At 57.6% G+C, this 69,355-nt stretch overlaps 4 protein-coding genes across 9 annotated transcripts in view; 1 reads left to right on the top strand and 3 right to left on the bottom strand.

The window, feature by feature from the left end:
• Positions 1-2,475, bottom strand: part of LOC144951185 (UV excision repair protein RAD23 homolog B-like) — a 67,847-nt gene extending 65,372 nt beyond the window's left edge. The window contains exon 1 of the mRNA XM_078881327.1: positions 2,239-2,475. Within this exon, the coding sequence (XP_078737453.1) occupies positions 2,239-2,304 (66 nt within the window). The 5' untranslated portion in view covers positions 2,305-2,475. The remainder of the gene's footprint in view (positions 1-2,238) is intronic.
• Positions 2,476-7,983: 5,508 nt separating this feature from the next.
• On the bottom strand, positions 7,984-18,877 carry CALR3 (calreticulin 3). The gene is made up of 9 exons (XM_078881318.1): positions 18,620-18,877; positions 16,920-17,021; positions 16,459-16,662; positions 15,603-15,697; positions 14,949-15,158; positions 14,348-14,461; positions 13,551-13,694; positions 12,648-12,740; positions 7,984-12,300 (listed from the first exon to the last, which is right to left on the bottom strand). Exons 1-9 carry the CDS (start codon positions 18,702-18,704, stop codon positions 12,016-12,018), a joined length of 1,332 nt encoding a protein of 443 aa, XP_078737444.1. The 5' UTR covers positions 18,705-18,877; the 3' UTR covers positions 7,984-12,015.
• Positions 18,878-21,567: 2,690 nt separating this feature from the next.
• CHERP (calcium homeostasis endoplasmic reticulum protein) lies at positions 21,568-47,638 on the bottom strand. 6 transcript variants are annotated; one of them, XM_078881274.1, is made up of 21 exons: positions 47,486-47,638; positions 46,463-46,633; positions 45,637-45,830; positions 45,015-45,260; positions 44,402-44,563; positions 43,838-43,975; positions 43,252-43,403; positions 42,394-42,508; positions 41,682-41,771; positions 41,165-41,305; positions 40,793-40,880; positions 35,903-36,132; positions 33,953-34,094; positions 33,260-33,576; positions 32,989-33,122; positions 31,814-31,906; positions 31,157-31,270; positions 29,497-29,634; positions 25,725-25,816; positions 25,230-25,418; positions 21,568-22,868 (listed from the first exon to the last, which is right to left on the bottom strand). In XM_078881274.1, the coding sequence occupies exons 1-21, from the start codon at positions 47,508-47,510 to the stop codon at positions 22,822-22,824; spliced, it is 3,018 nt and encodes a 1,005-aa protein (XP_078737400.1). In that variant the 5' UTR covers positions 47,511-47,638; the 3' UTR covers positions 21,568-22,821. The 6 variants fall into 6 exon arrangements, with proteins under 6 accessions (XP_078737400.1, XP_078737405.1, XP_078737401.1 ...); XM_078881279.1 differs by having other exon boundaries at positions 31,814-31,903; XM_078881275.1 differs by having other exon boundaries at positions 42,394-42,505.
• On the top strand, positions 47,509-60,028 carry LOC144947972 (uncharacterized). The gene is made up of 6 exons (XM_078877405.1): positions 47,509-47,631; positions 50,495-50,663; positions 54,297-54,440; positions 55,175-55,402; positions 55,441-55,846; positions 57,647-60,028. The coding sequence occupies exons 1-6, from the start codon at positions 47,509-47,511 to the stop codon at positions 58,407-58,409; spliced, it is 1,833 nt and encodes a 610-aa protein (XP_078733531.1). The 3' UTR covers positions 58,410-60,028.
• Positions 60,029-69,355: the final 9,327 nt, after the last annotated feature.

Below are 69,355 nucleotides of genomic sequence, written 5' to 3'. Positions count from 1 at the left end.
TGGTGAGTGTGTGGTGAGTGTGTCACGTGGTGGTGAGTGTGTCACGTGGTGGTGAGTGGTGAGTGTGTCACGTGGTGGTGAGTGTGTCACGTGGTGAGTGTGAAACTTGTTCACAGGCCCCACCGTCTCATCGGGGTCCGCGTCCACCCTGCATGTGGTGAGTGTGTCACGTGGTGGTGAGTGTGTCACGTGGTGAGTGTGTGGTGAGTGTGTCACGTGGTGGTGAGTGGTGAGTGTGTCACGTGGTGGTGAGTGTGTCACGTGGTGAGTGAGTGAGTGGTGAGTGTGTCACGTGGTGAGTGTGAAACTTGTTCACAGGCCCCACCGTCTCATCGGGGTCCGCGTCCACCCTGCATGTGGTGAGTGTGTCACGTGGTGGTGAGTGTGTCACGTGGTGTGTGGTGAGTGTGTCACGTGGTGGTGAGTGGTGAGTGTGTCACGTGGTGGTGAGTGTGTCACGTGGTGAGTGAGTGAGTGGTGAGTGTGTCACGTGGTGAGTGTGAAACTTGTTCACAGGCCCCACCGTCTCATCGGGGTCCGCGTCCACCCTGAATGTGGTGAGTGTGTCACGTGGTGGTGAGTGTGTCACGTGGTGAGTGTGTGGTGAGTGTGTCACGTGGTGGTGAGTGTGTCACGTGGTGGTGAGTGTGTCACGTGGTGGTGAGTGTGTCACGTGGTGAGTGAGTGAGTGGTGAGTGTGTCACGTGGTGAGTGTGAAACTTGTTCACAGGCCCCACCGTCTCATCGGGGTCCGCGTCCACCCTGAATGTGGTGAGTGTGTCACGTGGTGAGTGTGTGGTGAGTGTGTGGTGAGTGTGTCACGTGGTGGTGAGTGGTGAGTGTGTCACGTGGTGGTGAGTGTGTCACGTGGTGAGTGAGTGAGTGGTGAGTGTGTCACGTGGTGAGTGTGAAACTTGTTCACAGGCCCCACCGTCTCATCGGGGTCCGCGTCCACCCTGCATGTGGTGAGTGTGTCACGTGGTGGTGAGTGTGTCACGTGGTGAGTGTGTGGTGAGTGTGTCACGTGGTGGTGAGTGGTGAGTGTGTCACGTGGTGGTGAGTGTGTCACGTGGTGAGTGAGTGAGTGGTGAGTGTGTCACGTGGTGAGTGTGAAACTTGTTCACAGGCCCCACCGTCTCATCGGGGTCCGCGTCCACCCTGCATGTGGTGAGTGTGTCACGTGGTGGTGAGTGTGTCACGTGGTGTGTGGTGAGTGTGTCACGTGGTGGTGAGTGGTGAGTGTGTCACGTGGTGGTGAGTGTGTCACGTGGTGAGTGAGTGAGTGGTGAGTGTGTCACGTGGTGAGTGTGAAACTTGTTCACAGGCCCCACCGTCTCATCGGGGTCCGCGTCCACCCTGAATGTGGTGAGTGTGTCACGTGGTGGTGAGTGTGTCACGTGGTGAGTGTGTGGTGAGTGTGTCACGTGGTGGTGAGTGTGTCACGTGGTGGTGAGTGTGTCACGTGGTGGTGAGTGTGTCACGTGGTGAGTGAGTGAGTGGTGAGTGTGTCACGTGGTGAGTGTGAAACTTGTTCACAGGCCCCACCGTCTCATCGGGGTCCGCGTCCACCCTGAATGTGGTGAGTGTGTCACGTGGTGAGTGTGTGGTGAGTGTGTGGTGAGTGTGTCACGTGGTGGTGAGTGGTGAGTGTGTCACGTGGTGGTGAGTGTGTCACGTGGTGAGTGAGTGAGTGGTGAGTGTGTCACGTGGTGAGTGTGAAACTTGTTCACAGGCCCCACCGTCTCATCGGGGTCCGCGTCCACCCTGAATGTGGTGAGTGTGTCACGTGGTGGTGAGTGTGTCACGTGGTGAGTGTGTGGTGAGTGTGTCACGTGGTGGTGAGTGGTGAGTGTGTCACGTGGTGGTGAGTGTGTCACGTGGTGGTGAGTGTGTCACGTGGTGAGTGAGTGAGTGGTGAGTGTGTCACGTGGTGAGTGTGAAACTTGTTCACAGGCCCCACCGTCTCATCGGGGTCCGCGTCCACCCTGAATGTGGTGAGTGTGTCACGTGGTGGTGAGTGTGTCACGTGGTGAGTGTGTGGTGAGTGTGTCACGTGGTGGTGAGTGGTGAGTGTGTCACGTGGTGGTGAGTGAGTGGTGAGTGTGTCACGTGGTGGTGAGTGTGTCACGTGGTGAGTGTGTGGTGAGTGTGTCACGTGGTGGTGAGTGTGTCACGTGGTGAGTGAGTGAGTGGTGAGTGTGTCACGTGGTGAGTGTGAAACTTGTTCACAGGCCCCACCGTCTCATCGGGGTCCGCGTCCACCCTGAATGTCTGCTGCTGCAGCGTCTTGAGCGTGATGAGCATGGCGAGCGGCCTTGCGCGAGCCTACGACGAGGTGACGATCGAGGAGGAGGTGGTGAGGAGGGTGAGGAGGTGGTGAGGTGGTGAGGAGGTGGTGAGGAGAAGGCCTCTGGCGGGTGCCAAGCGGAGACTCCTGACTCACTGTGCCGCGCATGCGCACTCGGGGGTGGGGGCGTTAACTTCGCGTCCCGGCGCTTCATGTCAGGCGAGAGGGTTTTTTTCCCTCCGGATTTAAATCGAAATTTAATTCGTCAATATTCTGTGTTTCTTTCGGTAAAGTCACGTAGCTAGAAAGGATGATAATGAAAATGAAGTGATTAGAAATATCACGGCGTTTCGATCGCAACACAAGCGGTCGAAATGTCGTGATGTTTTAAATTACTTTATTTTTATTATTAAAGAACCTCAGAATATGAATTCCCACGGTCACGAAAATTTGAAGTCAAAATTAAAAATTGATAAAATTTTCATCTCAATATGAACAAATATTTATATGAATATAAAATGTAAATAAGTATTTATCTGCATATTCATATCAATATTTATCTGAATGTTTATTTGTATAAATAGGAAATATTTATATAAATAAGTATCTGCTTTCGATTTAAAGCTTTCGTGACTGCAGGGATTCATCTTCTTGGTTCTTTCGGTAAAGTCTTCACGTAGAAGGGAAGTAATAAAATAATAAAAATAAAACATAATAAAATACTTCTCACGACGTTTCGGCCACAACGCAAGCAGCCGTCCTCAGGTGAAGAGGACGGCTGCTTGCGTTGTGGCCGAAACGTCGTGAGAATTATTTTATCATGTTTTATTTTTATTATTTTATTACTTCCCTTCTACGTGATGACTTTACCGAAAGAACCAAGAAGAAGTATCTGGTTATTTATGTAAACACGTATCTGAAGGGTTATTTAAATAAATAAAAATGGTTGTTTATTCATATAAATATTTATTTCAATGTTCATTCATATAAATATGTATCTGCATACGTATTTATAGCTGGGGGGAAGAATCCGATGAGCTATAAGAAAGATGCACAAATCACACAGACACAGACAACAACTACACCACCACAATTCTAGATTTGAAGCTTTCGTGACTGCAAGGAATCATCTTCTAAGGTTTTTTCGGTAAAGTCACGTTCATCACGAACTCGTGATGATACTGTTGGTTTTCGTCGTTAGGCTTTTAGTGGGATCGTTTTTAATTTTGGAGTAACTCCCATCATTAAGAAGGTCCAGGATTTTGTTGTTGTATGAATCTTTATCCATGACCACCACAAACCCGTCAACCCCTTATCAGATCTTATTGATCACCCCGTGCCTCTGATAAATCTCAACGTTCATCCGACAAAGTCCCATCACAAGGGAGAAACACAAACGCAGAGACACATTTTGTTTGGCCGATTGAAACGGCTGTCTGCCCGATGGGACCTGAAAACTCAATTTCGCTGCGCAAGAATTACGGCTAAACCGTGGGGGTCGACAGCTCTGAAACCATCCCAGTCCTACCAGCAAAGCCCCCACTGAGGCTATCAACTTATATCTTGATTTGAAGCTTTCGTGACTGCTTCTTTCGGTAAATTCACATCGGTAGAAACATCAAAGATCACGACGTTTCGATCGCAACGCCAACTTCAGCAGTTTTCTCTTGATGTGGTTGTCCCACCTGATGACGATTGCCTGCGTTGCGATCGAAACGTCGTATCGATTATACTGGTCAACAAAAAAATCGTGTTTTTCTGGCCTGGACTTTTGCAGCTGTTCTAGACTAATTTCAGGGTGCCGATTCCAAATCTGATCTCAGATTTGCTCTATCGCATCTCATTTTTATGCTATCGGCATACCCCATTTTCATTGATTTTACCCAAAATTAACTCTGTCACTTATGATTGCAAGTTGTTGCGAGTCAGTGACTGCTTTAGTGTTAAAATATGGTGCTGTATTTTTAGGATAGTGTGTTTATAATATCATTTTATGTAGATATCCACATTTATTTAATATTTTTCTTCTGCAGTTTTTATTGAAAATGCAATCTTTGATATCTCAAAAACCTGAATCAGCACCCCAAAATTACCTTAAAACCGTTGGAATACCTTATGCCAGAAAAAGTGTGTTGACCAGTGTTATCTTTCTACCTACGTGACTTTACCGAAAGAACCAAAGAGCTATTAAGTCATTGTTTTTTTTTATTTCAGAAGCCAACAAAAGTGGCCGACCATCATTTTGGACATTTCTAGCGGCGAAATGGAGCCATTCGTGATTCGAAGCGTCCGTGACTTTCGCTAAAAGTCACGTGGACAAAAGAAAACACGACGCTTCGGTCGCAACACCACAAGCGTCCATCTTCAGGGAGAAAGAACCAGAGAGAAAATGGAACCAGGTTTGTGCGAGCTGGAGGTAGACCCACAAGGGTGACAATGGGTGGACAACATCAAGGGGTGGACGAGGCTCACGCTGGAGGAGCGGACAATGGGGATTGCAGAAGATTGGAGAAGTCAGTGGCGGAGGATGGCCCACGATGCGGCCAGACCTCGAATCCAGGACGGCTGGAGACGGGACAAAGTCAGAAGCACCAACATAATCTAAACCAGCGGTCCCCAATCTTTGTGGCACCAGGCACGACCCGGGGGTTGGGGAGCCCTGATCTAGACGACGGAAACACACCGCGCCTCGCTCGAGACTTTACTTTCCGACTTTGTAGAGACGGCGCTCCGCCCCGTGGGGGAGATGGAGCGATGCAATCGCGTCGCGGGGGTCAGCCAGGTGCCGAGGTGGATCGCTACGTCGCAGATGCGTGCGGGTTGGAATCATCACGGCCGAGGAGGACGACGACGACGATGATGATGATGATGATGTACTCTTCACTCAACTCACCACTCCGCAACTCACCACCCAACACACCTCCCCCATCTCACCACTCCACACACCTCCCCCAACTCACCCAACTCACCAATAACCAACTCACCACTCCACACACCGCCCCCAACTCACCACTCAACACACCACTCAACACACCACTCAACACACCACTCCCCAACTCACCACTCAACACACCACTCCCCAACTCACCACCACCCACACCTCCCCCAACTCACCACTAACCAACTCACCACTCCCCAACTCACCACCCAACACACCACTCCCCAACTCACCACTCAACACACCACTCCCCAACTCACCACCCAACACACCACTCCCCAACTCACCACTGCACACACCACTCACCAAATCACCACTCCGCACACCACTCACCAAATCACCACCCAACACACCACTCCCCAACTCACCACCCAACACACCACTCCCCAACTCACCACTGCACACACCACTCACCAAATCACCACTCCGCACACCTCCGCTAGGACACCACTCCAAAACATCGTGCCGAGACCCAATGCGGGACTCACGGTACTCACCCCCATTAGCACGCGTCCTGCCATCAGCAAGTGCGGTCCCATCGCACCGCACGGCTCCCACGTCGCCTCAAATGGAACACCGCGCAGCATTTCGACTCTCGCCGAGGCTACGGAGACTCACGCCACCGGCCTGTACAAGGGGCAGCAGCAGAAGGATGACAAGCGGCAAGTCTTTTTTTTGTGACTTATTCAGAAGCCACACTGAGTCACACGACTCTTTTTGAAGAGGGATCCTGCCAGTGGGTTCTTACTCTGCGATATTTCGATCCAATGAATGAGTGGTTTATACTTGTGTAGAGGTGTTACGCACCGGGGTGTAGCAAGCCATTACGTTGGGGTGTCGACATCACGGTCGGTGCGTGGGGTGTCTACATCAACGTCCGCATACAGCCCCGCCCCTCGGGGGGGGCAGTTGGGTATATAAGGCGGTGCGCGAGAGCTCGAGGCAGTCGTTGGAGCAGAAGAGCTGGTGAAGACTGAAGACCAGCTCGCTCACCACTCACTCACTCACCCACCCACTCACCCACTCACTCACCTACTCACTCACTCACCACTCACTCACCTACTCACTCACTCACCACTCACTCACCTACTAAGAGTACCAGCTAGCTAGCCCTGGGACTACCCTGACTCGCTGCTCTTATAAGAGCCAAGCAGGGCAAGCCAGGGGCGACCTCAGAGCAGCGAGGTGTGTGTCCTTGTGAGGGCCAGGCTCGTGTGGCTGAGGGTCGGACCTGAGCCGAAGCTGGGCAAAGGTGAGTTAGCCTCTATAGGATGGTCTGGGCTAGAGGGGTGTAGGAGCTAACGGGGGAACGTTAGCCGAGGGACACTGCCTCGGATAGACCGGGTGAAGGGGCCGTTACCCCTTCCTGTGTTAGGGTGCGCTACGTACTGTATAGTACCCATCTGTTAATAAATACGTGTTGCCTCCGTCAACGTCTCCTGCGCTACTTACGCCGTTACACCTGTGGGGAGGAAACTAGAACACACGGGAGAAAACCCGCGCGTGGCGCAAGGGAGGAACACTCGATCCCCGTGCAAATGGTGATGGCAGCTCGTAGCCCACGGGGAGTTTCTCAAGATTTGTGCGATCCACCTACCCTCGCCTCCAATGTTGGATTCCAGGCGTGCTACCACCACCGCCACCGCCCGGCTAAGGGGAGACGCAGGGGAGTAAGAGGAGCAGACATCGACGGACAGTCATCGACTTACGAACACAATTCGTTCCTGAGCCATGTTAGTAAGTCGACCGGTTTGTAAGTGGGAAGACCATAATGCAACGTGTTTAAATGCACATAGGCCAGTGGTGTGAAATGTGTTACGGTTGAACAAGCATTGTTCAACTTATAAGAACATTGTACATTTTAAGTCGATGCTATTTTGTATATTTCATGTCAGCCGGTTCGTAAGTACGGGTGTTCATGAGTCGAAGACTGCCCGCACTTGAACAGCAGTCTCGGCCAAACATCAGACGCGCGTACAAAACTCTGCGTTGCCCCCAAGACGTCAGCACAGCAAGTTTAGATTTTTATTCCCGCATTTCCCTGTGGTGTCCGAGCCGTGACCCCGCCACGTGAACCTATCGACAGCGGCTGTACCCCTCCACCAGCCCCTTCTACACGGCAGCAGGCGAGACAGTTTTTAGTGAAACGGCTGCATCAAAAACTAAAAAAGCAAATCAAATCTTCTACTCAAACTCCTTCAGGCGGATTATAATTTGCATGTTTTTTTTTTAAAGTCAGATTTTGTTACTGGTAGGAACCTCCTGGTTACACCAGCCCACAGGGGATTATTGTGTCCGTCGTGCAGGGTGGGAAAGGAGGGGCTGGGTGGGGGGTGGGGCTGGGTGGGGAGGGGCTGGTCACCCCGTGGTGCCCTTATAAAACTCAACGTTTAACCTACTCACGCCAGCTTGTGCCCGCCCTCACAGTCGGGCATATTTGCGGAATACACCACGCCGCCGTTGACCCTGCAGGCCATTGACCGAGCAACCCAACGTTCCTACCAGCTCCCTCTGCGGGAATGAGTTAAATTGGTCAGTATCCTGTATAGTTATCACCAGGTAATCATGGGAGATGCGATGGCTTTGGAAGGCCTGCATCCAGCGGGGGATAGACCTTGGCTGATTATGCTGAGAGTGAGGACGAATGACTCGTTGAGTACAACTCTGTTGAAGGGGGGTGAAAGCAATGCAGAGGACATGCGATATACGGTCGGAACAAACTCGTACAGGATGGTGACATTAACGCAGACATTCTGAATGCAAAACAACAATAATTTATAAATGTAAAAAGGCGCATTTCATCCGTAGATCTCAATGCGCCCAGATCGTAAAAACAAAACCCACAATTGTAACGTATACAACATAATTTAATACACCAGTGGGACAACACGTTTCGAGCGGTTTATATCGGTGACAAGAACCAATGCTCGTACTGGACTGAGTGCGATGCGATTCATACGAAACGCACACTAAAGAGTTATACATGTAACGTGTGTGCGTGTATACAGCAGAGACGTGCGGTCAGGGCAGGCAGGGGAGGCACAGCATCACCTGCCGTACTCCAAAGAAAATAGCGGTTACGAAAAGTAAAAAATAATACACAGAAAATTTAGATTTTTCCACTGATTTGTTATGTCATTTCTGTACGATTCCAATCATTTTTATCGTCAAAATCGCCAAATTTGCGGAGCTCCGCTGCAAATACAAGAGACAAGAGGTGAGGCAGCGACGAGCTCAGCCTCCCCTCTGATTGCGCAACCCCTCAGCAACTGGATGGAGCGCGGGCAATAAGCGCGTGCCTGTTACTATCTCAGTGTGTCACCAATGTAATGTTTGTAGACCCCTTCATTTCATGTCCTCGCCTTCCATACTCCAGCTAACTTATTTCACGTACGTGTATACATGTTTAGGCTCGCTGGTCTCGTCATGAAACTGCAATGAAAAAGCACCAGGGGAGGCAGCTATCACATCTGCCTCAGTGAGGGGGGCATGTCTAACACGCCCCCTCAGTGAGGCCACGCCCCCTCGGTGTGTGAATCTGGCTGACACGAGCCAGTGCCTCCTCAGCCATTGACCTCACCGCACGTCACGTGTTGTGGGGAGCGGTGGGTGTAGTGGTTAGCGCTGCGCTGCATTACAAACCTGGCGACCCGGGTTCGATTCCCGCTCACGGCCAACACCGGTGACGATTATCTGAACCGTTCCTGGGCCTCCCCTACGTGGACTCAACCTCAAATGTGTACCTGGTGAGATACGTAAACATCGCCACTGGGGAGACAAAGGCGGCCGGGCGTGGTGTTGGCCACCCACCCCCTCGTGTGCCGTGCCGGCCTTCATAGGCGCTCGCTAACAGCACTTGCCCCTACAGTCTCTCAAGGCTATACGGGGGATCTTTTCTTTGACGTGTCGTCACGTGTCGATTAAAACCCCCCGGGACACCCTTGCCAACGAGACGTGTCCATCTCGAGGGGTTTATGCAGCCGAAATAGTTCAATAAATATAATAAATAGTCCCCCCCCCCCACGACGCTTTTAAATATAATACGAAGCCACCAGGGTGCTCGAAGCGACCTCAGGCGATCACAGGCGCGGCGACCCGCAGCCCGAGTTATACGATTCGGTAGCACGATCACGATTTGATTACCGAGGGAAACCTCGCCCGAGTCGCACGCCTCGGTGAAGACTCTCGCAGTCGAGGGTGGCCGATGTTGCTGCTGCGCGCAAACCCAAGCGAAGTAATTTTGCAAGGTGACTTTTCAGCATTGGGACGATGCTTTGGACAATAGCAGTGGGACTGGTTAGGCTGTGTGGGTTTTTGTTGTTGTTTTAGCTTAGGGGTCGGGCACAGTTGGGACATTCGGTCTCATTCTCGTGTCCGACCACCAGCCACTCTCGTGCACATGACACGAGGCCTGGTCGGTAGCCCCCTCGCGAGGCCATTCCAATGTAGGCTGAACTTCTTTCGCACCGTACGTAGCCAACCATGCTAATCGGAGGTAAGGAGACACGGGTGAGTGGGTGGGTGAGGGGGTGGGTGAGTGAGGTGGTGAGTGGGTGAGTGAGGGGGTGGGTAGGTGAGGTGGTGAGTGGGTGAGTGAGGTGGTGAGGAGAAACGGGTGAGTGGGTAAGTGAGGGGGTGGGTAGGTGAGGTGGTGAGTGGGTGAGTGAGTGGGTGAGGTGGGTGAGGAGAAACGGCTGTACGAATGCGATGGAGACGCTGCTGCTGTCTGCCCGTCTATTCTGCCCCGGAGATTCAGCACTGAACGGCCGTCTCTCCGTGACAGCGCAACTTGCTTTTGCACAGATTTCTTTTTTCCATTCGGGATACCCCCTCGTACCGCCCCCCTCCTCCCTCCCTCCGTCTCATTCAAGGTGCAGGGGTTCCTCCAGGAGCCAGCAGACGAGGTGCAGTGCTGGGGCTCGTGGTACAGCTGGGATTGGTGTCTAATCTCGAGTTTTACTGCTAGGAACCTCCTGGTTACACCAGCCCACAGGGGATTATTGTGTCCGTCCGTCGTGCAGGGAGGGGCTGGGTGGGGAGGGAGGGCCTGGGTGGGGAGAGTGGGACTGGGTAGGGAGGGGCTGGTCACCCCGTGGTGCCCTTATAAAACTTAACGTTTAACCTACTCACGCCGGCTTGTGCCCGCCCTCACAGTCGGCCATATTTGCGGAATACACCACGCCCTGGCCGTTGACCCTGCAGGCCATTGACCGAGCAACCCAACGTTCCTACCAGCTCCCTCCGCAGGAATGTGTTATCAGTGTTCTGAACGAGGACATTGAACTTCTCACCACCCAGCCTCGAGTCTTTCGTACGGACCAGACACGGCAGCTATGATCACTAGGACACGGGTCACACGCTACGAGTAGAAAAACCGCGCTTCAGGCATCACTCACAGTCTCGCACGGAGCCGCCAGTCAACGCAGGGCATCGCCTGCTCGGTAAAAACAACAAACACCATCACAGCACTGCCACGGCCTACAGCTACTACTACTACTACGCCTCACTGACAGCGGCCGAGCGGAAACCTCGACCACGGACTACCGCGTCGCATTCCCCCAGACACCCAACGATCATCTTCACAAAGTGCTACGTCGATAAACACGGGACAAGCAACACGGACGACGGAAAGTGCACGTGAGGTTACATTTTGATTGCAGTCAGGGAGGGTTGTATTCCCGCCCCCCTCATCTCAATCTGGGAGTCTTTAACCCAGCAGAGGATTGAGCAAGGCCGATCGCTGATGGGATCTCATCTCCTAGCGACGCCTGCACCACGCACGATACTGAGGGAAGACCACAGTGTACACCGCACAGCGTGTGCGCTTGTGAATTTAAATTGCCGAGGTTTAAGCACGGAGCCGATACGGTTGAGAATCCTGGGTTTGGGTCTGGATCTCAACAGCCTCAGCCTGGTCAACAATGACTGCAAAAAAAACCGATTGCATTCAATTAGTTTTTTCTCTCCGGGCTGAATTCCATCTCTTGACCGTCATGCAAAAAAACATCTCTAAAGCAGAGCCTGCGGGGAGATGCAGTGCTCCCCCAGTGTGGGTTAAGAGGTCACGTGAAAGTATCACCTTCCTCGGACCGTTCTCACGATGCCCTGCTCTGCGACAGATCCAAATCGGCATCTCACGACATGTGGATAGCGGCTGATAGCACGAGAAGAGGGCAAAGGAATTCAGACGCACGAATTCTCGCTGGCCTAGCAGAGGACAGATGGCCGATAGGCCTGCTTAGTGCTATGTACACCTGGGGCTGCTATGGCAGAGGAATTTGCTGTTCAATTTGGTCTCGGAGACAACAGAGGATGACCAGCTGTTCAACTCGACGGCAACTCAAGAGATTGCATTGACGGTCGTGTACAACCGTGGCGCTGCAAAGCTGCATGCACATCCGAACGATCCGTTGCGCAACCGATCGCACTCGAAATCGTGCAACCTAAATCACTCTGTCCCCGCGTCGGCGAGCAGTTGCGCAACAAGTACGTGTCAGGCCGTGCCCCTACAGCCCTGTTCGCAAGCGCGCCGAGCAGACCGCCACTTGCAAGCAGAATCTGTTTCGACTGCAAGCGGCCGGTAGCGCAAACCCGCTCGCAACTGGCAACAGGGATGCCGAAACGTTAGCAATGCAGTTGCATGCAACCGAGTTACGCAACAGATGGGTCAGGTGTGGAAGCGCTGTCACAAGACGCAGCCCTTGCTGCGGGGGAAGGGGGGGGGTGTTGGGACCGGCGCGTGAGCTCCACAGTGGCCCACGCCAGCCAGCCCCTGCCTCACGACCTCCCCCTACAGCTCGTCTTTCGAGTGCAAGTCCTCCTCCTTAACCTCATCTTTCTCCTCCTCCACCTCCTCCTCCACCTCCTCCTCCACCTCCTCCTCCACCTCCTCCTCCACCTCCTCCTCCACCTCCTCTTCCTTCTCGTCGTCATCTTCGTCATCATCCTCCTCCTCGCTGTCCTCGGCGGGGTCAGGGTCCCGCTTGCTGGGGGTCGCGTCCCCCTCGTCGCCGCCATCGTCGTTGTCACCGTCTTCGCGCTTCCTTCTCTCCTCCTTCATCTTTCTCTCCGCGTCCTGGCGAAGACGACGATGAGATGGGGTCAGTTTTGTTCGCATCATTCAGAGACACCGATGGGCTTGAATAGCGGGCCGCACGTACCGCTCAACAAGACAGGCTGACGGCACCGTCCACGTGAACAAGTACATTTGCTATTTGCGCAATTTATATTGCCGGCCAGGTATGCGCAGCGCCTCCGATCAGCTTCCCCCGCACCTCCGATTAGCACGCTTGGCTACGTGCGGTGCGAAAGAAGTTCAACAAACATACACGCACAGCGAACGGCTCAAAATCGGAAGGCAGTGAAAAAGAACCCTCGTTGAGGGATCGACTCTGCACGTGGATTGGGTGGCTCCTCACCCACCTTGGTGAGCCCCCAGGTCTTCTTGGCAACCTCCTCCGCGTATTCCTCATCGTCGGTGACGAGGAAGTTGTCGAATATCGTGCCCGACTTCACCTGCACGGTCGCCGTGTACACGCACACACACACACACACGTGTGACACATTCCTGCAGAGGGAGCTGGTAGGAACGTTGGGTTGCTCGGTCAATGGCCTGCAGGGTCAACGGCGGCGTGGTGTATTCCGCAAATATGCCCGACTGTGAGGGCGGGCACAAGCCGGCGTGAGTAGGTGAAACGTTGAGTTTTATAAGGGCACCACGGGGTGACCAGCCTCTCCCCACCCAGCCCCACCCCTCCCCCCACCCTCCCCCACCCAGCCCCTCCCTCCCCACCCAGCCCCACCCCTCCCATGCACGACGGACACAATAATCCCCTGTGGGCTGGTGTAACCAGGAGGTTCCTACCAGTAAAAGATCCCCCGTGTAGCCTTAACAGACTGTTGGGGCAAGTGCTGTTAGCGAGCAACTATGAAGGCCGGCACGGCCAACACCACGCCCGGCCGCCTTTGTCTCCCCAGTAGCGATGTTTACACACCGCACCGGGCACTCATCTGAGGCCGAGTTGACCTAGGGGAGGCACGTGACCGGTGCAGATAATCGTCACCGGTGGTGGTCGTGAGCGGGAATCGAACTCGGGTCGCCGGGTTCGTAGCGCAGCGCGCTAACCGCTACCACTACCGTTCCCCACACACACGTACACACGTACACACACGCACGTACACACACACACGTACACACACACACGCACGGGGGGAGGGGGGCGAGCGGCGGGGGGCACGAGGGGCACGAGGGGGGGGCACGAGGGGGGGCACGAGGGGCACGGGGGGTGCGCGTGTGGACGTGGGGGGGGGCGGTATTGGTCTCACCTGCCAGAGGTCGAGACCCAGCGCCCCGATGTTGTCGAAATAGTAAATGTTTGGGTCGGACGCGAAGTCCGGGTTGTCGACCTTGGGGTGGACCCACGTGCCCTTGTAGTCCGGGTTGCTGATCTGCTTGGGTTTCCACTCGCTCTGCGAAACGGGGCAGTCGGACCGTCGGCTACGCACCGGTGGCGCGCACCACGCTGCAACACGCCATTCGTGCCAGGCCACTCGACTGCACACCATGGTGGTATTAATGGTAGCAGTGGTGGTAATGGCGGCAATGGTGAAAGTGGTGGTGATGGTAGTGGTGGTAGCAGTTGTGGTGAAGGTGGCGGTGGCAGTTGTGGTGAAGGTGGTGGTGGTGGTGATGGTAGTGGTGGTGGTGGCAGTTGTGGTGAAGGTGGTGGTGGTGGTGATGGTAGTGGTGGCAGTTGTGGTGAAGGTGGTGGTGGTGGTGATGGTAGTGGTGGTGGTGGCAGTTGTGGTGAAGGTGGTGGTGGTGGTGATGGTAGTGGTGGTGGTGGCAGTTGTGGTGAAGGTGGTGGTGGTGGTGATGGTAGTGGTGGTGGTGGCAGTTGTGGTGAAGGTGGTGGTGGTGGTGGTGATGGTAGTGGTGGTGGTGGCAGTTGTGGTGAAGGTGGTGGTGGTGGTGGTGATGGTAGTGGTGGTGGTGGCAGTTGTGGTGAAGGTGGTGGTGGTGGTGATGGTAGTGGTGGTGGCAGTTGTGGTGAAGGTGGTGGTGGTGGTGATGGTAGTGGTGGTGGTGGCAGTTGTGGTGAAAGTGGTGGCGATGCGCACACCTTAAAGTCGGGGTTCTCCACCATGGGCGGTTCCCACTCCCCGTCCATTTCGTCGTCCCAATCGTCCGGCTTCTTGGCGTCGGGGTCAGGGATGTGCTCCGGCTGGTCCCAATCCTGCAAGAGATCGGGGGCAGAAGAACAAAATTAGTTAAATGCCGCGTGCCGCGAGAGGGAAGACGGGAGACGGGAGGTAACAGGAGGAGATACAAACAAGAAGAGAGAAGAACAGAGCAGGGGATGGGAGGAGATGAGAGGACAGAGGAGGGAAGACAGCAGACAGAAGATCAGAGAAGAACACAGCAGGGGATGGGAGATGTTCGATGAGATGGGTAGACACAAGACTGGACTGCAGGACACAGGAGGCAGAGAGACACGTGGAGACACGGCAGGGAACGGGAGGAAACAGGAGATGGGAGACACTGGAGGAGATTGTTAGGAGAGGGGCACAGGAACACAGCAGGGGATGGGAGATGTTCGTTGAGATGGGTAGACACAAGAGTGGACTGCAGGACACAGGATGCAGGGAGACACGTGGAGACACGGCAGGGAGCGGGAGGAGATTGGTAGGAGGGGGGGGCGATGCCGCTCCTGGGTGAGCGACCTCGGGCTTGGTGTCGTGGGGGTCGTCAATGGAGGGCCGCTCATCCCAGTCGTCGGGACGCACGGCCCCCGGGTCCTCGACCCTCCGTGGGGGCAGCACGGCCCAGTCCTCCTCGAGGCTGCCCGACTCCACGCGATCGCCGTCGATCTTCACCTCGTACGTCTGGTCCGGCCGCAGGACCAGCGTGTAGAGGTGCGTGAACTCGTCGTCCTGCGTGCGCCGCCCCCCCCACACCGGCACAAGCGCGCGCGGGTCAGTGAACGCGACGTCACGCGCCGCGTGGTACGTTGAAGCGTGCGCCGGCGAGCGAATGCAGCGTCCGTGTACGCAAACAACGAAGCGCGCGGTCACAATCCACCGTCGCGATTCAATTAAGGAATCAATTCTCGTTGGTTTTGTATCTCGACACCTATTTTGGTCTCATTTGCACGGTTTTGTGCTTTTCATTTGCCTAAATGTAACGTTAACTTGACTGTGCACGTACAGTTCTTTTGTCAATCCCCATATGGTGCCCATCGTAGGGATCGATTCGTCTATCGTTCACCACGCTGGTCAGTGCAGTTTGGTGCACGCTGGGAGCATAGACGCAGGAGCAACGTACAGTACAACAAAAAGTTCTGCTAAACTGCCCTCTGTCCATTAGGGTCTGCTCACCCTGCAGCGGATGTCCTTGTTGATGAGGTGGTTCTTGCCCTTGTAGTTGATGATCACGTGCACCTTCTTCGTGCCCGGCCCACAGATGTCCGGGCCTTTGGCGACGAGACAAACAACGGCATCACACTTTAGCGAGCGCCGCGCTTGCTGCGACTCAGCCGCTGCAACGATCCGATCGATCTTTCTATTCGGGGTCACGGATCGCCGTTTCGTTTAGGCTTGTGGCGTGCCCGTAGAATGATGCGGCTGCTCGCAAGGTTTTCACCAGGCATGGAAGGATTCACCGTCAATTCGATGATTCATCGGCACAGACGTAACATTTAAGATGAAACACCCCGATGCGCTATGAAGCTGGTGTCCAACCCATGCTGAGGTTGGCAATGGAGAAAAATTACAGAGGAAGTTATGCAGTTATAGAAATGAAACAATCACACGTCAACTCAATTACACATGAACTCGAACAAAGCAACAGAAGAATATAATTTCGGTTTTGACGCCAAGATCGAATTGTTTTGTCTCGTTTGTACCGTCTGCCTTATTCTTTATGTTTAGTCTCGTTACCCTCGAAACGTATTAATTTTCTTACATTTGTTCAGAGATCATAATTGAGCCTTCGATGGTGTGTGTTGTGAGTTTCAGAATCGCTATTTCAAATAAGCACAGGGCAATTTTCATTCGAATAACACGCTCGTTTACGTTCCGCAACTTATTTTTTTCGATGGAAACCCAGAGATCCGTTACATTTTCTCCAAAAAAGAAATCCGACGGGAAGAAACTCCTCCGTCAACGCGTGGACGTGGCCCAACGTCCCCGGTGGGAGGCTACCGGAACCCGGCAGGGCGATCAGCGTCCTCACCAAACATGAGGTAGTATCGCGAGTCCCCGTGCATGTCCTGCTGGTCGAGGTCTGCGGGGAAAAGCTTGACGTAGCCGCCGCCGCAGTCGATGTCCTGCTCGTGCTTGACGCTGAACTGCAGCACGAGCGTGCGGCCCTTGTTGCTGAAGGGCGGGAACGCGGCGGAAATGGCGTAGAAGCGCACGTCCTGGCTCGTCTGCAGGCCTGGAAGGGCGGCGCATGCGCGGCGAGTTACGATTCACGGCGGCCGCTCCATCTGCCCCCATCGCCAGCCGTGCAAATTGAGGGTCGTGGTTCGATTCAAGAATGTATTCTCTCGGTGTTGTTTTAACCGCCTCACGTTCAGCTTGTCTTTATTTGTGATGACGACGGTAATGCCGATGATGAACATGGCAACGATGGTGGCGATGATGTGACGATGACGATGAACGTGACGACCAGGCCCCATGCAGCACTCAAACCTTTGTCTCTCTCTGCGTCGCCATAGAAGGCGCCGGCTGAGAGCCTCATTTTTCCATAGTCGGACTTGTGTTGGGACTCTACCCAGCGGGGCTGCCATCCGTCTGCATGCGCACACACACACACACACACGCGCATCCACATCACCACCATCATCATCATCAGCGCGTGGCCAATAACACTGCTGGATAAAGGCCTCCTCCCCTAGGCAGTCACCATCTCTCATGGTTTTGCGACGTTGCAATCCACCCAGCAGAACCTGCCCACATAAGCTCATTGAATTTTGATTTGAAGCTTTCGTGACTGCAGGAATCCATACTCTTTGGTTCCTTCGGTAAAGTCACGTGGGTAATATTATTTCTACCTACGTGACTTTACCGAATTCGCTCGATCTCTCTCGGTCGTCACTTGCATCTTCCTTGGCTGGGCCGCTCTCGACCACGACGATGAAGCAAAGACGGCAACTCCGACGGGTTGAAATGACTCTTGACTCGGGGGCGTACATTTAGCGATCATTCCGCCCCACGGTGAGAGCTTTGGCAGGAGCCTCCTGATAATATTGGAAAACTTAAAAAAAACACACTTTCATGAAATGTACTAGTAATGGAATAACTCCACGACTCCAGGAAGTGGCCCCGAAGCTTGCCACAACGTAAGGGGCCGTGGTGATTTACAGCCAACGTCAGTTGAGCGTGGACAATTCGACCCAAGCCGAAACATAACATGTAAAAAATAATTTTGATTTAAAGCTTTCGTGACTGCAGGGATTCATGTTCTTGGTTCTTTCGCCAGGTGCATTGTCTTTGAGTTGTGCACCTTTTGGCGTCATCTGGTCCAACACCATGTGAGACTAGGCTCTAAGGAAAGCTGTCTCGGGTGTGGACCAATCAACTTCAAGGACAGTGCACACATTATCAGAGTTATGTTTTTTGTTGGCATTATGACTGCAGGTATTGTGGTCAATGCAAACATGACTCCTTGTAAAACAAGTGTCAGTTTTGTTGCCAGATAAAAGGGTAAATATCCAATTATCATACACTGTACAGGTACTATACTGTATTTGAGTGTACAATAAGAAACACAACACGGGACAAATCTTCTCCAATGGCCTGAAATGCTTTGTGTAAACTACACAATTTATAAACGACATTGTTATTATTATATCATACAACTCGAATATTGTGCCTCAGTGGGCGATCGCAGGTTAATCAATACGCATATTGATCGAGCACGCTCGTTCACAATTGCGAAGATAAATTTTAATGACGCGTGGAAGAGTAGGCCAATTACTCTCTTAGAGCCCCCCCCCATCCCTCAGGCAGGGCGTGAGTCGGCACTTGCAGGCCTGCGCCTCTAACCCACTCACTAAACCGGGTTAAATAGCGAGAAAACATCGAAATAAACAACAACAACATTTACCAATCACATTTATGATTCCCCGTACGTAGGAGGACGACGTAAACTGCTAAGGAATAACAACAATAAGAACAACAATAATTGTTGTTGTTGTGAGGGGATTCGCTCGGGCCCGTTACATCGCACCTGAGGGGATTTAACTGGCGGGAAAACGACGCCGCCGCCTCGGTCAGCGCACGCGAACAAAGGACAGCGAGTTAATCGACGAGCGAACGAAGCTATTTGATAACAATCGATCGGTGACCGAATGAATGAATGGGCGGACGAGTGCGTGACGCGATCTCACCGCCGTCGCTGAACCTCTCCTCGAAGAAGACCTCGGCCATTGCCCACGACGCCGTGAGCCACACAGTCAGCACGGCCTTCATCATCGCCGCCACCGACGACAATAACACTGAGGGGTGAGAACCACAACAATAAATACAGCCACCACCAGCAGCAGCAGCTGCAACAACCACCACCACCGCCGCCGCCAACCACAAACGCGTGACGGCTGCCGCCACACGGACGGCGCAGATTGGCTGCCGTGGCCCCCAACGACAACGCAGTTGATTTCCCAGCGCGGATAAGCATCGCGATTGAATTTACTAGAGCGGATAAGCGGCGGCCGCGACCGGCGCGTTTGATTTCCCAGCGCGGATAAGCATCGCGATTGGATTTACTGGAGCGGATACGCGGCGGCCGCGACAGGCGCGTTTGATTTCCCAGCGCGGATAAGCATCGCGATTGGATTTACTAGAGCGGATAAGCGGCGGCCGCGACAAGCGCGTTTGATTTCCCAGCGCGGATAAGCATCGCGATTGGATTTACTGGAGCGGATACGCGGCGGCCGCGACAGGCGCGTTTGATTTCCCAGCGCGGATAAGCATCGCGATTGAATTTACTAGAGCGGATAAGCGGCGGCCGCGACTGGCGCGTTTGATTTCCCAGCGCGGATAAGCATCGCGATTGGATTTACTGGAGCGGATAAGCGGCGGCCGCGACAAGCGCGTTTGATTTCCCAGCGCGGATAAGCATCGCGATTGTATTTACTGGAGCGGATACGCGGCGGCCGCGACGCGGCGTTAGATTTACTGGCGCGGATAAGCATCGCGATGAGATTTACTAGCGCGGATAAGCGACGACTGCTCGTTAGATTTACTGGCCCGGATAGGCGATGGCGGTACATTTCCTAGCACGGATAAGCGACGTCTGCAACAGGACGTGAGGCCTTAGGCCGATCTAGTCTCCGCAAATCGCCGTGCAAGCAGCCATAGCCACCATTCTATCATTGGCTAATCGATTCATTTACTAATTGCTTCAGGAGCAAATCCGATCGATTTATTAATTTGTTTTCACTCGATTATCTCCTTCAAATGTTCCAAGATTCTACCGAATTGTTCCCTATTCCCATATTTATTCATGGACTCATTTATTCATTCGAATCTTTCACCGCGCTCCATCGAAACAAAGCTATATCGGGCCGCCCATAAATGACGTCACGCACCTAGGGGGGAGGGGGTCAGATATTTGTGACGAGGGGGGGGTGAGAAATGTGACGTCACATAAAAATGCGCAACTTTAAATGAATATAGACAACACGTTCTACTTAATTAAATATACTTTTTATAAATGTTTTCTCCTACAACATCAGAGTGCAGCGCCACATTGAATACGCACTACAATGGCAATAGTTTAAAGCGATTTGAAGCATGTTTTATTTTCAAAATGAAAATATGGTTTTGGGGGGGGGGGGGTGCAGAGCTTTGTGACGTCATATGAGGGGGCGTCTGACTTTGACGCCGTGTGACGAGGGGGGTGGGGGTCAAAAATCGTCCAAAATCGCGTGACGTCATTTATGGACGGCCCCTATGAAGAGAGAGGCTTGGATCAGCCATGGAACAGAGACTTGCTGTCACCGCATCTCGCGGCCCTTTCACATGCGCCTCTGCGGACGTCTGGAACGCTCTTGCTTCCGATATCAGGAAGCTTCGCACTTTTAAAATCATCATCCAGATTGACGAACGAGTTTTGTTGTCCTTCCCCCACACCTCCGACTAGCTACGTACGGTGCTAAAGAAGTGCAATAGCGGAGCCAGGATTTTCAGGTAGTGGGGGGGGGACAGCCCCTCCAGCAATGAGAAATGATGGAGGAGTTGTTAGTGAGGAGTTGTTAGTGAGTGACGACTTGTCCCTTGATTTTCGTTCGACGCGTGTGCGGCGATGGCGCGGCCATCGATCGAGGGTCGAATTGGAACCGCGTCGTGTGATCGGCATCGCGCTCGCTGGAGCTGCTGACGCCTTCAGGGAAGTCGTGGGCTGGACACGCAACTGCGCACAATTCTGACTCGCTTATAACCGCTTTGCCGTTACTTATTGACAATTATGAACTCAGACTATTGTCCTATCATCTTAGTCCCTGGCACGTAATAATATGCTACATAGTGGCAGTGCGGGTCGCAAAATGCCGATTTATTACTAATAAACCCCAATGATCCGATCGAAATGAGGGATTTCGATCGAATCATTGGGGGGACATGTGCCACCCCCCCCCCCCCCAGTGACCGTACGTGCATCAGAGTAGCGAACGCAAGACGGCATCATCTTGGCGGAGCACGGTGCGGGCGGCCACGAGAGAGAATGTCCCCTCTCTCGAGAGAGAGAGGGGACGCACAAACGTGGGAGACGGAGCGATCGAAATCATTTTGCGTGCCGAAGCGAAGTTGTGCAGCTCTGTGCGTTGGGACTTCTTCCGCGCCAGCGTACAGACAATAAACTAAAGCACAATAAGTAAAATAAACTAACACACAAAAAGGTACGATAAACTAAAAAACTAAAAGTACAATAAAATAACACACAAAAAGTAACAATACACTAAAAAAATAAAAGTACAATAAACTAAAACACAAAAAAGTAAAATAAACTAACACACAATAAGTAAAATAAACTAACACACAAAAAGTAAAATAAACTAACACACAAAAAGGTACAATAAACTAACACACAAAAAGGTACGATAAACTAAAAGTACAATAAACTAAAGCACAATAAGTAAAAGAAACCAAAACACTAAAAAGTTACAGTAAACACACAAAAATGAGTCCTCCGAACGGAGACATGGCGACAGGGAGAAGCGGCCTTCATCCCGCGCCCCACGACGACGATCGTGAAACGCTTGCCCTCACAGAGACGCAGCACGCTCATCAGCCGCAGAGCGAGTGCGCACACAGAATGAGGGACACGCAGCCTCTGGCGAAACGACCCCAATGCTTTAATACAAAACCGCAGGCGTTGTCGCTACCGGTGCTCCATCGCGGCACAAGCCCCATCGCGCCCCGTCTCACGGCCACGCGCACCCCCACAACCCACCTCCGTCTCGCAAACCACCGCACGGGGCACAAACGCGACGCACGGAGTAGCGAGCCCGTGGGCCACATCGAAAATTGGTACCACCCAATGCGCCTTTTTAACAAAACAATCTCAAGTTCGATTTTTTTGTATTTTACCAGGTAAGGCCCCACACTGAGCTATTTTTCAGAAGCGACCTCGTCCGTCACAAATTATAGCTCAACGCAGCGGCTCATCTCGTGGACATTTACAGCGGTCACATAGTCCCAACGCATGTCGATTCTGAACGCGGGCGAAAAAAACCGGTGGACCCAGAGACAAATCCACACGGCCAAGGGGTGAGAGAATATCCAAACTCCAAATACACAGCAGGTGTCAAGGTCGGGATCGAACCCATAGACTTGTGTATACCAGGCGAGGTAGTTAACATCTCCTAGCCACCTTGGCGCCATGCGTGCCAACGCACGACGCAGAAACGATCACTCGGCAAACCCCGCTCGCCCAGGGTGAGGGTTGGATTTCTCGTCCCTGAACATTTCATGTACAGGAGACGTTAATTTTTGTACAAAATCTCACCGCTTCCCGTAAACAAAACACCTGTCGTTGAAATGGTGGGCGTACGTGTGGGTGGATATGTGGATGCACCTGTGTGTGTTGGTGGATTCGTCACTATGTCTGGATTTGTGTGTGTAATGTGTGTGGACATGTAGTGGTGGATCTGTGTGGGTTGTGTTTTGGGGAGCAGCCACTCCACAAACAAAACCTGCAACCCGCGTTGGATTCCCGCTCACGGCCAATATCAGTGGCGGACACCTGAACCGGTGCTGGTCCTCCCCTAGGTCAACTCAGCTTTAAATGAGTACCTGGTGCAATGTGTTAACAATGATCGGCACCGGGGAGACAAAATGTTTCGTGCCGGCCTTATTCGGTACAAACTGAACTTGCCCCGGTCTGAGAAGGCTACATGGGGGATGTGTTGGTGTGTGCGCGGTTCTCCGTCGGGCTGCCCGTGCACAGGCCTGTGGTGTCGTGGCCGTGTCCACGCGATCCACCTCCTCACTCCTCCACCTCCTCACTCCTCCACCTCCTCACTCCTCCACCTCCTCACTCCTCCACCTCCTCCACCTCCTCACTCCTCCACCTCCTCACTCCTCCACCTCCTCACTCCTTCACCTCCGCTTCCGTGGTTGGAGTAGGGGGGGCGGTAGCTGCAACGGCACAAGAGACGATCGTTACGCGCGCAGCGCGGATGACCACCAACACCTCGGTGATCGACAAATGAAAACTAAATACTTTGTTACGTGAATAATGGAAGATTGCTGAGCACAGACCCAAAAGCCCAAAACGCAAAGCGGCCAGCGACAAGCGGCACCATTAAAGGTGCAGGAGAAGGGAGTCGATACGATTCCTGAATACCGAGAAACGTTATAAAGACGATGGAACACGGACGAGCAGTACGGGGTAAGAAGCAGAAAGATCAGCGAGGTGACCTGCAGTGTGGTGAGCGTGGGTGAGCGAGTGGGTGAGTGTGTTGTGACCTGCAGTGTGGTGAGCGTGGGTGAGTGAGTGGGTGAGTGTGTTGTGACCTGCAGTGTGGTGAGCGTGGGTGAGTGAGTGGGTGAGTGTGTTGTGGCCTGCAGTGTGGTGAGCGTGGGTGAGCGAGTGGGTGAGTGTGTTGTGACCTGCAGTGTGGTGAGCGTGGGTGAGCGAGTGGGTGAGTGTGTTGTGACCTGCAGTGTGGTGAGCGTGGGTGAGTGAGTAGGTGAGTGTGTTGTGACCTGCAGTGTGGTGAGCGTGGGTGAGCGAGTGGGTGAGTGTGTTGTGACCTGCAGTGTGGTGAGCGTGGGTGAGTGAGTGGGTGAGTGTGTTGTGACCTGCAGTGTGGTGAGCGTGGGCGAGCGAGTGGGTGAGTGTGTTGTGACCTGCAGTGTGGTGAGCGTGGGTGAGCGAGTGGGCGAGTGTGTTGTGGCCTGCAGTGTGGTGAGCGTGGGTGAGCGAGTGGGTGAGTGTGTTGTGACCTGCAGTGTGGTGAGCGTGGGTGAGCGAGTGGGTGAGTGTGTTGTGACCTGCAGTGTGGTGAGCGTGGGTGAGCGAGTGGGTGAGTGTGTTGTGACCTGCAGTGTGGTGAGCGTGGGTGAGTGAGTAGGTGAGTGTGTTGTGACCTGCAGTGTGGTGAGCGTGGGTGAGCGAGTGAGTGGGTGAGTGTGTTGTGACCTGCAGTGTGGTGAGCGTGGGCGAGTGAGTGGGTGAGTGTGTTGTGACCTGCTGTGTGGTGAGCGTGGGTGAGCGAGTGGGTGAGTGTGTTGTGACCTGCAGTGTGGTGAGCGTGGGTGAGCGAGTGGGTGAGTGTGTTGTGACCTGCAGTGTGGTGAGCGTGGGTGAGTGAGTGGGTGAGTGTGTTGTGGCCTGCAGTGTGGTGAGCATGGGTGAGCGAGTGGGTGAGTGTGCTGTGACCTGCAGTGTGGTGAGCGTGGGTGAGCGAGTGGGTGAGTGTGTTGTGACCTGCAGTGTGGTGAGCGTGGGTGAGCGAGTGGGTGAGTGTGTTGTGACCTGCAGTGTGGTGAGTGTGGGTGAGCGAGTGGGTGAGTGTGTTGTGACCTGCAGTGTGGTGAGCGTGGGTGAGTGAGTAGGTGAGTGTGTTGTGACCTGCAGTGTGGTGAGCGTGGGTGAGCGAGTGAGTGGGTGAGTGTGTTGTGACCTGCAGTGTGGTGAGCGTGGGTGAGCGAGTGGGTGAGGGTGTTGTGACATGCAGTGTGGTGAGCGTGGGTGAGCGAGTGGGTGAGGGTGTTGTGACCTGCAGTGTGGTGAGCGTGGGTGAGCGAGTGGGTGAGTGTGTTGTGACCTGCAGTGTGGTGAGCGTGGGTGAGTGAGTAGGTGAGTGTGTTGTGACCTGCAGTGTGGTGAGCGTGGGTGAGCGAGTGAGTGGGTGAGTGTGTTGTGACCTGCAGTGTGGTGAGCGTGGGTGAGCGAGTGAGTGGGTGAGTGTGTTGTGACCTGCAGTGTGGTGAGCGTGGGTGAGCGAGTGGGTGAGGGTGTTGTGACATGCAGTGTGGTGAGCGTGGGTGAGCGAGTGGGTGAGGGTGTTGTGACCTGCAGTGTGGTGAGTGTGGGTGAGCGAGTGGGTGAGTGTGTTGTGACCTGCAGTGTGGTGAGCGTGGGTGAGTGAGTAGGTGAGTGTGTTGTGACCTGCAGTGTGGTGAGCGTGGGTGAGCGAGTGAGTGGGTGAGTGTGTTGTGACCTGCAGTGTGGTGAGCGTGGGTGAGCGAGTGGGTGAGGGTGTTGTGACATGCAGTGTGGTGAGCGTGGGTGAGCGAGTGGGTGAGGGTGTTGTGACATGCACCGTGTTGGTGGTAAATGCACCGTGGATCGAGACGAAACAAAGTCGTTGCTGCTTGGCTCAACATGTGAGGAGGAATCGAAGCGCGGACGCTAACACAAGACAAACAACGCAAAGCTTGGGGGTCCTGGGACTAAGACTGAATTCGAATCGAAGCGCGGACCGGTAACCCAGCCCCCCCCTCCCGCCTCTCCCGCCCCTCCCGCCCCTCCCGCCCCGCGCCGCTACGTACGGTCGTCGACGCGAGCCTTCATGCGCGCGATGAAAGTGCTGCTCTTGCTGCGCCGGAAGCTCTCGAAGGGGTCATCGAGGGGGATGCCTACGCCCTTGTACTGGTCCCAGCGGTCCCGAATGTCCCCGCCCTTTATGGGGTCCTGGATGCCCTGCTCGTTGGCGCCCAGGCCACCGGCCCCGCTCCAGCCTGCGCCGCGCACACGGACACACAAGGACAAAGATCCCCCCCCCCGTATAGCCTCAACAAAGTGATGATGGGCGAGCAGCTACTGTGGCCGGCACGGCGCGCGAGGGGGGGGGGTGGGTGGCCAGCGCCACGCCAGGTCGCTCAACATCCCACGACTCGCATGGGAAACTTCAGAGGAGGCCCTTCATCCAGCAGCGGATTGATACTCGGCTTTCATGAGACTCTATTTGCTCACCGGTCAAGGTGCAAGGGACGCGCGGGCTGCTGGGATACGTATAAAGTGACGATGTTGCGACGGGCGCTCACCCATCTTGAGCATGAGCTGCCGCCCCTTGTTCTCCTCGTTGATGCGGTGGTCGGGGGGCACGTGGCCACCGCCCAATCCAGACGCCTGCGACCTGCGGGGGGGGGGGGGGGCGGCACACACAGCGCCACGTCACGCTACCGTCAAGCAAGCGCAGATTTCACGTCACTGACGTGTGTCGGCGTCGTCTTGGCCTTCTGGATCCCACTGGGACTCGGGGTGCTGCTGCCCCACCTGCCCCGGGGAACTGCCCCGGTTACTCATCGACGCTGCCCCGGGACTCATCGTGCACAGTGGACAGCCAGGGCAGCTCCGTCGTCACGTCTAGAGGGGACTGTGGCATCACGAGCGCACGGGCAACACGGATGTGCGTGGTCATTAAGTCACAAGTGTGTGTTGGCAAGGGTGTCACAGGTGTAGAGGGTCACGAGGTATCACGTGTACTCGGGGAGTCACAGGTGTGCGATCATGAGCGAGCAGGTACGTCTGAGTAGGGTCGTGAGGTCACAGGTCACGTGCATGCGGGAGGGGGGGGTCACACGGGGTAACGGCTACGGAGGGTCACCAACTCACAGCCGCGGGGGGTCACGAGGTCACAGCAAGCCACAGGTCACAGCTAGCCACAAGGGGTCACGGCTAGCCACAGGTCACGGCTAGCCACAGGAGGTCACGGCTAGCCACAGGAGGTTACAGCTAGCCACAGGTCACAGCTAGCCACAGGAGGTCACAGCTAGCCACAGGAGGTTACAGCTAGCCACAGGAGGTCACAGCTAGCCACAGGAGGTCACAGCTAGCCACAGGAGGTCACAGCTAGCCACAGAAGGTCACAGCTAGCCACAGGTCACAGCTAGCCACAGGAGGTCACAGCTAGCCACAGGAGGTCACAGCTAGTCACAGGAGGTCACAGCTAGCCACAGGAGGTTACAGCTAGCCACAGGTCACAGCTAGCCACAGGAGGTTACAGCTAGTCACAGGAGGTCACAGCTAGCCACAGGAGGTCACAGCTAGCCACAGGTCACAGCTAGCCACAGGAGGTCACAGCTAGCCACAGGAGGTCACAGCTAGCCACAGGAGGTTACAGCTAGTCACAGGAGGTCACAGCTAGCCACAGGTCACAGCTAGCCACAGGAGGTCACAGGAAGTCACAGGAGGTCACAGCTAGCCACAGGTCACAGCTAGCCACAGGAGGTTACAGCTAGTCACAGGAGGTCACAGCTAGCCACAGGTCACAGCTAGCCACAGGAGGTCACAGCTAGCCACAGGAGGTTACAGCTAGTCACAGGAGGTCACAGCTAGCCACAGGAGGTTACAGCTAGCCACAGGAGGTCACAGCTAGCCACAGGAGGTCACGGCTAGCCACAGGAGGTCACGGCTAGCCACAGGAGGTCACAGCTAGCCACAGGAGGTCACAGCTAGCCACAGGAGGTCACAGCTAGCCACAGGAGGTCACGGCTAGCCACAGGAGGTTACAGCTAGCCACAGGAGGTCACAGCTAGCCACAGGAGGTCACAGCTAGCCACAGGAGGTCACGGCTAGCCACAGGAGGTCACAGCTAGCCACAGGAGGTTACAGCTAGCCACAGGAGGTCACGGCTAGCCACAGGAGGTCACGGCTAGCCACACGAAGTCACAGCTAGCCACAGGAGGTCACGGCTAGCCACAGGTCACAGCTAGTCACAGGAGGTCACAGCTAGCCACAGGAGGTCACGGCTAGCCACACGAAGTCACAGCTAGCCACAGGAGGTCACGGCTAGCCACAGGAGGTCATAGCTAGCCACAGGAGGTCACAGCTAGCCACATGAGGTCACAGCTAGCCACAGGAGGTCACAGCTAGCCACAGGAGATCACAGCTAGCCACACGAGGTCACAGCTAGCCACAGGAGGTCACAGCTAGCCACAGGAGGTCACAGCTAGCCACACGAGGTCACAGCTAGTCACAGGAGGTCACAGCTAGCCACAGGAGGTCACAGCTAGCCACAGGTCACAGCTAGCCACAGGAGGTTACAGCTAGCCACAGGAGGTCACAGCTAGCCACAGGAGGTCACAGCTAGCCACAGGTCACAGCTAGCCACAGGAGGTCACAGCTAGCCACAGGAGGTCACAGCTAGCCACAGGAGGTCACAGCTAGCCACAGGAGGTCACAGCTAGCCACAGGAGGTCACAGCTAGCCACACAAGGTCACAGCTAGCCACAGGAGGTCACAGCTAGCCACAGGTCACGGCTAGCCACAGGAGGTCACGGCTAGCCACAGGAGGTCACAGCTAGCCACAGGAGGTCACAGCTAGCCACAGGAGGTCACAGCTAGCCACAGGAGGTTACAGCTAGCCACAGGTCACAGCTAGCCACACGAGGTCACAGCTAGCCACAGGAGGTCACAGCTAGCCACAGGAGGTCACAGCTAGCCACAGGTCACAGCTAGCCACAGGAGGTCACAGCTAGTCACAGGAGGTCACAGCTAGCCACAGGAGGTCACAGCTAGTCACAGGAGGTCACAGCTAGTCACAGGAGGTCACAGCTAGCCACAGGAGGTCACAGCTAGCCACAGGAGGTCACAGCTAGTCACAGGAGGTCACAGCTAGCCACAGGTCACAGCTAGCCACAGGAGGTCACGGCTAGCCACAGGAGGTCACGGCTAGCCACAGGTCACAGCTAGCCACAGGAGGTCACAGCTAGCCACAGGAGGTCACGGCTAGCCACAGGAGGTCACAGCTAGCCACAGGTCACAGCTAGCCACAGGAGGTCACGGCTAGCCACAGGTCACAGCTAGCCACACGAGGTCACAGCTAGCCACAGGTCACAGCTAGCCACAGGAGGTAACAGCTAGCCACACGAGGTCACAGCTAGCCACAGGTCACAGCTAGCCACAGGTCACAGCTAGCCACAGGAGGTCACGGCTAGCCACAGGTCACAGCTAGCCACAGGAGGTCACAGCTAGCCACAGGAGGTCACGGCTAGCCACAGGTCACAGCTAGCCACAGGAGGTAACAGCTAGTCACAGGAGGTCACAGCTAGCCACAGGAGGTCACAGCTAGCCACAGGAGGTCACAGCTAGCCACAGGAGGTCACGGCTAGCCACAGGAGGTCACGGCTAGCCACAGGAGGTCACAGCTAGCCACAGGAGGTCACAGCTAGTCACAGGAGGTCACAGCTAGCCACAGGAGGTCACAGCTAGCCACGCGAGGTCACAGCTAGCCACACGAGGTCACAGCTAGCCACAGGAGGTCACAGCTAGCCACAGGTCACAGCTAGCCACAGGAGGTCACAGCTAGCCACAGGAGGTCACGGCTAGCCACAGGTCACAGCTAGCCACAAGAGGTCACAGCTAGCCACAGGAGGTCACAGCTAGCCACAAGAGGTCACAGCTAGCCACAGGAGGTCACAGCTAGCCACAGGTCACAGCTGGCCACAGGAGGTCACAGCTAGCCACAGGAGGTCACAGCTAGCCACAGGTCACAGCTAGCCACAGGAGGTCACAGCTAGCCACAGGTCACGGCTAGCCACAGGTCACAGCTAGCCACAGGTCACAGCTAGCCACAAGAGGTCACAGCTAGCCACAGGTCACAGCTAGCCACAGGAGGTCACAGCTAGCCACACGAGGTCACAGCTAGCCACACGAGGTCACGGCTAGCCACAGGAGGTCACAGCTAGCCACAGGAGGTCACAGCTAGCCACAGGAGGTCACGGCTAGCCACAGGAGGTCACAGCTCGCCACAGGAGGTCACGGCCGCGTGGGGGTCACTAGGTCACAGGTGTGCAAGGTGAGCGAGCGACGCACGGAGGAGTCTTGCTGCGAGAGCGCTCCGAGCGATCCCGCGGGCGGCGAGGGGAAGCGGCGGCGGCGCGGGGAGAGGCGGAGCGAGACCTCCGGCGGTAGCGCGGGGACCTCGACCGCGATCGACTGTAGCTCCGTCGCCTGCGGAATGGGAGAAGCGCGGCACGTTCCGTCGAACTGCGGAGGTGGGATGTGCAGCGCACTGGGCACGACGGTTCACCACCAACGCTACCACCCACCCCAGCGATTCGATGGGTTGTCACGACTCAAGGCCGTGGCATCGACGGAATCAACGATTATTAGTGTCGTTTGTCGTTGTTGACGTTGCTTGTTTTTTCCGTCGAGTGTACAGATTAGATTACATGCTAATTTCTCACTTTAACATCATGCTAATCTCTCACATTATCATAGCTACTTCTATGCTAAATTCCTCTGTTGATATGTAAACTCCTTTGTCAAGGCGCTCTGATCCTCCCACCCAGCTTAAATATGCTGCCAAGCTTAGCAGTGTTCATTGGAGCGCTGTCTTTCCGACAACTCTGTTTCTTCACCTGAGGACGGCTGCTTGCGTTGTGGCCGAAACGTCGTGAGAATTTTATTTTATTATGTTTATTTTTATTATTTAATTATTTCCCTTCCACGTGACTTTACCGAAAGAACCAAGAAGATTAATCCCTTTAAATCGAAATGTACAGATTAATCTACTCCCTTTTCTTAAGCCTATATTTATAAATATCTTCAGCATATCAATTGCAGACAATGTTAAGTGTACCGAGCCGAAGATCCAATTGTAACCAACAAATCGACACTTCACCACATGCCGCCAGGGGAGGCTCGGAGGCAGAGCACATCCAACCGCAGTAAAACCTTGGATTGCGATTAACTTGGTCTGCGAGTGTTTTGCAAGGCGAGAAATTTTTTAAAATAAACATTAATTTGATAAACGAGCGAGGTCTTGCAATACGAGTAGTACGTGTGTAGTGACATAGGACGTCACTACACGTGTATACTCTGTCTGCCCAGCGTCACGTGATCACAACTGATACACGAGTGCTTTGGATTACAAACTCGTTTCCGGAACGAATTCTGCTCGCAATCCAAGGTCTTACTACTGTACGTGCGTCGCACCAAGCTGCGTTACAGTGGGGGCGACCGTTACCTTCGGGGCGATCGTTACCTTCGGGGCGAGCGTTACCTTCGGGGCGATCATTACCTTCGGGGCGATCGTTACCTTCGGGGCGAGCGTTACCTTGGGGGCGAGCGTTACCGTGGGGGCGATCGTTACCTTCGGGGCGAGCGTTACCTTCGGGGCGATCGTTACCTTCGGGGCGATCGTTACCTTGGGGGCGAGCGTTACCGTGGGGGCGATCGTTACCTTCGGGGCGATCGTTACCTTCGGGGCGAGCGTTACCGTGGGGGCGATCGTTACCGTGGGGGCGATCGTTACCTTCGGGGCGAGCGTTACCTTCGGGGCGAGCGTTACCTTCGGGGCGATCGTTACCTTCGGGGCGAGCGTTACCTTGGGGGCGAGCGTTACCGTGGGGGCGATCGTTACCTTCGGGGCGAGCGTTACCTTGGGGGCGAGCGTTACCTTCGGGGCGATCGTTACCTTCGGGGCGAGCGTTACCTTCGGGGCGAGCGTTACCGTGGTAGCGAGCGTTACCTTCGGGGCGAGCGTGAGCGTGAGGACGAGGAGGAGCTGGATCCCGACGACGACGAGCCGGAGTTGGAGTACGACCGGCGGCCGCCGCACGAGCCGCTCCGCGACCGCGACCTCCTGGCATCGAGGGGTCAAAGGTCGGAGCAGGTCAACCCCAAAATCCGTTCCTCACGACAAAATCACCACGCTCCGCACGGCGGCGTCCGCCGATTGAGTCGTTGAAATTGAGTCGTCACGCGCTGCAAGTGGTCAAGGTTTAGCAGGGTCGTGACAGTATATGACGTGGTGCCGAACAAGTAAACACACTCATGGACACACGTGTAATTACTACCCCACTACGATAAATGCAGTGATAAACACACAGATTCGTGTGCGTGAATAAAAACAAGGAATTGTATACACACACACAGACGCAAAAACTCCAAATACACAGCAGGCGTCAAGGTCGAGATCGAACCCACGACCTCCTGCGTACCAGGCGAGGGAGATAATATCTCGCTACGGCGTCTCAGTGGCACGGTCGGCTACGTACGGTGGCGAAGGACGTTTAACGAACACACTCGCGTACCGCCGGGGAGAGGGGTGTGCGTGCCACAGGTAATAGAGACGCGCCACGTTACAGGGTTTCGGAGGCGGGTGCGGGGGGGGGGGGGAACTCACCCGCGGCGGTGCAGACGCTCCTCGCGCCTGCGGCGTGCGCGCATCTTGGCTCGGAAGTACTCGTAGAGGCCGTTCTGTTCCCAGCCCTCACTGCTGGCATCGCACAGACACCGCGGCGCGCACCGCTCACGCTTAGCAAATCGCCCGCGCGCCGGGGCAATCGGCATCAACGCCGGCGCCGCCCACTCATCGTCGCACTGCCCACCGTCTAAAACTATTTTAATATTTTACCACGAATGGCCCAAGTGAGCGAGATAGGTATTTTTCGGAAGCCAATTGGCTATCACCAATGATAGCTCAACAAAGTGGATTATCGTCATGTGGAGATTTGTAGCAGCCATATATTACAATAACGCATGCCGATAGTAAATGTGACGGGAAAAACCGGAGGACCCGGAGAAAAATCCACGCGACCACGGGGAGAACACGCAAACTCCAATATATATACAGCAGGTGTGAGGATCGGGATTGAACCCACGACCTCCGGTATACCAGGCGAGGTAGTTAACATCTGGCCAGCGTGGCGCCCCGTCCCCCCATCACACCACCAACCAGCTCACAATATCGCCCGACAAAGGGGACAGCATCTTCTTGCACGTGTCCCAAGTGTCACGCAAGTTCATCCGCAAATGCAGTGACAAGGCTGCCTGTTGAGACTTGAGCTGCCACTTTTGCAGTCCGCAAGAGAACCCGATTTATATTCAGAGCGCAAAAGGGATGCAGCTGCATTTCGAGACGCTGCACAATTAAGAACGACATGCACATCTCGGCACACAGGGACAGAGAAGGGTCTTTAAGCCAGAGGTCGCAATCGGGTACCCGATACCCGTACCCTACCCGATACCCGGCTACCCGTACCCGGCCGGGTATGGGTACCTGATTGCGACCCTGGTGCGGCCGGGTACGGGTAAGGAATCAAAACCCGTTTGCGACCTCTGCTTTAAGCCGAACATGCCTAACAATGAAGACGATGATGATGGCCATATTCGTGATGATGTCTACAATGACGGTGATAATGATAGTTCTTGGCGAAGCCCACAGCTTCCAGGGCCAGCAAGTCTTCGGGGGAGCAGCCGAATCAGCTCTCGCGCCCTGAACTAGGCCGAGAGTGCGCACGACGGAGCGAGGGAGACGGCATGGCGGCAGGCCACGTGGCGGCCCTGGGAGACCCTTACCTGTTGCGCGGACGCTCGTGCGACGGTGGGCTGTAGAAGGCCTCCACGGCGGCCAGGAGGCGGTCGCTGGGCGGCATCGGGGGGGGCAGACGGATGTCCTTGGGGTTGAGGGGACGGTACTCCGTCTCCTCCAGCTGTGGGGTCGCACGGGGGTCAAGGGTTAGCGGGGAGACCAGAGGTAGTTCCAGAATCAGCGGGCGTCCAGCACGCGCCCTGACCCACGCTCGTCCTCGAGTGCGACGCGCACAATGACGCTCTATCCCACACCCACCATGACGAGCGGAGCCATAAGGCCGGCGGGCAGCTCGTAGTAGGGCATCGTGGGTAGCAGCGTGGGGTCGTTGGGGTCGACGCCGGGCTCCGGGGCGGCGGCGGCAGCGGCCGCGGCGGCTGCAGCGGCCTGCGTGCCCACGGGTGGCGGGGGGATGTTGGGGAAGCCTGGAGGGGGCTTCGTGAAGTCGGGCGCCATGTTGTGGGGAGGGGGGGGCGGCGGCGGCGGCGCCGGGAGGGGTCCCGCCGGGGCCTGGTACTCCATCCCCATCGGGGGGATGCCGGGCGGGTGGTGGAAGCTGGGTGGGGGTCCAATTCCTGCAGCACACGGACACGTTGATACCCACACACGCGATTGTCTAAAGATAGGTCTTCTGTGCGAGAGGCTTGTATTTTCTAAGTGCCCTTAGCTGGGCACGAGTAGAGGTGATCTTTGTGTTTATCTAAATGCGTCTGGGCAAATTATGTTAGTCAGCACCTGCTTGCGGCTAGCACCAAACCCGGCCACCTCCATCTCCCCAATGATGATGTTTACACGCGACACCAGGTGCTCATTTAGACCGTTGAGGAGGCCCAGCACCATCTCCTACAGCCGCCGATGTTGGCCGTGTTTCAAACAAGACCGGCCGAGTCTGGCGACACGTCGATTGGGGGTGCACGCAGTGTGTGTGTGGGTGCGTGCGTGCGTACGTACGTTGGTGCGAGCCGTGCTGGTAATCGTAAGAGATGTTTGGGGGGGGCCCGGGTGGGAAGTTGAGGGGGGGCTGGTTGAAGGCGCCAGGGTGAGGGGCCCTGAAGTTGGGGGGGTTGGCAGCCCACGGTGCCCCCTGCTGCCCCTGCACACAACATGAGTTTAACTTACAGCTCACACACACAAGACAAAGATCTCCCGTGTAGCCTTTAACAGACCGTAGGGGCAAGTGCTGCTAGCGAGCACCTATGAAGGCCGGCACGGCACACAAGGGGGTGGGTGGCCAGCACCACGCCCGGCCGCCTTTGTCTTCCGAGCGGAGATGTTTACCCATTGCACCAGGTACTAGTTCGAGGCCGAATCGACTTTGCCGAGGCCAAGGGCCAGTTCAGATAGTTGTCATTGGTGTTAGCCGTCAGCGGGAATCGAACTTGGGTCGCCAGGTTCATAGTGCAGCGTGCTAACTGCCACACACACGTGCAGCACACACACAGAGGCAGCACACACAGAGGCAGCACACACTCACACAGGCAGCAGACACACAGAGGCAGCACACACTCACACAGGCAGCACACACACACAGGCAGCACACACACACAGAGGCAGCACACACACACACAGGCAGCAGACACAGAGGCAGCACACACACACAGCAGACACACAGAGGCAGCACACACACAGAGGCAGCACACACACAGAGGCAGCACACACACAGGCAGCAGACACACAGAGGCAGCACACACACACAGGCAGCACACACACACACAGGCAGCAGACACACAGAGGCAGCACACACACATACACACAGGCAGCAGACACACAGAGGCAGCACACACACACACAGGCAGCACACACACACAGGCAGCAGACACAGAGGCAGCACACACACACACACAGGCAGCACACACACACACAGAGGCAGCACACACACACACACACAGGCAGCACACACACACACAGAGGCAGCACACACACACACACAGGCAGCAGACACACACAGGCAGCACACACACACAGGCAGCAGACACAGAGGCAGCACACACACACACACAGTCAGCACACACACACACAGAGGCAGCACACACACACACACACAGGCAGCACACACACACACACAGAGGCAGCACACACACACACACACAGGCAGCAGACACACACAGGCAGCACACACACACAGGCAGCACACACACACACACAAAGGCAGCAAACACACAGAGGCAGCACACACACACATAGAGGCAGCACACACACACACATAGAGGCAGCACACACACACACATAGAGGCAGCACACACACACACACACAGGCAGCAGACACACACAGGCAGCACACACACACACACAGGCAGCAGACACACAGAGGCAGCACACACACACACACAGGCAGCAGACACACACAGGCAGCACACACACACACAGGCAGCAGACACACAAGGCAGCACACACAGAGGCAGCACACACACAGAGGCAGCACACACACACACACACATGCCGCACACACACAGAGGCAGCACACACACACACACACAGGCAGCACACACACAGAGGCAGCACACACACACACACAGGCAGCAGACACACACAGGCAGCACACACACACACAGGCAGCAGACACACACACAGGCAGCAGACACACAAGGCAGCACACACAGAGGCAGCACACACACAGAGGCAGCACACACACACACACACATGCCGCACACACACAGAGGCAGCACACACACACACAGGCATCACACACACAGAGGCAGCACACACACACACACACAGGCAGCAGACACACACAGGCAGCACACACACACATGCAGCAGACACACACAGAGGCAGCACACACACAGAGGCAGCACACACACACAGAGACAGCACACACACACACATGCAGCAGACACACAGAGGCAGCACACACACATGCAGCAGACACACACACACACACACAACAGCAGATCGTCCCACCTGCTGGTTGTTCCAGGGAGGCTGTTGCTGCTGCTGCTGCTGTGATTGTTGCTGTTGCTGTGACTGCTGCTGCTGCTGTTGCTGTTGCGGTGGCCCCTGTTGCGAGGAAGGGAAGGCGGAGGGGTGGTGCCCCTCGGCGCCGACGGGAGGGATGGCTTCGGGGAGGCCCCCCGATCCGATAGGGCCCCCCGGCACAGGTCCCGACACGACCGGCGCTTGGAAGGCCCCCCCTGTCAGACGCGTCACATCGCAGCGCCGTCGAACATCAGCGACGAGGAAACCCAGAGCCTCGGGACTCGGCGATAGCGCACGCGAAGGATTAGACCTCACGGTGATATCAGGTCAATGATACTAGACGCCTGCGACTAAATATACGGTGACAACGTGGACTCATGTAGCGACGTCCAAATGCCACCGCATCTCCAGACGCTGTGAGGAAACAGCGGCAGTGTTTATTTAATGGAGAGGCGACCAGTCAGAGGCAGAAGGAGGCCTCAAGCCTGGACTTGGAACAGGGGGGGCAGGGAGTCGACAGCACTGATGGGTGGGGGAAGCAAGTTCCAGAGTGCAGAGGGCAGCAGAGGAGAATGAGCGGCCTCCCCACCGAGCCAAGGTTGACCGCGGGTTTCGAAAGAAAGCCTTGGTTGCTGTAGCCCAGAGTGCATGTAGTAGGGGGCGGGGGGCAGAGTGAGATGACTTGCATCACTTCAAGTTATTTAGGTCGCGAGCCATTCCGTAGTGTACGTGCGAGTGTGTGCGAGCGAGTGTGTGCGTGAGCGAGCGAGTGTGCGTGAGCGAGCGAGCGAGTGTGTGCGTGAGCGAGCGAGTGTGTGCGTGAGCGAGCGAGTGTGTGCGTGAGCGAGCAAGTGTGTGCGTGAGCGAGCGAGTGTGTGCGTGAGCGAGCAAGTGTGTGCGTGAGCGAGCGAGTGTGCGTGAGCGAGCGAGCGAGTGTGTGCGTGAGCGAGCGAGTGTGTGCGTGAGCGAGCGAGCGAGTGTGTGCGTGAGCGAGCGAGTGTGTGCGTGAGCGAGCGAGTGTGTGTGTGTGAGCGAGCAAGTGTGTGCGTGAGCGAGCAAGTGTGTGCGTGAGCGAGCGAGTGTGTGCGTGAGCGAGCGAGTGTGTGCGTGAGCGAGCGAGTGTGTGCGTGAGCGAGCGAGCGAGTGTGTGCGTGAGCGAGCGAGTGTGTGCGTGAGCGAGCGAGTGTGTGTGTGTGAGCGAGCAAGTGTGTGCGTGAGCGAGCAAGTGTGTGCGTGAGCGAGCGAGTGTGTGCGTGAGCGAGCGAGTGTGTGCGTGAGCGAGCGAGTGTGTGCGTGAGCGAGCGAGTGTGTGCGTGAGCGAGCGAGTGTGTGCGTGAGCGAGCAAGTGTGTGCGTGAGCGAGCGAGTGTGTGCGTGAGCGAGCGAGTGTGTGCGTGAGCGAGCGAGTGTGTGCGTGAGCGAGCGAGTGTGTGCGTGAGCGAGCGAGCGAGTGTGTGCGTGAGCGAGCGAGTGTGTGCGTGAGCGAGCGAGTGTGTGTGTGTGAGCGAGCAAGTGTGTGCGTGAGCGAGCAAGTGTGTGCGTGAGCGAGCGAGTGTGTGCGTGAGCGAGCGAGTGTGTGCGTGAGCGAGCGAGTGTGTGCGTGAGCGAGCGAGTGTGTGCGTGAGCGAGCGAGTGTGTGCGTGAGCGAGCAAGTGTGTGCGTGAGCGAGCGAGTGTGTGCGTGAGCGAGCGAGTGTGTGCGTGAGCGAGCGAGTGTGTGCGTCAGCGAGCGAGTGTGTGCGTGAGCGAGCGAGTGTGTGCGTCAGCGAGCGAGTGTGTGCGTGAGCGAGCGAGTGTGTGCGTGAGCGAGTGTGTGCGTGAGCGAGCGAGTGTGTGCGTGAGCGAGCGAGTGTGTGCGTGAGCGAGCGAGCGAGTGTGTGCGTGAGCGAGCGAGTGTGTGCGTGAGCGAGCGAGTGTGTGTGTGTGAGCGAGCAAGTGTGTGCGTGAGCGAGCAAGTGTGTGCGTGAGCGAGCAAGTGTGTGCGTGAGCGAGTGTGTGTGTGAGCGAGCAAGTGTGTGCGTGAGCGAGCGAGTGTGTGAGCGAGCAAGTGTGTGCGTGAGCGAGCGAGTGTGTGCGTGAGCGAGCGAGTGTGTGCGTGAGCGAGCGAGTGTGTGCGTGAGCGAGCGAGCGAGTGTGTGCGTGAGCGAGCGAGTGTGTGCGTGAGCGAGCGAGTGTGTGTGTGTGAGCGAGCAAGTGTGTGCGTGAGCGAGCAAGTGTGTGCGTGAGCGAGCGAGTGTGTGCGTGAGCGAGCGAGTGTGTGCGTGAGCGAGCGAGTGTGTGCGTCAGCGAGCGAGTGTGTGCGTGAGCGAGCGAGTGTGTGCGTCAGCGAGCGAGTGTGTGCGTGAGCGAGCGAGTGTGTGCGTGAGCGAGTGTGTGCGTGAGCGAGCAAGTGTGTGCGTGAGCGAGCGAGTGTGTGCGTGAGCGAGCGAGTGTGTGCGTGAGCGAGCGAGTGTGTGCGTCAGCGAGCGAGTGTGTGCGTGAGCGAGCAAGTGTGTGCGTGAGCGAGCAAGTGTGTGCGTGAGCGAGCGAGTGTGTGCGTGAGCGAGCGAGTGTGTGCGTGAGCGAGCGAGTGTGTGCGTGAGCGAGCGAGTGTGTGCGTGAGCGAGCAAGTGTGTGCGTGAGCGAGCGAGTGTGTGCGTGAGCGAGCGAGTGTGTGCGTCAGCGAGCGAGTGTGTGCGTGAGCGAGCAAGTGTGTGCGTGAGCGAGCAAGTGTGTGCGTGAGCGAGCAAGTGTGTGCGTGAGCGAGCAAGTGTGTGCGTGAGCGAGCGAGTGTGTGCGTGAGCGAGCGAGTGTGTGCGTGAGCGAGCGAGTGTGTGCGTGAGCGAGCAAGTGTGTGCGTGAGCGAGCAAGTGTGTGCGTGAGCGAGCGAGCGTGTGCGTGAGCGAGCGAGTGTGTGCGTGAGCGAGCGAGTGTGTGCGTGAGCGAGCGAGTGTGTGCGTGAGCGAGCGAGTGTGTGCGTGAGCGAGCGAGTGTGTGCGTGAGCGAGCGAGTGTGTGCGTGAGCGAGCGAGTGTGTGCGTGAGCGAGCGAGTGTGTGCAAGCGAGCGAGTGTGTGCGTGAGCGAGCGAGTGTGTGCGTGAGCGAGCGAGTGTGTGCAAGCGAGCGAGTGTGTGCGTGAGCGAGCGAGTGTGTGCGTGAGCGAGCGAGTGTGTGCGTGAGCGAGCGAGTGTGTGCGTGAGCGAGCGAGCGAGTGTGTGCGTGAGCGAGCGAGCGTGTGCGTGAGCGAGCGAGTGTGTGCGTGAGCGAGCGAGTGTGTGCAAGCGAGCGAGTGTGTGCGTGAGCGAGCGAGTGTGTGCGTGAGCGAGCGAGTGTGTGCGTGAGCGAGCGAGCGAGTGTGTGCGTGAGCGAGCGAGCGTGTGCGTGAGCGAGCGAGTGTGTGCGTGAGCGAGCGAGCGTGTGCGTGAGCGAGCGAGTGTGTGCGTCAGCGAGCGAGTGTGTGCGTGAGCGAGCGAGTGTGTGCGTGAGCGAGCGAGTGTGTGCGTGAGCGAGCGAGCGTGTGCGTGAGCGAGCGAGTGTGTGCGTCAGCGAGCGAGTGTGTGCGTGAGCGAGCGAGCGAGTGTGCGTGAGCGAGCGAGTGTGTGCGTGAGCGAGCGAGTGTGTGCGTGAGCGAGCGAGCGAGTGTGCGTGAGCGAGCGAGTGTGTGCGTGAGCGAGCAAGTGTGTGCGTGAGCGAGCGAGTGTGTGCGTGAGCGAGCGAGTGTGTGTGTGTGTGTGTGAGCGAGCAAGTGTGTGTGTGAGCGAGCGAGCGAGTGTGTGCGTCAGCGAGCGAGTGTGTGCGTCAGCGAGCGAGTGTGCGTGAGCGAGCGAGCGTGTGCGTGAGCGAGCGAGCGTGTGCGTGAGCGAGCGAGTGTGTGCGTGAGCGAGCGAGTGTGTGCGTGAGCGAGCGAGTGTGTGCGTGAGCGAGCGTGTGCGTGAGCGAGCAAGTGTGTGCGTCAGCGAGCGAGTGTGTGCGTGAGCGAGCGAGTGTGTGCGTGAGCGAGCGAGTGTGTGCGTGAGCGAGCGAGCGAGTGCGTGAGCGAGCGAGTGTGTGCGTGAGCGAGCGAGTGTGTGCGTGAGCGAGCGAGTGTGTGCGTCAGCGAGCGAGTGTGTGCGTGAGCGAGCGTGTGCGTGAGCGAGCGAGTGTGTGCGTGAGCGAGCGAGTGTGTGCGCGAGCGAGCGAGTGTGTGCGTCAGCGAGCGAGTGTGTGCGCGAGCGAGCGAGTGTGTGCGTCAGCGAGCGAGTGTGTGCGTGAGCGAGCGAGTGTGAGTGAGCGAGCGAGTGTGTGCGTCAGCGAGCGAGTGTGTGCGTGAGCGAGCGAGTGTGTGCGTGAGCGAGCGAGTGTGTGCGTCAGCGAGCGAGTGTGTGCGCGAGCGAGCGAGTGTGTGCGTCAGCGAGCGAGTGTGTGCGTGAGCGAGCGAGTGTGAGTGAGCGAGCGAGTGTGTGCGTCAGCGAGCGAGTGTGTGCGTGAGCGAGCGAGTGTGTGCGTGAGCGAGCGAGCGAGTGTGCGTGAGCGAGCGAGTGTGTGCGTGAGCGAGCGAGTGTGTGAGTGAGCGAGCGAGCGAGTGTGCGTGAGCGAGCGAGTGTGTGAGTGAGCGAGCGAGCGAGTGTGCGTGAGCGAGCGAGTGTGTGAGTGAGCGAGCGAGCGAGTGTGCGTGAGCGAGCGAGTGTGTGCGTGAGCAAGCGAGTGTGTGCGTGAGCGAGCGAGTGTGTGCGTGAGTGAGCGAGCGAGTGTGTGCGTGAGCGAGCGAGTGTGTGCGTGAGCGAGCGAGTGTGTGCGTCAGCGAGTGTGTGCGTGAGCGAGCGAGTGTGTGCGTGAGCGAGCGAGTGTGTGCGTGAGCGAGCGAGCGAGTGTGCGTGAGCGAGCGAGTGTGTGCGTGAGCGAGCGAGCGAGTGAGCTCACCTCCCTGCGAGGAGGTGGGAGGCTGTGTGGTAACTGGCCCCACAGGTGCCTGGGTCGTGGCTCCCGGCTGCCCCGTGGGCTGCACGCCCTGGCGACCAAAGCGCCAGCGAAGGGAACGCACGGGGACACACGGGAACAGTGCGGTCACTTCTAACAGGCTTGAGACCACCACTCGCTACACTAGTGATCACAGTTTGAGCCCACAGCCATTATGAACCTACAGCGGGAAACAGACAGGGTCCGAATCGCGGATCTCACACGCGTCGCTCCAGTGCACCGACAAGCCCAATACAAAACAGCCGTCCTTCCCAGCGGTGTCGTGAGATGACGACACCTCCCCTCTCACCCCCCGCAGACTCCCCCTGCACTAACCAGCGCCGGCGGCAGGTGCGGCTGCATGGAGGTGAGGTGGTCCACAAACTGCTGGTGCTGCATCTGTAGCGTGCGGAATTGCTGCTGCACGGTCAGCTGCACGGGCGCCACCACCGACGCGTACTCCGCCATCAGCGCCGTCTGCAGCCCGCGGGGGGGGGAACGGGGTGGTGGCAGCGGTGACGGGACACACGGGTCATGTGACAGGCGAGGGACATGCGGTAGATACGGGTCACGTGACAAACAGCACACACGGCTCACGCGACAGGCAAAAGTTACATGATGGGTACAAGGCACGCGGGACAGATGACAAGCAGGTGGGTCAATTGTAAATTAGATTTAAATATGGGTCAAGTGACAGGCGGGGGACACATGACAAGGGACACACTGCACACACGGGTCACGTGACAGGACAAACAGCACACTCAGGACACATGGCAGATGTTAACCGACGGTAAGTTAACATTAACAAGCCTTGAAGACGAATGCAGGGATAAGAATGAGGAGGAGTGCTTGCCTTGTATTGCGCAAGGCTCGGGCCCGGGTTTTTCAGCTGTCCGATGATGCTGTCCTCAAAGTAGCGATTCTTCTCCCACAGCTGCAGCAGCTGCGCACACACACGGGGAAGTCGTCAACCGAGGGAACGCGGTAGAGGCAATAGAAGACACAGCGCCCAAGCGACGCAAACACACGGACATAACCAGGACACAGACGGTAACATAAAGAGCCGCAGCACACGGAAACGTACGGACACACGACAAAGACACAGCACAACGGCGCATAGCAGGGGCACAAAGTAGCGTCAACACAGCAGCGCATGGAAAGATGCAAGGCAGCGTCAAACCGGCACGGTAACACAGCACAACAATGCAACGAACACTCACAAAAAGACAAAGATCCCCCGTATAGCCTTAACAGGCTCTTGAGGCAAGTGCTGTACACGTGCACCTATGAAGAACAACACGGCGCACGTAGTGGTGGCGTGGCTCGCACTACGCCCAGCCAACTTTGTCTCCCCAGTGGCGACGTCTCACGCAACTCCAGCAACTCGTTTTCAAGGCCGAGTTGACCTAGAGGAGGCCCAGGACCGGTTCAGATATTCGCCGCTGCTGTTTGTCGCGAGCAGCAACCGAACTCGGGTCTCCGTGCTCACACAGACACACACAACGTGCACACACACACCTAACACATTCATACACAACGCACGCACTCACTCACTCAGCCCGTACCTTCGTAAGCTTCTGCTGTTTCTCCTCCTCGACGCCGGAGATGGCCATGCAGAAGATGGGCACCACCACCTGCTGCAGGGCAACCTGCAGCTCCTGCGCCTGCTTGCGCTGGCTGCTTCCGCGCAACCACACGCAACCGCAAGTACACATGAGCCGGCAAAGACGGGACCAAACAGGATCAGTTCCCGGATTTAATTGACCCCCAAATAGCGACAATTCGTTGCATTTCGATTTAAAGCTTTCGTGACTGCAGGGATTCACCTTCTTGGTTCTTTCGGTAAAGTCACGTAGAAGGGAAATAATAAAATAATAATAAAACATAATAAAATACAATTCTCACGACGTTTTGGCCACAACGCAAGCAGCCGTCCCTCAGGTGAAGAACAGGGCTGTCGGAAAGACAGCGTCCGAATGGTAAGCCACTTCATTGAGGTATCATTTGTGGCCAGGTTGTTTCTGAAAAAGAACTATATAGCGCAAGTGTGCCTGACCTGGTAAATTAATAGTTTAGTTTTTAGTTTTGTTCACGGGGCACGGCTCGGGTTCTGCAGTGGAAAGAGCCACCTGACCGAACAAGACAAAAAGCACCGAGCGTGGCGGTGGACCACAAACACGGAATCGCCTTCAATGCAGCCCTGCGTTTAGCACGGATCAGAGGTCGCAACCGGGTACCCGATACCCGTACCCTACCCGATACCCGGCTACCCGTACCCGGCCGGGTACGGGTACCCGTTTGCGACCCTGGTGCGGCCGGGTACGGGTACGGGTAAGGAATCAAAACCCGTTTGCGACCTCTGGCACGGATGCAAGGGGATGGGGGGGGGGGCAACGGGGCAATGGGGCAGGCACGGCAATCACCAGTGGTGCAGAACGTCGTTGATGAGGTAGATGAGGTGCAGGCGTAGCTCGAAGCTGGAGCCCGGACGCACGATCCTCCAGCGCAGGTACTCGGCCAGCGCCTCGCACACCCCCGTAGACTTGGCGTTTGAGAAGATCCACGTCTTGCCGGTCTGCACGCAGCGCACGCGAGAAGTCACCGCCGCCGTCACATCACCGTCGCATGCAACGTCACCGTCGCGAACATACGATCGCACCGTCACCGTGACACGCAGACCATCATCCGCAAACATTGACACGCATCATCACACACACCACCACTAACACATTGTCACACGGATTGCATCACACATCGATACCGTCGGACGCAGCATCACACACCCAACACCGTGACACAATTTTCACGCACACACACATCGTCACACACTAACAATATTAAATACATTCCCAACCACACCCCAAAACCGTCACACAGACACCATCACCGTCTCAAGAAACGCACGCCGTGTTCGCCATTACGCACATACCAAAACCATCTCGTGCACACACACAATAGACTGCTCAATCAACGCTGTTGGTGCTGGTGGAGGGGGGTGAGGTGCCATACAGAGATGGCGTCCTTAGTGCACGTGTCGATGATCGGCTGCAGGAGGCCGTCCAGGTCGCTCAGGCTGAGCTGGGCCTCGGCGGCCATTGCGCGCACGCGCGCCTCCTGGGCCGCACACACGGCCGCCTCCATCTGCTCCTGGCGTCATGCAGGGCGGCAAACGCACACCGTTACCGTGGGGACGCTCATGCGCCGTTGCTGCGGAAACAGCAACCCTCGCCAGCCTGTTGCGTGGCAACACTTTGTCAGCACCTCCCTGTTGCACAGCAATACTTCCGATTAGCTCAACTGTTACCAAGCAAAACTATCCATCAGGACCTCCCTGTTGCATAGCAATGCTACAAATTATTACCTCCCTGTTGCATAGGAACACTCACCGTCAACACCTCCCTATTGCACGGCAAACACTACTCATCAGCACCTTCCTGTTGCATAGCGACACGACTCTTCAGCAACAAGACGAATCTGCACCACCCTGTTGCATGGCAACCCTGCTCATCATTGCCGACTTTCACGCGCACCACTCGCTCAGCACCAGCGGCACCTGCTGCCCCCCCTCCTCACCTGCTGCTGCTGCAGGAGGTGCTGCTGCTGTTGCTGCAAGTTGGCGAGGCTCTGCTGGATCTGCTCCTGCACATGCTGCGGGTTGGGGACCATGCGGCCACCGGGCGCCACCGGGCCGGCGCTGAAGGGTCCGTCGGGGCCCGCGACTGGCGGGGCGCCACCCTACCGGGCGTCCACAACGACGACGGACACGACAGCGTTGAGGACGAGCTCACACCGCCACCGCCACCCCACGGAAAATGAACGTGCAATCGACGAGCACGGGGTTCCATCCATAACAGAGATTTCGCTGGGTCAGATCACGTAAATATACACGTGTCGTTAAACCCGCCACCACCCGACACAGCCAATTAGCAAGGTTCGTCACGTAAACAAACACGTGCCGTTTAGTTAGTGCTTGGTCGCGAAAGCCTACGTGTTAAATACATTCCCATAAAATAAAAATCACGAAACGTCGTGATTTTTATTTTACTTTTATTAATTTTTAATTTTTTACCTACGTGACTTTACCGAAAAAACCTAAGAATGTGAATCCTTGCAGTCACGAAAGCTTCAAATCTAGAAAGGATGTTTTATCATCGCATCATCGCATCATCACAAGCCCGGTTCACACCTGAGAGGGGACCACAGGCATCTGCGGCTGCGCTGGCATCAGGGGCTGCTGCTGCTGCTGCTGCTGCCAGGGGGGCAGCGACGGCTGCACGGGGTCGGGTCCCTGCTGCTGCCAGGGCGGGAGGCCCTGGAGGGCAGCGGATGGCGGCGGTTGGGCAGCAGCCTGTTGCCACGGGGGCAGCACCGGGTCGGGCTGCGGCTGCTGCCAGGGTGGCAAGGCCTGCTGCTGCCCGGGGCTGGCTTGGCCCTGCAAGGACATGAACACGGAGACGAAGGAGATTATGTCATTTGTTTTATAGTCCTGGTTTTGATGTTCCTTCTCACTGCGATGTATTCGCAACAGTGATGTGTGTATTGAAAAGAAACCGATATACATATGGCCACTGTGATGCCTTACTTGGCAACATTACTTATTTGAACACCTCACCGAGTCTCAAGACTCCTCTTAGACAGGCGGACCTGCATTTACGCTTCGTATAATTTGTTACATAACACACACACACGCAATAAGCAAAACTCAGCACCCGCATCTCCTGTCCTACAGTAGGCAAGGCGGACGCAACGCAGCCAAGGTGTGCACGCAACACACACGGCGGCCGTGCCCCCAGGATGCACGACTGTACCTGAGGCTGTTGCCACGGCGGGAGCTGGGGCTGAGCGTTGTCCTGCTGCCAGGGCGGGAGCTGCTGCTGCCCCCCAGGGCTGCCCTGGCCCTGCTGCCAGGGCGCCGTCTGCAGCGACTGCTGCACCAGCGCCTGGTGCAGAGAGACCGGCTGGCCCGAGGCTCCAGCCATGCGTGCCTGCTGCTGCTTCAGGACTGTGTGCGGTCAAGATCACACGCGCGTGTTTGTGAGGGCGCACAAGTGTGTACACATGCATGCGTGTCAAGAGTGTTTGGTTGTTTGTGCTTGTATGTGTGACAACGTAATTGCTTGATTTTGTGTTAGTGTGTGCATGTTGTGACAACTTGTGTGTGCACGTGTTTGCTAGTTTCCTTAGGCGCATATGTCTGTGTATTCGTGTGTGTTCATGGTGGTACAGTAGGGGGCACAGGTGGTGCATCAGCCAGTCATCTCGGTCATCTCAGTCGACCCGTGGCACCTGGGTCTGCCCTGTGACCTCCTGCCAGCGGGCGTTCGACACTTCACGTGGCCTCAAGGTGCACATGGCCTGGCACAAGCGTCGTGGTGACGTCACCGCCACTTAGTGGCAAATGGCGGTTGTTGTTGTGTTCATGCATGTTGTGTGCATGTGTCAATGCATGCCCGCGTGTTTTGGTGTACATGTATACATACATCTTTATGTGCGCATGCATGCGCATACATGCAAGTATGGTTGCGTGCACTGAGCAAACAGAAAGAGGCGACTACAACCACCACAGTGTGGTCACGACCGATGTCTGAAAGCGCATGTGGTGGTGGTGTGAATGAGCGTGTGTGCTACACCCACTCTGCTGCTCCGTAGTGACCTTGTACTGGTAGTAGTTGAAGTATTCTCCGCGGAAGAGGAACGCGAACTTGGGGTTGTCGCGTTGCTTCTGCTTGGTCATCTTCTCAAACTCGGGCCCATTGCGCGCGACAAACTGCGCCAGCTTGTCGATGATGTTTCTCTGCTCCTGGTCTGCACGGAGGACACGGGGCGGAGGGACACCGAGTGAGGGAGGGAGGGAGGCGGACCAAGGCATGCTGCCATCTGGGTAGGTCCCATCGCCTATCTCGTGTCGTTGCTATCCCCTCGGGAGCTGCATGCACCTCTGTGCGATCACTTGCACACCACTTTTCCCACCTTGATAATGAAGCCATTCGGTTGGGAAGACACCACCGGCAATTATAAATACCCCACACGGGAGAGGACGTTCATTCTAGATTTGAAGCTTTCGTGACTGCAAGGATTCATATTCGTAGGTTTTTTCGGTAAAGTCACATAGGTAAAAAAACATTAAAAATAAAATAAAAATCACGACGTTTCGGAGGCAACACAAGCTTCCGTCTTCAGGTGGTACCGTCACAGCCACGACAGCTGTATCAAGTAAATGAGAGATTGCAGTAGCTACCACTCCGTTTATATAATGGTTGCACCACCACCTTCTCCAACCATTATATAAACGGAGTGGTAGCTACTGCAATCTCTCATTTACTTGATACAGCTGTCGTGGCTGTGACGGTACCACCTGAAGACGGAAGCTTGTGTTGCCTCCGAAACGTCGTGATTTTTATTTTATTTTTTAATGTTTTTTTACCTACGTGACTTTACCGAAAAAACCTAAGAATAAGAGGACGTTCAGTTTGTGAATAAAACTATCCGCAAAAATCGATTTTGTCATTTGAAATCGCCCGCGTTGGAAACCCAAGAAACGCGGCCTAGTCTAACCAAGTTGCGCCTGGCCGTCGCCTGGCACCACCGTTGCCCTCCCCCGCCCGCTCCCCGTTCCCCGCTGCCTTTCTCGGGCGGGTCTCGCACGGCGCCGCTCACCGTCGGGAGGCTGCGGGATGTCCATGGCGGGATGTCGCGGGCGTCCGCGTCTTCCCCCTCCTCCTCCTCCTCGTATCCGCGACGACGACGAAGGCGACGCTGGCGGGAACACGGAGAGGCCCAGCGACGACCAGCATACGGGAGCAGTGCGCATGCGCCGACTGCCCCGCGCCCCGCCCCCTCACACACTGCCCCGCCCCCTCACACACTGCCCCGCCCCCTCACTCACTGCCCACCCCCCTCACACACAGCCCCTCCCCCTCACCCCCCTCACACACAGCCCCGCCCCCTCACCCCCCTCACACACAGCCCCGCCCCCTCACTCACTGCCCCTCCCCCTCACCCCCCTCACACACAGCCCCGCCCCCTCACTCACTGCCCCGCCCCCTCACACACAGCCCCGCCCCCTCACTCACTGCCCCTCCCCCTCACACACAGCCCCGCCCCCTCACTCACTGCCCCGCCCCCTCACACACAACCCCGCCGCTCAGTTATTATTATTTTAACTCGCTGGGGATGGCCTCCAAAATAAAATCCAGAATAGGCGACGTTTCGGGCAATGGCCCTTCGCGATTATAATACACAAGTATTATAATACTCGCGTATTATAATACTCGCGTATTATAATCGCGAAGTCGGAGCATGCGTGACTTCGGCGGCCATCTTTCTTAGGGATGGGACGTCCACAGCCTTTGGTATTGGGCTCGCTTGATGACGTCACCGCGCACTGCGCGACGTCACTGGAGGGGAGGCGGGGTTGTCTCCCTGCGTAAGATGGCCGTCGCCCACTTAGACACCCCCCCTCCCCACGATTCACCCTTCCCCCCCACGCAAGACCCCCCCCCCCCGCAAGTCCCCCCCCCCCGCAAGTCCCCCCCCCCCGCAAGTCCCCCACCCCCCCCGCAAGTCCCCCCCCCCGCAAGTCCTCCCCCCCCCCCCCCGCAAGTCCCCCCCCCGCAAGTCCCCCCCCGCAAGCCCCCCCCCCCCGCAAGTCCCCCCCCCGCAAGCCCCCCCCCCCCGCAAGTCCCCCCATCCCGCAAGTCCCCCCCCCCCCAAGTCCCCCCCCGCAAGCCCCCCCCCCCGCAAGTTCCCCCATCCCGCAAGTCCCCCCCCCCCCCCGCAAGTCCCCCCCCCCAAGTCCCCCCCCCCCCCGCAAGTCCCCCCCCCCCCGCAAGTCCCCCCATCCCGCAAGTCCCCCCCCCTGCAAGTCCCCCCCCCCCGCAAGTCCCAGCCCCACCCCGCAAGTCCCACCCCGCAAGTCCCCCCCCCCCGCAAGTCCCTCCCCGCAAGCCCCCCCCCCCCGCAAGTCCCCCCTCCCCGCAAGTCCCACCCCCCCCCCCGCAAGTCCCCCCATCCCGCAAGTCCCCCCCCCCGCAAGTCCCCCCATCCCGCAAGTCCCCCCCCCCCCGCAAGTCCCCCCCCCCCGCAAGTCCCACCCCCCCAAGTCCCACCCCGCAAGTCCCCCCCCCCCGCAAGTCCCCCCCCCCCAAGTCCCCCCCCACCCCGCAAGTCCCCCCCCGCAAGTCCCCCCCCCCGCAAGTCCCCCCCCCCCCGCAAGTCCCCCCCCACCCCGCAAGTCCCCCCCCCCCCGCAAGTCCCCCCCCCCCCCGCAAGTCCCCCCCCATCCCGCAAGTCCCCCCCACCCGCAAGTCCCCCCCCCCCAAGTCCCACCCCGCAAGTCCCCCCCCCCCCGCAAGTCCCCCCCCGCAAGTCCCCCCCCCCGCAAGTCCCCCCCCCCCCCGCAAGTCCCCCCCCACCCCGCAAGTCCCCCCCCCCCAAGTCCCCCCCCGCAAGTCCCCCCCCCCCGCAAGTCCCCCCCCCCCCCGCAAGTCCCCCCCCCACCCCGCAAGTCCCCCCCCCCCCGCAAGTCCCCCCATCCCGCAAGTCCCCCCCACCCGCAAGTCCCCCCCCCCAAGTCCCCCCCCGCAAGTCCCCCCCCCCCGCAAGTCCCCCCCCACCCCGCAAGTCCCCCCCCCCCCCCGCAAGTCCCCCCATCCCGCAAGTCCCCCCCCCCGCAAGTCCCACCCCCCCCCCGCAAGTCCCCCCCCCACCCCGCAAGTCCCCCCCCCCCCGCAAGTCCCCCCCCCCCCCGCAAGTCCCCCCATCCCGCAAGTCCCCCCCCACCCCGCAAGTCCCCCCCCCCCCCGCAAGTCCCCCCATCCCGCAAGTCCCCCCCCACCCGCAAGTCCCCCCCCCCCAAGTCCCACCCCGCAAGTCCCCCCCACCCCGCAAGTCCCCCCCCCCCCCGCAAGTCCCCCCATCCCGCAAGTCCCCCCCCCCGCAAGTCCCCCCCCCCCCGCAAGTCCCCCCCCCCCCGCAAGTCCCCCCCCCCCCCGCAAGTCCCCCCCCCCCCCCAAGTCCCCCCCCCCCCCCAAGTCCCCCCCTTCCCCCCACGAGAGATCGCGACCCGGCGCGCCGTGGTCACGTGCGCCGCAGTGAGGCGCCACGCGATTGGTTGATGGTAATTGGATGCGGCTCGCGATTGGTTGGCGGCGGCGGCGTCGTAGTGGGGGGCGGGGCGACGCCGAGAAGCGGCTTCAGCTGCGGCCGAGAGGCGAAACAAAGCAGCTACAGCTGCTACTACAGCTACATCTACAGCTGCAGCAGCAGCTACAGCTGCTGTTGCTACAGCTACTACAGCTACAGCTGCTACTACAGCTACATCTACAGCAGCAACAGCAGCAGCTACAGCTGCTACTACAGCTACATCTACAGCTACTACAGCTACAGCTACATCTACAGCAGCAGCAGCAGCTACAGCTGCTACTACAGCTACATCTACAGCAGCAGCAGCAGCTACAGCTGCTACTACAGCTACATCTACAGCAGCAGCAGCTACAGCTGCTACTACAGCAGCAGCAGCTACAGCTGCTACTACAGCAGCAGCAGCTACAGCTGCTGTTGCTACAGCTACTACAGCTACAGCTGCTACTACAGCTACATCTGCAGCAGCTGCAGCAGCAGCTACAGCTGCTGTTGCTACAGCTACTACAGCTGCTGTTGCCGCAGATACTACAGCGACAGCTGCTGCTGCTGCTACAGCTACAACAGCCGCTGCTGCAACTACTACAGCAGAAGCAACAGCAGCAACAACGGCAACAGCAGCAGAAGCAACAGCAGCTACAACAGCAGCAGCAGAAGCAACAGCAGCTGCTGCAAAAGTCAGCGACTGCACCGCGTGAGCCCCTGGGTGCAGCCACCTTAGAGGCGCTGGGGGTTGGGATAGGGGGGGGGGGTGCAGGGGGGGGGGTGCAGGGGTGAGCAGTGTGGTGAGCAGTGTGGTGAGCAGTGTGGTGAGCAGTGTGGTGAGCAAGAGTGGTGAGCAGTGTGGTGAGCAAGTGTGGTGAGCAAGTGTGGTGAGCAAGTGTGGTGAGCAAGTGTGGTGAGCAGTGTGGTGAGCAAGTGTGGTGAGCAGTGTGGTGAGCAGTGTGGTGAGCAAGTGTGGTGAGCAAGTGTGGTGAGCAAGTGTGGTGAGCAGTGTGGTGAGCAGTGTGGTGAGCAAGTGTGGTGAGCAGTGTGGTGAGCAGTGTGGTGAGCAGTGTGGTGAGCAGTGTGGTGAGCAAGTGTGGTGAGCAGTGTGGTGAGCAGTGTGGTGAGCAGTGTGGTGAGCAGTGTGGTGAGCAGTGTGGTGAGCAAGTGTGGTGAGCAAGTGTGGTGAGCAGTGTGGTGAGCAGTGTGGTGAGCAAGTGTGGTGAGCAGTGTGGTGAGCAGTGTGGTGAGCAGTGTGGTGAGCAGTGTGGTGAGCAGTGTGGTGAGCAAGTGTGGTGAGCAGTGTGGTGAGCAGTGTGGTCAGCAGTGTGGTGAGCAAGTGTGGTGAGCAGTGTGGTGAGCAGTGTGGTGAGCAGTGTGGTGAGCAGTGTGGTGAGCAGTGTGGTGAGCAAGAGTGGTGAGCAGTGTGGTGAGCAAGTGTGGTGAGCAGTGTGGTGAGCAGTGTGGTGAGCAAGTGTGGTGAGCAGTGTGGTGAGCAGTGTGGTGAGCAAGTGTGGTGAGCAGTGTGGTGAGCAAGTGTGGTGAGCAGTGTGGTGAGCAAGTGTGGTGAGCAAGTGTGGTGAGCAAGAGTGGTGAGCAGTGTGGTGAGCAGTGTGGTGAGCAGTGTGGTGAGCAGTGTGGTGAGCAGTGTGGTGAGCAGGGAGGTTGGGGGAGCTGTCAACCCACACGCTCAGCGCGGTGTTCTTGTACAGGGGAATCGAGATCTCAGGTGCATGCAGCGTGCAGCCCATTCATTCTGTTTGTGTCTCTCTCCATTGCGATGGGACTTTGTGGGATGAACGTTGAGATGGGTAAGGGTCACGGGGTGACCAATGCGGTCTGAGTTGGTCAGTAATCAGGTCGGGCGCTGGTAAGGAGCTGCAGCAGGAGGCGAGAGAGGCAGGTGGAGGATTGTGGAGGCGGCAGCAGCAGCAGCAGCAGCAGCAGCAGCAGCAGCAGCAGCAGCAGCAGCAGCAGCAGCAGCAGCAGCAGCAGCAGCAGCAGCAGCAGCAGCAGGAGGCAGCAGCAGCAGCAGGAGGCAGCAGCAGCAGCAGGAGGCAGCAGCAGCAGCAGGAGGCAGCAGCAGCAGCAGCAGGAGGCAGCAGCAGCAGCAGCAGCAGCAGCAGCAGCAGCAGGAGGCAGCAGCAGCAGCAGCAGGAGGCAGCAGCAGCAGCAGCAGGGAGGCAGCAGCAGCAGCAGGAGGCAGCAGCAGCAGCAGGAGGCAGCAGCAGCAGCAGCAGGAGGCAGCAGCAGCAGCAGCAGCAGCAGGAGGCAGCAGCAGCAGCAGGAGGCAGCAGCAGCAGGAGGCAGCAGCAGCAGCAGGAGGCAGCAGCAGCAGCAGGAGGCAGCAGCAGCAGGAGGCAGCAGCAGCAGCAGCAGGAGGCAGCAGCAGCAGCAGCAGGAGGAGGAGGAGGAGGAGGCAGCAGCAGCAGGAGGCAGCAGCAGCAGCAGCAGCAGGAGGCAGCAGCAGCAGCAGCAGGAGGCAGCAGCAGCAGCAGGAGGCAGCAGCAGCAGCAGCAGGAGGCAGCAGCAGCAGCAGGAGGCAGCAGCAGCAGCAGCAGCAGGAGGCAGCAGCAGCAGCAGGAGGCAGCAGCAGCAGCAGCAGCAGGAGGCAGCAGCAGCAGCAGCAGCAGCAGCAGGGAGGCAGCAGCAGCAGGAGGAGGCAGCAGCAGCAGCAGCAGGAGGCAGCAGCAGCAGCAGCAGCAGCAGCAGGAGGCAGCAGCAGCAGCAGCAGCAGGAGGCAGCAGCAGCAGCAGCAGCAGGAGGCAGCAGCAGCAGCAGCAGGAGGCAGCAGCAGGAGGAGGAGGGGGTGTGGATCTTAGCGAGGCTGCGCACGATCAGGGAGGGTCAAGAATGTCGTCTGTTCACATTGTGCTGGGAGCGCTGCTGCTGCTGCTGCTCTCACTGGTGCTGGTGGTGGCGGCTGAGGGAGCTGTCTGATGCTGCTGCTGCCCCTGCTGCTGCTGCCCCCGCCCCTCACCCACTATAACCCCCTAGCTACTAGCCCCGCCCCTCACCCACTATAACTCCCTAGCTACTAGCCCCTCCCCTCACCCACTATAACCCACTAGCCCGCCCCTCACCCACTAGCCCCGCCCCTCACCCACTAGCCCCGCCCCTCACCCACTATAACCCACCAGCCCACCCCTCACCCACTAGCCCCGCCCCTCACCCACTAGCCCCTCACCCACTATAACCCACCAGCCCCGCCCCTCACCCTCACCCACTAGCCCCGCCCCTCACCCACGAGCCCCTCCCTCACCCACTATAACCCACCCGCCCCTCACCCTCACCCACGAGCCCCGCCCCTCACCCACGAGCCCCTCCCCTCACCCACTATAACCCACCAGCCACCTCTACTTGCCGAACCCCCAAGCGACTAACCACACAGCCACTAGTGTTAGTAGCTAGCCACAAAGCCATCAGTGTGAAGGCTCCCCTAACCACACAGCCACTAGTAATTAGTAGCTAGCCACAGAGCCATCAGTGTGAAGGCTCCCCTAACCACACAGCCACTAGTATTAGTAGCTAGCCACAGAGCCATCAGTGTGAAGGCTCCCCTAACCACACAGCCACTAGTATTAGTAGCTAGCCACAAAGCCATCAGTGTGAAGGCCACCCCTAACCACACAGCCACTAGTGTTAGTAGCTAGCCACAGAGCCATCAGTGTGAAGGCTCCCCTAACCACACAGCCACTAGTGTTAGTAGCTAGCCACAGAGCCATCAGTGTGAACACTACCCTAACCACACAGCCACTAGTATTAGAAGCTAGCCACAAAGCCATCAGTGTGAAGGCTCCCCTAACCACACAGCCACTCATCAGAATCCAGTGTTCATACCGGAGCAACCGGATGAGCTTTGCATCTCTTCTTTACAGATGTCGAGTCGTTTCAGTGATGTCCACGAGTATGAAGGCCTACCCCTAGCCACCGAGCCACGTTGACACGACCCCTCAACTCGCCCACACGACCCCTCAACTCGCCCACACGACCTCTGACCCCTGACCGTTCCCCCGTCGGTGCCGCTGCTGTAAGTGTCCACGTGATGGGGCCCAGTTTTGTTGAGCGGCTGTCATCTGTGGTGGCCAGGTCGCTTCTGAAACAAATAAGTGATTACTAGCCTCAGTGGGCGGGGGGCTTTGCCTGGCAGGATGGGCATGGTTTAGTTGTTGTATTTGTACGTGTCTGGGTGGTTCGTTTATCTTGTTTTTTGTACCGTTTGTTGTTTGTAACGTTCTTAGCCCGTGTCACCGACCGGACATCTGTGAAAACAAGGGCTTTACAGCTCATCGGATTCCTCCCCCAGCTATAGATTCTGATTCTGTGTCGTTTGCCGTGCCAGCGAGTGCAGGCGCGGGGGTCCATGGCGGAGGCGCCGGCGTTCCTGGCGGGCGGCTCGCAGGTCGCCCCGTGGCTGCCGGGGGAGCTGTGGCAGGCGCCGGGGGGGGGGCGGCGGCGGCAACGGCGGGAGAGAGCGGCCACCAACGTGAGGGCCTCCACACGATCGGGTCAGGGTTCGGGCCCGGGTCAGGGTTCGGGCCCGGGTCAGGGTTCGGGCCCGGGTCAGGGTTCGGGCCCGGGTCAGGGTTCGGGCCCGGGTCAGGGTTCGGGCCCGGGTCAGGGTTCGGGCCCGGGTCAGGGCAGTTTTGAGAACGATTTTCTTTCGTCAATTCGACGGCTCTCGTTTAGCCACGGAAGCCTCGCTGAGTCTCGAGGCTCTGTTTCGCGAGGGTCCTGCCAAAGCCCTCGCGGCAAAGGGCGGCGTCTCGACGTACGATCCGAATCGGGTAATTTTCAGCGGAGAGCCTGGAGAAAACCCACGTAGAACACGGGGGGAGAACACACTAATGTGGCACGCGAGTTGGGAATCGAACCCAGGTGCTTATTGCCGTGAGGTGCGAGTGTGTGCACGTGTGTTGAACCCTTCGCACCGGACGTAGCCCGCCGTGCCAATCGGAGGTGCCAGTATTAACCACCGCAGCGCGCTACCACCGGGCACTCCCAATTGTCACCAGCAACACGTTGCCGCTGCTGCTGCTGCTGCGATTATCTGTGGCAACTTGGTACAGCAATGGCGCGTTTAGTTTGAGTGAACCGTAGCCGGCATGGGCGCCTGGTAGTGAACTGCGGTGGTGGCGGTGGCGGCGGTGGCGGCGGTGGCGGCGGTGGTGGTGTCAGCGTGACCCCGACGGTTGCCCCGTCGCCCGCGAGTGAGCACAGGTGAAACCCACGAGGATGTGGTGGTGGAGGAATCGCTCCACCGGGTGGACAGCATTTTGGAGGCGCCGGCGCAGCCTCCGTGCGGCCACCTGCACCACCACGACCACCACGACCACCACCAGCAGCAGCAGCACCCGTCGCCGGAGGTCGGAGGTCAGCACGGTCACGTGATGGGGGACACGGGGGGGCCTGAGGGGGCCGAGGGGGCCCCCCCCGATGGGCAGGGAGGTGAGGGGGGGGAGGAGCAGGGAGGTGAGGGGGGGGAGGAGCACGTGGAGACGCGACGGGACGACCCTGTGGGTGGCGAGCGCCCCCAGACGGCGCCACGGTGGCACGGGCACACGGAGGGGGAGGGGGAGGAGGAGGAGCGCGTCGACGGCGACGGAGAGCGCCGGGCCACCGTGCCAAGGGACGACGCGGCGATGCGGCGGGGGGGGGACACCGACGGCGCGGGGGGAGACTCCCGGCGGCGCGCGCAGACCCCCGAGATCGCCGCCACGGGGGGGGCGCGAGGGGGGGGGGTCATGGCGCCCCGGCCGGGGGGGAGCGCGAGGAGGGGGGTGAGAGGCACCCGGCGCGCCTGGGAGCGCCGCCGCCGCCGCCACAGCAGCCGCCGCAGCAGCAGCCGCAGCTACCGACCGGCGCGACGGCGCTGGCCGGGAGGCCGTTCAGGTGCCGCTCCCGGCCGCACCGTTCCCGAGACGGAACACGTCCCGTCGCGGTCCGCCGCGTGCTCTGAATAGCTTGCGTGTCTGTGTGTGCGTGTGCACGCGTGTGTGTGTGTGCGTGTGTGTGTGTGCGTGCGTGCGTGTGTGTGTGCGTGTGTGTGTGTGTGTGCGTGCGTGTGCGTGCGTGTGTGCATGTGTGTGTGTGCTCTGGACGGGTGCGAGGGGCTGGTAACCCCTCCACCTTCAATTAATTACCACGAGACCACGATATAAACATAAATATGTAACTAATAAGCTTGTGCCGGAGGCCTCGGGGGTACAGGCTTTTATGACGTCTCCTGGCCAAACCCCAATTGGCGGAGCCAGGAGATTGAATCTTCACCCTCGGGGCTCCTCCAGAAACAACATAAAACCACTGCGGATGGCCACGTGGAATGTTCGAACGCTGGAGAGGCTGCCACTCCTTTGTCGGGAGCTGGACCGGTACCGTCAGGATCTCTGTGGCATTCAGGAGGTCCGGTGGACCGGTTCTGGCTCCTGCCACCATGAGGGGTGGACAGTCCTCCACTCGTGGCAGGAGACTGCCAAACAACAGGGTGTGGCTCTTCTAAACAAAAAAATGAAGGGGGCGTGGGAGCGTGGCGGTGAGGTGTGGGAAGCTGTAAGCCCCAGGATACTTTGGGCTCGCCTTCCCATCAACTGGAGGCGAGGAGTGGTGGTCGTGGTTACTTATGCCCCTACCGAAGACGAACATCCGTGGAGGGATGCAGGCAAAGCCGATGAGTCAGATGCCTTCTATGACCTCCTGTCACAGGTGCTGGCTAAAGTGGCCACTTGGGACAGAGTCATCTTGTTGGGTGACTTCAATGCCCGAGTTGGTCATGATGCTGGCACCTGGTCTGGAGTGATTGGAAGGCATGGGCCAGATCAGCTCAATAACAACGGTAGGAGGCTGCTAGATTTTTGTGCAGCCCATGGGCTTGTAATTACCAACATGCTCTTCCGGCATCAGCACATCCACACAACATCATGGAGGCATGCCGGGTCCAAGCAAGAACATCTGCTGGACTACATAGTGACGGACCAGCGGATGCGAGCCCATGTCCTTGACACCAGGACCTACCGTGGAGCTGATCTGCCCTCTGACCATCGACTAGTCATCAGTAAGATGCGCCTGCCATTCTTCCACTCCGGTGGTGGGTGTACACCCAGGACCCCATTCAAACCAAAAGTGGCCTGGTCTCAGTTAGCTGATGAAAGTTGCAAGCGAGAATTTCATCATCGCTTGCAGCTGGGGTTGGCATCGTCCCCCACTCCTCCTGATGTCGAGGGTAAATGGGCGAGGTTTAGGACTGTGACTCATGCAGCTGCAATGGCTGCTTTGGGTACCTCCACAGAAACCCTGGCTGACAGAGGAGGTGTTCAGGTTAGTTGAGAAAAAGCGACAGGCCCACTCTCATCGGCTACAGCATCCCACGTCAGAGAATGAGGAGGTTTACCGCAGCCTTCGCTCGGAGGTTCGGAGAGCTGTAAGGCGCTGCAAGGATGGGTGGTGGTCACGGGTTGCTGAGGAGATAGAGTCTGCCTCAGTGGCCCGTGATCACAAATCACTATTTAACTCCATCAAAAAAGTAACCTGCAGCGTGACCTCCTGCCAGCAGGCATTCGACACTTCACGTGGCCTCAAGGTGCACTTGGCCTGGCACAAGCGTCGTGGTGACGTCACCGCCACTTAGTAGCGAATGGCGGTTGTTGTTGTTGTGTATGTGTGTGTATGTGTGTGTGTGCTCGCGCGCGTGCGCAGGTGCGGCGAGTGCGGCAAGGCCTTCATGCAGGTGGGGCAGCTGGCGCGGCACCGGCGCATCCACACGGGGGAGCGCCCCTTCTGCTGCGTGGAGTGCGGGCGCCGCTTCACGCAGTCGGCGCACCTGCAGCAGCACGCGCGCACCCACACCGGCGAGCGGCCCTTCGCCTGCGCCCAGTGCGGCAAGCGCTTCGCGCAGTCCTGCCAGCTGGGCGTGCACCGGCGCACGCACAGCGGCGAGCGGCCCTACCCGTGCGGCGACTGCGGCAGGGCCTTCTCGGGCTCCTCGGCGCTGCGGCGCCACCGCCGCTCGCACACCGGCGAGCGCCCGTACGCCTGCGGCGAGTGCGGCAAGCGCTTCGCGCGGGGCTGGCCGCTGGCGCTGCACGCGCGCACGCACAGCGGCGAGCGGCCCTACGTGTGCGTGGAGTGCGGCCACGGCTTCGTGCACTCGTCGGCGCTGGCGCAGCACCGGCGCTCGCACGCCGGCGAGAAGCCGTTCTCGTGCGCCGAGTGCGGCAAGCGCTTCACGGCGCGCCAGCAGCTGCGCTGCCACGGGCGCGTGCACACCGGGGAGAGGCCCTTCATCTGCGGACAGTGCGGTCGCACCTTCGCGCAGTCCGCCTACCTCACCAAGCACATGCGCACGCACGCACGCGCCGCCAGCGCCGCCGGTGCCGCCGCCACCGCCGGCATCGTCGCCGGGCCTCCGTCCTCCGAGCCGCGGCAGGAAGTCGCCGTGGCCGGTGATGGAATCGTGTGACGGCATCGCGGGCCGAGAGGCCGGGGCAGGCGCCGGCGGCCGTTGCGGCCGTCACGGGGAAACTTGACTCGGCCTGCTTTGGGGTTAGGCCCAAGGGCTGACTGTGAGCTCGCGGGGCCTTGCGGGGCCTTGCGTGGGCCTTGCGGGGCCTTGCGTGGGCCTTGTGTGGGCTCACGCCAACAGACCCGAGGCCTCGGTGGCGGACGTAGCCGGGGCGCGCCTTGCCGTGAAGTTCTCATCCCTTGCCATGAGGCTGGGCTTTGGGCGTCGCTGACACGGCTTGTCACGTTTGGGAGCAAAAAAAACGTCGTGTTTTACAGCGTGCGAGTCCGCCGGGGGGGGGGGGGACTCGGAGTTGGCGGACGGAGGGACGGGAAGCCCAGGGATGTTCATCTCCTTCGGCTCCAGCGGCTCCAGCGGCTTCAGTGATGAAGGGGACGCCGGCGCGACTTGAGGCTCACAGCCGCCACGCAGTTGACAGCGTTCGTGTCGCCTTTTGGCATCCTCTGGTCCAACCCATGTGAGACTAGGCTCTAAGGAAAGCTGTCTCGGGTGTGGACCAATCAACTTCAAGGACAGTGCACACATTATCAGAGTTATGTTTTTTGTTTGCATTATGACTGCAGGTATTGTGGTCTATGCAAACATGACTCCTTGTAAAAAAGGTGTCAGTTTTGTTGCCAGATGGAAGGGTAAAAAAACAATTATCAGCGTTCGTGTCTTTCCGTCTCGTACATTCCACGCGGCTCCTACGGGCGGCGGACGCGCGCCCCGATGAAGGACGACGGTGATTATTTAGTCCCTTCGAGGATCTCTCGCTCGTTCTGAGATTTTTGTTTACCAAAAAATTAAGTTTCGGTCTAAATTTGCCCTGTTTCGCTGCCCACGTGAATGCCGCACGGCTGTGAGAGGGTTCGTCGCCCTGGGCGACCTCCCGGCACCTCCTCGTTGTGTCGCGCGTGACCGGCCACACGCAAGATCCGGTGCAATCCCGCGAGATCCGGTGCAATCCCGAGGGATCCGGTGCAATCCCGCGAGATTCGGTGCAATCCCGCGAGATTCGGTGCAATCCCGCGAGATTCGGTGCAATCCCGCGGGATCTGCGGGTGCGAAGCCAGGGATTTCGGCGGCGCCAGCGGAGTTTGCCACGGCTGCAGTCTTGGCCTGGGCCGGTTTACGTATCAAAGTGAAGCTTCGTATTTACAAAGCGCGAGACGCGTCATTCCGCGCGTCGTTCCGCGGCTCGCGCTCACGTCTCCCTGCCGACTGCTCGTGGGCTCGCAGCCATCGACTGGAATCAAACTCGGCTCGGCCCCGGCGAGGTTTGGTGAATAAACGGATCTGCACTGCGCACAGAACGCCGTCGCCCGTCGTGATGGGTTTGAGAGGTTCTCCGCTGCCAGCGAGCGTCTGCGTTGCTTTCACGAACGTCTTGGCAGGTGGCGGTGCCGCCGCGTGACGTGCAGGCACCGTGCGTGACGTGCGTCCCTGCCACGGAGAAGCCGACCGGGCGGGCAATCGCCGACTGCCCCGAGGCTCACGTCACGATTCCGTTGAGGAATCGATTTTGTCTCTCGGGCCAAAGTCAACCCCAACCCCCCCCCCCCCCCCGTGACTGGCAGCCCCCGTCAAGCAGCGGATAGACCATGGCTCGCAACGGCGGTCACGAAACTTGAAATAATACTATAATACTGTGGTACTCTTTGGTGCTTCCGGTAAAGTCACGTAGAGTAGAAAAATTAAATAAAACGTAGAGGTTATACAGGTAGGAACAACAGTTCCACACTGCCCACCAGGGATTATTTGTCTGTCTGTCGTGCATGGCCCCGCCCCACCAGAGCCCTCCCATTGGCTCGGGGGCGCCGACCAATGGGAGCGGTGGGTTGGGGTTAGTGGTGGGGGGGCACCGCCGCGACTCTGGCCAATGAGGAGACGGGTGATGTTTCATTCACAAAACGGGAGGGTGGCTCCATTCATGAAATGGAAGCCTTGAAAATAAAAGAGCGGATCTTTTTGCCTTGTGTTTCTTTCAACATTCCCAGCCTTAAGGTGATTCAGTTGGGGGTGGGAGGGGTGGGGCTGGGTGGTGAGGGAGGGGCTGGGTGGTGAGGGGAGGGTGGGGAGGGGCTGGATGGGGAGGGTGGGGAGGGGCTGGGTGTGGAGGGGCTGGGGGGGGGTTGAGAGGGGTGGGGCTGGGTGGGGGGTGGAAGGGGTGGGGCTGGGTGGGGAGGGGCTGGTCACCCCGTGGTGCCCTTATAAAACTCAACGTTTAACATACTCACTACACTATACACTACACTTATACAGGTAGGGACAACAGCTTCCACACTGCCCACCAGGGATTATTTGTCTGTCTGTCGTGCACGAATGCGCTGTCCAACCAAGTTCCTACCTGCCCACTCCGAAGGAACGCGTTTTATGTGGCGATGGGCAAGCAAGCGGTGTCTGAGCTGGAAAGGAACTCCATCTCCAGATCGGCATTACCTTGTTGTAGCGGCATCTCTTGAGAAAGGTGAGCGACTATCAGGTGAGACTTCTTGTCTCGCAGTCTGTTAAAAGCTCTAACAGATGCGTGGAACCCCTCCCCGTAGAGGCGCTTCAATCTTGATTTGAAGCTTTCGTGACTGCAGAGCCACTCGATCGGGTGAGGACGGCCGCTGGTGCTGCGATCGAAACGTCGCGACAGATTATTTTTAGTTTTATTTTAGTTTTCTACCGACGTGACGAAAGCTTCAAATCAAGATTAATACTGTGGTGGTGTTTGTGGTGGTGTTTGTGGTGGTGTTTGGGGTGGTGGTGTTTGGGGTGGTGGTGTTTGTGGTGGTGGTGTTTGTGGTGGTGTTTGTGGTGGTGGTGTTTGGGGTGGTGATGTTTGGGGTGGTGGTGTTTGTGGTGGTGGTGTTGGTGGTGTTTGGGGTGGGGTGTTTGGGGTGGGTGGTGTTTGTGGTGGTGTTTGGGGTGGTGGTGTTTGGGGTGGTGGTTTTTGTGGTGGTGTTTGGGGTGGTGGTGTTTGTGGTGGTGGTGTTGGTGGTGTTTGTGGTGGTGTTTGGGGTGGTGGTGTTGGTGGTGTTTGTGGTGGTGGTGTTGGTGGTGTTTGGGGTGGGTGGTGTTTGTAAGGACGCGACACGGGCGGCAATTCCCGACTACATTTATTGACCACAAAGTCTCCAAGTCTCCGGCACGCGCCGGCTTCACCGTGGCGGCCCCGCCGGCTGCGAGCGAGCAACATTGTACAAAACCACCGATACCAGAAGCAGCCCGGAGTGTCAACACCAACGTCAAGCGAGCGGTGGGGAGGGAGCGGGGGGGGAGAGCGGGGGGGGGGGGAGAGCGGGGGGGGGGTGGGAGAGCGGGGGGGGTGGGGAGCGGGGGGGGGGGGAGCGGGGGGGGGAGCGGGGGGGGAGAGCGGGGGGGGGGGAGAGCGGGGGGGGGGGGGGGGAGCGGGTGGGGGGAGCGGGGGGGGGGAGCGGGGGGGGGGAGCGAGGGGGGGGGGGAAGCGGGGGGGGGAGCGGGGGGGGGAGCGGGGGGGGGGGAAGCGGGGGGGGGGGGAGCGGGGGGGGGGAGCGGGGGGGGGGAGGCGGGGGGGGGGGAGCGGGGGGGGGGAGCGGGGGGGGGGGGAGCGGGGGGGGGAGCGGGGGGGGGAGCGGGGGCGGGGGGAGCGGGGGGGGGGAGCGGGGGGGGGAGCGGGGCGGGGGGAGCGGGGGGGGGGAGCGGGGGGGGGAAGCGGGGGGGGGGGAGCGGGGGGGGGGAGATCCCCCGCATGGCTTCTCCTCATTGCCCCTCGTTCTTGGAGGCCTCGTCGAAGTTTTCTATCAAATCTGGAGGGTGGGAGGGGAGGGAGGGGTGGGAGGGTGGGAGGGGAGGGAGGGAGGAGGGGGGAGAGGAGGAGCAGAGGGGAGGGAGGGGGGGGGTGGAGAGAGGGGGGAAGGAGGAGGGAAGAGGGGAGGGGGAGGGAGGGAGGAGGACGGGAGGGAGGAGATGGGGGGGAGGTGGAGGGAAGGGGAGTGGGGAGAGGGGTGTGGAGGAGCAGAGGGGAGGGAGGGGGGAAGGAGGAGGGGAAGGAGGGGGGGGAGGGAGGGGGGGGAGGGAGGGGGGGAGGGAGGGGGGGTGGAGGGAGGGAGGGGGGGAAGGTCAGCACCACCCTGTGAGGCTTATCGCAGCAGAGAGACGTCGTGTCAAGGGGTGCACAGTCCTCGTGTTCTCTTCGTGTTGCCAGTTTTGTCCTGCAGCTCTGCCTGCACTGGTGCTCGCCGCAGTGGCCAGGAGATGTTGACTACCTCGCCTGGTACGCAGGAGGTCGTGGGTTCGAACCCGACCCTGACGATGCCTGCTGCTGTATATTTGGAGTCTGCATCTCTCTCTCTCATCATCATCACGGTGGCCAGGAGATGTTGACTACCTCGCCTAGTCTACAGGAGGTCGTGGGTTCGAACCTGACCCTGACGACGCCTGCTGCCGTATATTTGGAGTTTGCGTCTCTCTCTCATCATCATCACGGTGGCCAGGAGATGTTAACTACCTCTCCTGGTCTACAGGAGGTCGTGGGTTCGAACCTGACCCTGACGACGCCTGCTGCTGTAAATTTGGAGTTTGTGTGTCTCTCTCTCATCATCATCACGGTGGCTATGAGATGTTAACTACCTCGCCTGGTACGCAGGAGGTCGTGGGTTCGAACCCGACCCTGACGCCTGCTGCTGCTGTATATTTGGAGTTTGCGTGTCTCTCTCTCGCCGTGGTCTCGTGGATTTTTCTCCGTTTCCTCCCGGTTTGTCCCTCCGCGTGTATAATCAACGTCACGCATTCCGAGTAATTAGTCTGCCATAACTTTCCCCCGTGACGACGATAATCCAACTTCGTTGAGCTGTCATCTGTGGTGGCCAGGACACTTCTGACAAAGAGCCGCATTGCTCAGTGAGGCCCCCCCCCTTACCTGGTGAAAATAAATAGAAATAGTTGACAGCTTTATACTCTTTAGTTTTTTTTTCGGTAAAGTCACGTAGGTAAAAAAAATGAAATTAAAGTGAATAAAAATAAAATAATAATAAAAATCACGACGTTTCGGAGGCAACACAAGTCTCCGTCATCGGGTGGGGACCGTCACAGCCAGATTTGCTGTATCAAGTGAGGCAGGGATTCCAAGATGCAGGCCCTTAAATACAAGTTAAGGGGGAGGAGAGGAGAGGGGGGGAGCTTATCAGAATGCGGTAGCCAATGAATGGAACGTATCGGGAGGGGGGGGCGGGGCTAAAAGAGATCACGTGGTGTACGTGGACATGCCTGTGCACAAGCCAGAGGTGGGACAAAGTCATTGTTATGCAAGTCCAAGTCGAGTCGCAAGTCATCAAATTCATGACTCGAGTCTGACTCGAGTCCAAGTCACATGACTCGAGTCCACATCTCATAGGTGGGACAAAGTCATTGTTATGCAAGTCCAAGTCGAGTCGCAAGTCATCAAATTCATGACTCGAGTCTGACTCGAGTCCAAGTCACATGACTCGAGTCCACACCTCTGGCACAAGTACCTGTTGGTGCACATGACAGGAGAGAACGAACATGCCCGTGTTGTTTGTAAGATGTTATCAACCACGCAAAAAAGACTTAATCACAATTTTTTGGACCATCTTATCTGACAGGCACTATTGTACTGTACTTTACCGAGTGTTAACATCCCCAGTTATTTTTTAACAGTACACTCTTCATTGTTCAGCCAGCATTGGTATAAACATGGGCATTTTCGTTCTTTTGTCTATCATGTGTACCAGACCCCCCCTCCCCCTCTCTCTCCATTGTGTTGGCGGGTGCAGTGGCTGGCCGCTTGCGCACAATCGCTCCATTGTGTTGGCGTGTGCAGTAATTGGCCGCTTGGGCACAAGCGCTTCCACGTCCATCGCCCACCCTTTTGGCCTCGCCCCCCCTCCCTCCCGATACGTTCCTTTCATTGGCTACCATAGTCTGATGAGCTCCCCCCTCCCTCTCCCTCCCCCCTCAACTCGCTTTTAAGGGATTACATCTTGAATCATTGCCTCACTTGATACAGCTACGCTGGCTGTGACGGTCCCACCTGATGACGGAGACTTGTGTTGCCTCCGAAACGTCGTGATTTTTGTTTTTATTTTATTTTACTTTCTACGTGACTTTACCGAAAAAACCTAAGAAGTTGTTTGTAACAGTGTTGGCTGACAAAAGAGAGAGTACTTATTCTTTGGTTCTTTCGGTAAAGTCACGTATGAAGATAAAATAATACATTAAATTAAATACTAGCATACGACGTTTCGATTGCAACGCAAGCAATCATCATCAGGTATAAATGAAATAGAAACACAAATCTAGTAGACTTAGAAATGGAATGTAAAACAACAGAGAGTCGGATACCATAACAGTCAACACCCCACCTGGTTGATTACGTTCTTCCTGAGAATGCTACATTTGAGAGAGAGATCAAACACAGAACCAGAGACATATAGACAGACATATAAGCAGACAGATATCACAGAGATACATAGAGAGAGACACGTACATAGGCACACAGAGAAACTACGCCTCTGTGTCGAGGCCTTAAATAGAGAAGGGGGGGGGGTTACATTTCTAAGTCTACTAGATTTGTGTTTCTATTTCATTTATACCTGATGATGATTGCTTGTGTTGCAATCGAAACGTCGTATGCCAGTATTTAATTTAATTTATTATTTTATCTTCATACGTGACTTTACCGAAAGAACCAAAGAATAATTCCTGCAGTCACGAAAGCTCCAAATTCAAAGAGAGTACTGTTGCACGCTGGGGATGTTAACACTCGGTAAAGTTAAGATGGTCCAAAAATGTGTCGTTAAATCTTCAAATATAGAATTGACAGCTTGAGTTTAGGCACATGTCCGGGCGTTCAGATGTCACACAGAGCCGTACTCTACCTGGGACCTCCTCCTCCTCCTCCTCCACGCACACCTCCAAGGGATTTGAGTTGCCAGGCTCTGCACTCACACACACACGCACACACACGCACACACGCACACACACACGCACACACACGCACACACGCACACACACACGCGCACACACACGCACACACACGCGCACACACACGCGCACACACACACACGCACACGCACACACGCACACGCACACACGCGCACACACACACGCACACACGCACACACGCGCACACACACGCACACACGCGCACACACACGCACACACACAAGCTCAAGCTAAACACGTTCACGAACGCATAACGAGTCGTTGCTGTGTTGTCATATTGACCGCTGGAGCACACGTTGTTGAGTTTGTGTCTCTCTCTCTCATCATCATCACGGTGGCTAGGAGATGTTGACTACCTCGCCTGGTGTACAGGAGGTCTGTGTCTCTCTCATCATCATCACGGTGGCTAGGAGATGTTGACTACCTCGCCTGGTGTACAGGAGGTCTGTGTCTCTCTCATCATCACGGTGGCTAGGAGATGTTGACTACCTCGCTGGTCTACAGGAGGTCTGTGTCTCTCTCATCATCACGGTGGCTAGGAGATGTTGACTACCTCGCCTGGTCTACAGGAGGTCTGTGTCTCTCTCATCATCACGGTGGCTAGGAGATGTTGACTACCTCGCCTGGTGTACAGGAGCTCTGTGTCTCTCTCATCATCACGGTGGCTAGGAGATGTTGACTACCTCGCCTGGTGTACAGGAGCTCTGTGTCTCTCTCATCATCACGGTGGCTAGGAGATGTTGACTACCTCGCCTGGTGTACAGGAGGTCTGTGTCTCTCTCATCATCACGGTGGCTAGGAGATGTTGACTACCTCGCCTGGTGTACAGGAGGTCTGTGTCTCTCTCATCATCACGGTGGCTAGGAGATGTTGACTACCTCGCCTGGTGTACAGGAGGTCTGTGTCTCTCTCATCATCACGGTGGCTAGGAGATGTTGACTACCTCGCCTGGTGTACAGGAGGTCTGTGTCTCTCTCATCATCACGGTGGCTAGGAGATGTTGACTACCTCGCCTGGTGTACAGGAGGTCTGTGTCTCTCTCATCATCACGGTGGCTAGGAGATGTTGACTACCTCGCCTGGTGTACAGGAGGTCTGTGTCTCTCTCATCATCACGGTGGCTAGGAGATGTTGACTACCTCGCCTGGTGTACAGGAGGTCTGTGTCTCTCTCATCATCACGGTGGCTAGGAGATGTTGACTACCTCGCCTGGTGTACAGGAGCTCTGTGTCTCTCTCATCATCACGGTGGCTAGGAGATGTTGACTACCTCGCCTGGTCTACAGGAGGTCTGTGTCTCTCTCATCATCACGGTGGCTAGGAGATGTTGACTACCTCGCCTGGTCTACAGGAGGTCTGTGTCTCTCTCATCATCACGGCGGCTAGGAGATGTTGACTACCTCGCCTGGTGTACAGGAGCTCTGTGTCTCTCTCATCATCACGGTGGCTAGGAGATGTTGACTACCTCGCCTGGTGTACAGGAGCTCTGTGTCTCTCTCATCATCACGGTGGCTAGGAGATGTTGACTACCTCGCCTGGTCTACAGGAGGTCTGTGTCTCTCATCATCATCACGGCGGCTAGGAGATGTTGACTACCTCGCCTGGTGTACAGGAGGTCTGTGTCTCTCTCATCATCACGGTGGCTAGGAGATGTTGACTACCTCGCCTGGTGTACAGGAGGTCTGTGTCTCTCTCATCATCACGGTGGCTAGGAGATGTTGACTACCTCGCCTGGTGTACAGGAGGTCTGTGTCTCTCTCATCATCACGGTGGCTAGGAGATGTTGACTACCTCGCCTGGTCTACAGGAGGTCTGTGTCTCTCTCATCATCATCACGGTGGCTAGGAGATGTTGACTACCTCGCCTGGTGTACAGGAGGTCTGTGTCTCTCATCATCACGGTGGCTAGGAGATGTTGACTACCTCGCCTGGTCTACAGGAGGTCTGTGTCTCTCTCATCATCATCACGGTGGCTAGGAGATGTTGACTACCTCGCCTGGTGTACAGGAGGTCTGTGTCTCTCATCATCATCACGGCGGCTAGGAGATGTTGACTACCTCGCCTGGTGTACAGGAGGTCTGTGTCTCTCTCATCATCACGGTGGCTAGGAGATGTTGACTACCTCGCCTGGTGTACAGGAGGTCTGTGTCTCTCTCATCATCACGGTGGCTAGGAGATGTTGACTACCTCGCCTGGTGTACAGGAGGTCTGTGTCTCTCTCATCATCATCACGGTGGCTAGGAGATGTTGTTGGCGAACGCTTATCAAGGCCGGCTGGCCGGAGCACTCGAAGTACACACACACACACGTACACACACACACGTACACACACACACGTACACACGCTCACGCTCGCTCACACTCGCTCACGCACACACACACGTACACACGCTCACGCTCGCTCACGCACACACACACGTACACACGTACACACGCTCGCTCACGCACACACACACGTACACGCACACGCTCGCTCACGCTCACACACACGCGTACACACGCTCACGCTCGCTCACGCACACACACACGTACACACGCTCACACTCGCTCACACTCGCTCACACACACACACACGTACACACGCTCACGCTCGCTCACACACACACACGTACACGCGCTCACGCTCGCTCACGCACACACACACGCTCACGCTCGCTCACGCACACACACACGCGTACACACGCTCACGCTCGCTCACGCACACACACACGCACACACGCTCACGCTCACACACACGTACACACGCTCACGCTCGCTCACGCACACACACACGTACACGCGCTCACGCTCGTTCATGCACACGCGCTCACGCTCGCTCACGCTCACACACACGCACACGCGCTCACGCTCGCTCACGCACACACACGTACACACGCTCACACTCGCTCACGCACGCACACGTACACACACACGCACACGCGCTCACGCTCGCTCACGCAACACGTACACACACACGCACACGCGCTCACGCTCGCTCACGCACACACACACGTACACACGCTCACGCACACACACACGTACACACGCTCACGCACACACACACGCACACGCGCTCACGCTCGCTCACGCTCACACACACGCACACGCGCTCACGCTCGCTCACGCTCACACACACGCACACGCGCTCACGCTCGCTCACGCACACACACACGTACACACGCTCACGCACACACACACGTACACACGCTCACGCACACACACACGCACACGCGCTCACGCTCGCTCACGCACACACACACGCACACGCGCTCACGCACACACACACGTACACACGCTCACGCACACACACACGTACACACGCTCACGCACACACACACGTACACACGCTCACGCACACACACACGCACACGCGCTCACGCTCGCTCACGCTCACACACACGCACACGCGCTCACGCTCGCTCACGCTCACACACACGCACACGCGCTCACGCTCGCTCACGCACACACACACGCACACGCGCTCATGCACACACACACGCACACGCACTCACGCTCGCTCACGCTCACACACACGTACACACGCACACGCGCTCACGCTCGCTCACGCTCACACACACGCACACGCGCTCACGCTCGCTCACGCACACACACACGCACACGCGCTCATGCACACACACACGCACACGCACACACGCTCACGCACACACACACGCACACGCGCTCACGCTCGTTCACGCTCGCTCACGCACACACACACGTACACGCTCGCTCACGCACACACACACCGAGCACGCGCTCACGCTCGCTCATGCACACACACACCGAGCACGACTCCCACTACGTGTGTGTGTGTGTGTGGGGATCTTCTTTCGCACCGTACGAAGCCGACCGCGCTCATCGGGAAGGGCAGCTTAACACATAAAGCAGTTCTAAAGAAATGAGTTCGTCAATCTCGTTGACGATGTAAACGTGCGTAGCTCCGGTGGCTTCCTAATATCGGAAGGAGCGTTCCAGACGGCCGCAGGAGGCCGTCT

This window comes from Lampetra fluviatilis, chromosome 3 (assembly GCF_964198595.1).
Source record: "Lampetra fluviatilis chromosome 3, kcLamFluv1.1, whole genome shotgun sequence".
In the NCBI taxonomy this organism is placed as follows: domain Eukaryota; kingdom Metazoa; phylum Chordata; class Hyperoartia; order Petromyzontiformes; family Petromyzontidae; genus Lampetra; species Lampetra fluviatilis.
This window is presented reverse-complemented; position numbering and strand designations above follow the sequence as displayed.

Coding starts and splice junctions, on each gene's coding strand:
- CALR3 (XM_078881318.1), bottom strand. CDS start 18,704: ATGATGAAGGCCGTGCTGACTGTGTGGCTCACGGCGTCGTGGGCAATG. Junction 15,698..16,458: donor GCGATACTACCTCATGTTTG/GTGAGGACGCTG, acceptor TCGTCGCCAAAG/GCCCGGACATCTGTGGGCCG. Junction 13,695..14,347: donor TGGAGAACCCCGACTTTAAG/GTGTGCGCATCG, acceptor CCCGTTTCGCAG/AGCGAGTGGAAACCCAAGCA.
- LOC144947972 (XM_078877405.1), top strand. CDS start 47,509: ATGGCGGGATGTCGCGGGCGTCCGCGTCTTCCCCCTCCTCCTCCTCCT. Junction 47,632..50,494: donor ACGACCAGCATACGGGAGCA/GTGCGCATGCGC, acceptor CTGTTGCCGCAG/ATACTACAGCGACAGCTGCT. Junction 50,664..54,296: donor AAAGTCAGCGACTGCACCGC/GTGAGCCCCTGG, acceptor TTGCCGTGCCAG/CGAGTGCAGGCGCGGGGGTC.
- CHERP (XM_078881274.1), bottom strand. CDS start 47,510: ATGGACATCCCGCAGCCTCCCGACG. Junction 41,772..42,393: donor AACAGCAGAAGCTTACGAAG/GTACGGGCTGAG, acceptor GTGTGTGCGCAG/CTGCTGCAGCTGTGGGAGAA. Junction 33,123..33,259: donor TTATGGCTCCGCTCGTCATG/GTGGGTGTGGGA, acceptor GCGACCCCACAG/CTGGAGGAGACGGAGTACCG.